This window comes from Metopolophium dirhodum, chromosome 1 (assembly GCF_019925205.1).
Source record: "Metopolophium dirhodum isolate CAU chromosome 1, ASM1992520v1, whole genome shotgun sequence".
NCBI classification, from domain to species: Eukaryota; Metazoa; Arthropoda; class Insecta; order Hemiptera; family Aphididae; genus Metopolophium; species Metopolophium dirhodum.
Window position 1 is genome coordinate 115,512,185 of NC_083560.1, and position 60,948 is coordinate 115,573,132.

Sequence of the window (60,948 nt, forward strand, 5' to 3'; positions counted from 1 at the left end):
TGGGAGCGCTGTCGACGCCTATCGTCGACCTAATGGAAAGTCAACAAGTGACCCTCAAATGTTACGCTCGAGGGTATCCTAGTCCAAGAATTTACTGGAAGAGAGAAAATAATGGAATTTTACTTGCCAGCCGATCAATTTTTAAGTATTATAAATTTATACATCTTCTTTCTTTAGAGCTAAAATACAATTTTAAAGCCTACTTTTTCTTAAATTATATCAGGGACAAGAATAAAGTTAATAACTATAGTTTAGGATAAAAGTTTATGTCATGAGCCAATGACAAGACTTATAACAAAAAATAAAAATATTAACATTTCACAGAATATACCAAAATTAAAGGTCCAATAGGTAAATAGTATATTATTCGTTGAAATTCTATGTAATATTTTTTATTTGTTTTATATTATTTTTCAATATATTTACCATGAACTGCTGTGCACAAGTCAGTTTTATATGCCCATGATCTTTGTAACAAAATTTGAACTTGAATTAAAAAATGTGCAAAATATTCCCAGCAATAATTGTTACAAAAATCATGGGCCTATAAAATTGACTTGTCTCTTGTGCATAATAGTTTATGGTGGATATATTGAATAAAAAAAAAAACATAATACATACGATTTCAACAAGTACCTAATGTGTTCTGTATTAGTTATTAACTAATTATCTATTACCTATGTCCTATTGGATTAACATAGTTATTAATGTGTGAAAACCGCACAATTTCACAATAATTTGATGCTCCATTTTTTAAAATATAAGTTGCTTTCCTTCAGTCAAAATTCAACTGATTTCAAAATAGTTTTTTCTTCATATTATAAATAAATAACTACAAAATGGCTGTTTTTTAATTTTTAAAAGTTTTTTTTCTATATACCAGAGACTATCAGTCATATATTACATTAAAAACTGCACTAGATTATCTGCATTATATTTTTAATTAGAGCTAGGTACTACTTTCCAATTAATTATCATACCTACTGTATAGAATGTTCTGTAACGTTTTTCCAGTCAAATGAACCTATACTAATACCGTTGAGTATATATTGTACAATACACATGTCCTATAGGTACTCAGTGTTAATACAGTGAAAACTGTCTAAAGCGGAATCGCATGGGACCAACAAAAAATTCCGCTTTAAGCAGTTTTCCGCCTTATTCAATAAAACGGAAAAATTCCGGATTATTCAATTCAAATAAATACCAAAGAATATTTTTCAAATTACTTTGATGTGTTCGTCCATTTTTTCTATTTCATGTTTCCATTTGTATCATCATAGCTAAAACCAGCTTTAGTGAAACATGCTTTAATGGTTTCTCGCTTCAATAATTTTACAGCGCCATCTAACCACTGTATTGCATCGAGAACTGTTATTTTTTTTGAAATTTCCGAAAAACTATTTATTTGATCAATATTTGCAATCAAAGATTGCATGAGAAAACGACGGTAATATATTTTAACGCAATAAATTATACCTTGGTCCATAGGCTGAGTTAAAGATGTTGTATTTGGTGGGAGCCAAGCAAGTTTTAAATTTGATAAAATAAGTTTTGGATGGCAAGACGCATTATCCAAAAGTAAAATTATTTTTTTATTTTCTCTTATCAAACGATTATTAAACTGAATAAGCCAGTTTTCCATTATCGATCCGGTCATCCAAGCTTTTTCATTAGCACACCAAATGACGGGTAATTTTGAAAAATCTAGGTTTTTGAAACATCTTGATTTAACTGATTTTCCTATCACTAGAGGCTTTTCCATATCTCCGACCATATTACCACATAGTAACACCGTTCTTCTTTCTTTAGATAACTTTCCACCTTTGCATTGCTCCCCTTTAAGTTTTAATGTTTTATTTGGAATCGCACGAAAAAAAATCCAGTCTCATCACAATTGTAAATATTACATGCATCTTAATCTTTTACGTACCTATTCAGATATTTTCGATTTCCACTCATTTACACTATCAATATTTACATCATTCGACTCACCACAAACTTGATTCCACGCGAAATTATGTCTATTTTTAAAACTAGATAACCAACCGTTGGAAGCTTTGAATGAATGACTACCATGTCGTACTGCAATTTCACGGACCTTTTCTTGTATTATTGGTCCTGAAACAGGAATATTTTTAGCTCGTACAGCTACAAACCAATCCCAAATTTCGTTGTTACTAATTTCATTTGCATTATGCTTCATTGATTTTATCATTTTACCGTTTCCTACAAAAATATAAAATAATTTATATTTACGTTTATAAATTACGTACACACTCATACATATTATGTACATTAATACATTATACAAACATTGTTAAAATAAATAAAAATATGAAATTACCTTTTAACCATTCTTCTTTAATTCTATTTTGATTTTTTAGAGTATCGTAAACCTGAGTTTTTCCACAGTTAAATATATTTTGTAATTGTTTTACTGAATGTCCTTTTGTACTCATATCGATCATTTGATATTTTTCATTTAATGAAAGACACTTATATTTTGGCATTTGAATATTTAATGCGATGAACGGTAGATAAAATAAAATAAAAAGTGTACGTACGACTGTTGGTGTAAGACTGTGTCACAGTTACAAAGAAGAAATTTCGTATCGTTTAAGATGCGATAATACATAATAATAATGCGATAATATATTGTACGAATATGTACCTATAGAACAATTTTTTCTTCTGTATCTATCATCATAGGCGGATATTGGGGGGGGGGGCTTGGGGGGCTTAAGCCGCCCCCCAGAACGTAGTCAAGCCCCCTCGGAAGGTTCTAGTATCTCTACTTCAATTACAACAAACAATATTGATACAATTGTAGAAAATGAGACTAACTTAGAGTTTACATAAAGTATTAATTCATATTAATATCGTTACCAACAAATTTCAAGAAAAAACTGCAACCTTAGGTCAATCTAAAAATATTATTCAAGGTGTGATGATGATTTTTTAAATTTTAAGAACAACAGAATATTTTTCTCAGCTTTGGTGTGAAATAGAAACCTTTGCTAAAGATCATGACATATCAATACAAACACCGTCTAAAGGTGAGCCTTGATTATACATATATTTATTTATAATTCTTAATTTTAAGTAAATATTTACTTAACTAGGATGTAAAAGAAAAAGACAAGAGCCAACAGTTTTTAAAAATTTTGATGTCACTGCAACCACAAGTGCTGAATATAGTATCAATGAAACTAATGAAACCACTGAAGGTTATTTAAAAAAAAAATGCTTTCTTTCTTGTATTTGATGCTATCTTGGTAAATCTGGAAAAAAGGTTTTCTCCTGAAAGTCTCCAAATAGCTACAGCTGTTGATCAATTTTGTCAACTTAACTTTGAGGAAAGTGTTTTTTTTGTAGATCATTATAAAGTAAGTATTGATTTATCGTTTATAAAAATGAATTTCTACTTACACTCTAGTTTTCTATTTTTAAAAGTAATCCTGTATTTTATATATTTTTTAGGATTTGATGTGTGTATCTAAAGATTTACTGAAGTCAGAAATGGCAGTGGTAAAGAATTGCATATTGCAGTCTACTGACGAAGAATATATATCTTTAAATTATGTAAAAAAGGTTTTAACAAAAAGTGTTTTCCCTAATTTATACAAATTATTTCAAGTTGCTATAACAATATCAATAAGTTCCTCAACTTGTGAAAGGAGTTTTTCAGCAATGCGTTGGATCAAAACTTGGCTTCGAACTTCCATGTTGCAGGAGCGGTTCAACAACACATCAATATTGTATATTGAAAAAAACATAACTAAATATATTAATACCGATACTGTTATAGATATATTTGCAAAAGAAAATAGATTTATAACATTAAAATAAAAAACATATTTAATAGCTAAATATTCATTTATTTATGTTCATAAAACCTATACATATTTTGGGCCTCAGATAGAATAAAGTAGGAGAGCTACTAGCTTGCAGGTTGAAGTATCTAATAATGTGTTGACGCTAATGGATATGGTAAAAATGTTAAGCCCCCCCACGGATATGATCAAATATCCGCCTATGTCTATCATTATTTAACGATGTACATTGTACATACGCATATTGGCATATCTATATTTTATACCTTATTTTTTGTTTAGATTTGACACGTGCGTGTCATTTTTCTGGTTTATTTAAGGTTTTTACTTGCATGGGACTTATAAAATCGTTCCGTTTCCGCGTTATGAAGGTTCCGTTTTATTGAGGTTGAGCGTCTATATAAAACTATAGGAACCATAGAAAAATTCCGTATTGGATAGTTTTTCGTTTTATTCAGGGTCCGCTTTAGACAGTTTTCACTGTATATCTATATCACATTTTAAGATATATGTTAACTTTTAACCTATTTAATTCTTGATTATTGACTTCTTGATTAATTGTGCAAATATTTTATTCCAGTGGTATCATATTATGATGTCTTAGGTAGTTGGATCAAATCTTTATCATAATTATCAATTATATATCATAATATATCATATTATCTAGATGGCACCGTGCTGGTTAAGGTTAAAAAAAATGTTTATATAGATGCATTTGAGTATTTATCAATTCAAAATTGACATAAATTTAATTTTCCAGAGGTAATATTTGGAAAATTCCAGCTATCAGAAAAGATGACCAAGGGCCTTATACTTGTATTGCAGCAAATGATTTTGGCAAACCTTCTCGACGTAGAATTACAGGTTGAATTTGCTCCAATCTTTACTGTTCCTAAACACAATTTAGGACAATCTTTACACAACGATATGGATATTTCTTGTAATATCGAAGCATATCAATTACCTACAATTATTTGAATAAATAATAATGTAAAACTCTCCAACAATCAACATTACAGTGAAACGGTGCGTCCGGATGGACGATCCGCGTCGTAAATAAATAATATGCTTGTTGGTTTTAGTTATCAAGTATATCTATTGCTATGTGAACTGTATTTTATATTTACAATATTGGGGGCTTGAGTAAAGCGTCGATTTGTGCCGACCAGACTTAAATAAGTGAGTCGGCACAATCGGAGGCGATTGGGTATCGGTGGGGCAATCGACGGACCCTATCTGTACAATGGGATAGGTTTGATATATATATACCTTATACAAAGTAAATATTGGGCAGGGGAGCTGGCCGTCGTCGGTACAGACCTAAATAAGCGGTACCCCGACGACGAACCAGGCTCGGATCGGACAGCTTAATTAAGCGCTGAGGTCGGTGATATGTTGGCCCTAAAAAGGGCTGTTTAGAGATGTAATACCGGAGGTTGTGGAATATCCGGCGATCCCGTAGGCCTGGATTGATAGACAGCGGTCGATGATTGGTTGGCTGTGGTATCCGTAGATCGGCGTCGTCGCCGCAATACTATAAGTCGACACAGGTGTTACAGCCGTTGAGCGGCAGCCACGCGGAAGATTTGTTCTGTCGGCGTTATTGTTGTCGGTCTGCGGGTATGCACCGATCTCGCGCCGTGGAGTGGCAGATTAGTCGATGTTCACCGGTCGAACGATGCTTGCCGCCGTGGAGAGGCGTATCGTCGTTGATCAGCGGTTGAACGACGCTTGCAGCCGTGGAGCGGCGTTGTTGTCGGCAGTCGTCGGTTGGGCGATGCTGGCAACCGTGGAACGGCGTTTTCGTCGATAGTCGGCGGTCGGACGATGCTGGCAACCGTGGAGCGGCGTTGTCGTCGGTAGTCGGCTTGATCGTCGATAGTTGGCGGTCTGTGTTTTGGTCCGGGTCTTCTTCTGTCGGAACTTTGGTTTTCATTGTGGACAGATTGAAGGCTTGAAGTGGACTGACTAGATTGCTTTGCTTTGCTTTGAAGGAGCAGCTATGCCGTTAACTATATCAGGCTTTTGCCTCTACTAGTGGATGAAAGTTGGTGAGGGTGATTATTTTAAAATTGTTGGCCTACCCATGATAATGGGTAGGGTTTGATCCAGTTTTTAGCGGTTGGAGGGGGGTGAGTTTTACCTAAGAGTTTGATGTGGGCATGAACAGAAAAGGAGTTTTTGAAGAACATCGATTTAGATTGGGTACGGATACAGTTTTGAATAGACTTGAAATTGGCAGATTTTAAAAGGACCGAGTTTTTAACGATAGAGGGCATACTTGTTACCGTGCGAATACCGATGTTTTGGACAGATTCGATGCGTTTCCAGTGTGAGGGACCGATAAAGGATGCCCAAGAGGAGCCTGCATAAGAGATAATTGGAGAGACGTAGAGTTTTAGAATGTTGAGTTTCGAAGTCTTTGGGACGGGGCTAGAACGGTTAAGTATGGGGTAGAGCATTCTGCCAACGCGAGTGGCCTTTTTAGTGATGTTTTGGACGTGTTTATCGAAGGTGAGTCTGCGGCCGATTGTAACGCCAAGGTATTTTGCGTGATTGGACCAGTTTACTGGGTGATTGTCGAGTATTAATGGTGGGATGGGTGAAGTATTTGAACGTCCGAAAAGGATACCTACTGTTTTGGTCGGGTTTATTTTGATTCTCCAGCGATGAAACCATGTAGTAGCTAGGTTGAGTTGGTGTTGTAATTTTATGGCTGCGCGTTTCGGTTTTTTGTCGAAAGTAAAGAACATTGTGTCGTCAGCGAATAGTGAGAGATGAGCTTTTGGAGTTGTTGGTATGTCGTTTATGTACATCAAGTAGAGAGTAGGAGAGAGGCAGGATCCTTGAGGGACACCTGCGAGTATGTGTCTGGTGGACGACAATGAGTCTTCGATTTTTGTGATGAAAGTGCGGTCAGTGAGAAAGGATTCGATGATTTTAACGATTTCAGTCGGGATGTTGAGTTGAGATAGTTTGTAGAGGAGACCTACGTGCCAGACTCGGTCGAAGGCTTTCGCTACGTCAAGAAAGATGGAAGCGGTGTTTACGTTGTTGTTAAAGTTCTGGCTGAGTTGGTGAGTAAGTTTGGTCAGTTGAAGAGTGGTAGAGTGTTCTGGCCTGAAGGCAAATTGTTCTGGGCGGATTTTGTCATGGAGATTGTTTTGCAGGTGGGAGAGGATGATTCGTTCGTAAATTTTGGATAGGGAGGAGAGCAAAGCGATTGGTCGGTAACTTTCAGGTAGTTTGTGGTCTTTGCCTGGCTTGGGAATGGAAATTATTATTGCTTTTTTCCAAGCACGTTGAAAGTAACAAATTCTGAGGGAGCAGTTGATAATTTGTGTTAGGGATAGTAGAATGTTATTGGGTAGAGATTTGAGAGCAGTGTTGGTGATGAGGTCATCACCCGGGGCTTTCTTTTTGTGAAGGTTGTTGATGATATTTTGGATTGTACCAGGAGTAGTAAATAGATTGGATTTAGTGATTTTAATGTTTTGTAGTGAGTTGAAATGTGCAGTTACTTCAGGGAGGTCGGGGCCAGGGTTTGGTTGGAATTGAAGTTCGAGGGAGTCGCCTATTAACTCGGCTCGATCGGTGGCCGAGAAAACTAGACCATTTGGGCCAGACGGGTGGTGGGATGCTGGGCGTTTGTGAAGGAGACATTTGTTTAGTTTGTATATGGAACCGTCTTGGTGGTCAAGTGAGTTAAGAAAAATGTCCCACTGGTCAGTTTTGTGAGTTTCGAGCAAAGTTCTGATTAGCGAGATTTTGGCGTTAAGTTGACGTTTGGTAGTCGGGTCACGGTTTCTCTGCCATTGACGGCGTAGCTGATTTTTTTCCGTTATTACTAGTTTTATGTAGTCGGATAATTGGAAGGATGAGTTTTTATGTCTAGGGGTAAATACGCTAGCTGCGATCGCGTGTTATAGATTTTTAGTTAGACTGTCGATTGCCGAATCGATTGACTGTCTGTTGTTGGTCGGACGTTCGGTTAGGTTAGGCAAGTTTAAGAGAATTGTTTTATATTTTGTCCAGTTTATGAAGCGGTTAGTAATTGCAGGGGACACATGGTCTCCAGAAGAATAGGGTTGTGGTCAGAAGATAGTTCGTTGAGGTTGTCGATTTGGGTAGGGTATGGTAAACGAACGAGAGCGATGTCGAGTATGTCGGACCTGTATCGAGAGTTTGTCGGGAAGTGTGTGGGGGGTGAGGGAGCTGTAATGGTATAGTCTGATTGTTGAACGTGGTCAAAGAGGACGCGGCCGGCAGCGTTTGTCGAGTGGCTAAACCACAAAGGGTGTTTGGCGTTGAAATCACCTGCCGAAATTTGCCATTTAGCACTTTGGGTTAGCAAGTCTAAATCGCGAGTCGTAAGTGTGGCGCCAGGTGGTTTGTATACCGCTGATATAAGTACTTCGTGGCCATTTATTTGGATAAGGACGGGAGAGGTTTGAATGAGTGTGTTAGGGTGGTACGTTGGTGAATGATGCGTCGGTGAATTAGGACTGCCGTGCCACCGTGAGCAGGCGAGCCGCGGATGGGTGGCAGATCGTTCCTGTAAGTGAAATAGTTAGGAATATGAAGTTTGGTAGAAGGGAATAGACGGGTTTCGTTAAGTAATGTAGTAAACCTGCGTTTCTACGAATATATTAAGTACCTTTCCGCGGTAGGACAACAACAACAAGGAGATTAACTTTCAACTATTCGATTCCAAGAATCGCGTACATGTACGTACCTAGAGTTTTACGACGTAATTAAAACTTCAACATCAAATATCTGCAAAACAAACCTATAATAATTTAAGTGCCAATAAAGAAGAGTGCCAATCGTACATTCGGGTTGTTTTGCAATAACAACGTCCAGCTCCGGTTCCCTTTCAGATATCCACCTCCTGGGCTCTACCGTGTACATTTTTTTATACATATAGATTTTATATAAATATAAGATAGAGTCTATAGCAAATTAGGATTTAGTACAGAGTCTGCACCACGCAGTCACTAACTTCTCGGGCAGATGCTTTTCGCTCTGTCCTCAAATTTATCTAATTTCTTTATAAATGTTTAATTATTATTATTTTGTCTTAACAATAAAGTACTATAAATAACTTATACAACTTGTCTCTCTCCAACCTTCTCTCCTACATTAACCATCAACGTCGACGAACTCAAAATATAAGCGAGCAGTGAGGGATCACTACACGTCTTTTGGTGTCAGGTGTGGGGTCACCTGAAGGAAGAATTTTGGTATCCAACCCAGAATCGAGTACATCAGCGGACCTCGAGTTCAACTACGTTGCTGAAACCTAGGAAGGAAGGAACGACCGAGCCAAGCCACCAACTACACTCAACATAGCCAAGCGGAGCATCAACGACGAGCCAGCAGAGCCGCCAGCACGCAGAGCAGACAGGACCAGACAAAAATCGCAATGAATTCTACATTGTAAGTTGTTATTTAAGCAGATTATTTAGTATATGTCTGAGAGTCCAAATAGGTGTTGGGAAGTAGTTAAATATAACCCGCGAACTTTACATACTACCATAATGAGTGTAACATTAGGAATAGACACCGCCTTGCGCGGCATACCTAATTTTAACGGGGGAACTGAGGCAGATTTGTCCTCATATATAACAGAATGTAACTATGTAATGGACAATATCCATGACAATATTAAACCGGTAGTATTCCAAAATATTTTAGCTAAATTAAAGGGAGACGCATATCAGGCTACACGTTACCGCAACTTCACAGACTGGACAGAGCTTAAAAACCACCTTCGTAACGTTTTTGGGGCACCACATTCAATTAATTATTTACAGTCCCAACTTAGTAACATTAGGCAACGTACCGACGAAGACGTACGTAGCTTCGCCGGACGAACCGAAAAATGCTATCACGAATTGGTAGGAGCGTTAACATTAGGACTAGAGCCAGCCTCAGCCGCCGCGGTAGCCGCATCCCATAAAACAGGAGCACTTACTGCGTTCGTTAACGGAGCAAAACCAGCAATCAGGTCATTTTTAAGGGCGCGTGACGTAGATTCTCTCGAAAAAGCAATTACTATCGCGATTGAGGAGGAACAAGACCTCCAACACATTAACCGTCGTTTTAACGCAGATAAAAATTATGTAAAAAACAATGCAAACCATAAAAAAAACATTAAATGCAATAAATGTAGTAAATTAGGACATTACGCAAATGAATGCCGCAGTAACACCGGTACTTCGTCCAACACATTTTTTAGAAATCCCATAAATAACCGCGATGACAAAACTAGTATAGTCAAACGCGAATATCAGGGTCAAGTTCGATTTTGCGCGTACTGTAAAAAAACTAACCACAACATTAAAGATTGTAGGAAGCGCATGTATAACGAAAGTAAAAAAACAAGTAGTAAGGACGGTGAAGGTCCTAGCACCAGCCGTACCGTAGCCGAAATTAATCAGAATCACGTACGAGTGGTTGCGGACTTTCAAGAGGAACACATAATATGTGGGTCTCACAATTTCGAACCGCATAACATTAAATTATTAATTGACTCCGGGGCAGAAATGAATCTTATTAAGATTTCTGCACTCAACGGGCAGGTAGTCGTAAATGAACACGAAAAACGCACAATTAAAGGTATAAACGAAATACCTATATTTACAATAGGAACTATAGTGACGACGATGCAAATTAACGCAGTAGACGTTCTCATAAAATTCGACGTCGTTTTTGGCGACTTTCCAATAACAGAATCAGGTATTATAGGACGTAACTTCTTGAAACAAAACAAGGTCATTATGGACTATAGTCAAAATTTATTGACCATACCCGAACAAACCAGTTCGAGGGAAATTATATTACCACCTCGTAGCAACTGCGTACTATTAATTAAAAACGATGAGCACATCACGCATAAAAATATAACTATTAAAAAACAAGACGTGAACGAAAACGTTATTATAGCTAACAGCATTAGCCCAGTCAATAGTGACACAATTATAAGTAACATAATAAATATTTCAGAGGAACCTTTTGTCATTGACGAGTTAACCACTCAACATATCGAGTGGGAACCATACCTTGAAACAGCTTTAACAGCTTCTTTTGTAGACACGAAAATTAACAATCGCATAACCATATTAAAAAACGAAATTAACACGGACAATTTAAATCACGAAGAGCGCGAACGCATTCTAGAATTATGTTGTAGTTACGCGGACTTATTTTATTTACCGGGGGACTATTTGAGTGCCACCGACGTCGTGACACACGAAATTAATACACCGCGTTGCACTAAACCAATTAATATACGACCATATCGTTTACCTTGGGCTTATCAGGAAGAAATTGAAAAACAAATTAAAGAAATGAAACGAAATAATATTATACGCGATTCCAAATCACCTTTTAACTTTCCACTCGTAGTAGTCAAAAAGAAAAATTTAGACGCGACAGGGAAACCGAAATTACGAGTTTGCGTAGATTTCCGTAAACTTAATGAAGTAACGGAAAATGAAGCCTATGGACTTCCAAATATACTTGAAATACTAGAATCCCTAGGGTCATCCAAATACTTTACTACCCTAGATTTAGCAAATGGATATCATCAGTTACATGTGAATCCAGCCGATACCCACAAAACCGCCTTTTCTACAAAATCCGGTCATTACGAATATTTACGTATGCCATTTGGGCTGAGTTCAGCCCCAGCAACATTTACACGCGCTATGAAATCTGTTCTTATGGGTCTTGAGGAAATGTGCACCGCATATTTAGATGATATAGTGGTACACGGTTCCAGTTTAAATGACCATCAGAAAAAACTAGAACAGGTATTCAATAGGTTACGCGTACATAAACTAAAATTACAACCCCAAAAGTGCTCTTTCTTACGGAAAGAGGTCACATATTTGGGACATGTTATTAACGAAAACGGGGTATCGCCGGATCCTAGTAAATTAAAATGCATTCGGGAATACCCAAAACCGAAAAACGCAAAGGACATTAAATCATTTCTAGGACTTCTTAATTATTACAGACGTTTTGTCGATAACTTTGCAAAAACGGCGAAACCGCTAACTTACTTACTTAAAAAAGACGTACCATTTAACTGGACCGATAACTGTGAACATAGCTTTGAGGAACTAAAGAAAGCTTTAATGAACCCTCCATTACTAGTCTATCCGGATTGGGAAAAAGGGGAGTTTAACTTGATGACCGACGCGAGTCAATATGCAATAGGGGCCGTTTTATCACAGGGGGCAGTCCCCAAAGACCAACCTATCGCATACGCAAGTAGGACATTAAATAAAGCCGAATGTAACTATAGCGTAGTTCAAAAAGAGTTATTGGCCATCGTATGGGCCGTGAAATATTTTAGACCATATCTATATGGACGTCATTTCAATATTATTACCGATCATCGACCTCTTACATACCTGTTTGGTATAAAGGACGCGTCGTCGCAACTTATGCGCTGGCGTTTACAGCTCGCGGATTACGATTACACTATTACGTATAGGGCAGGGCCCGAACACTCGAACGCCGATTGTTTATCACGTATCCGAGTAGTACAAACGAATACGACTAGCGCCGATACAGAGTTCAACGAATTCCGTGCCGCTGAGAGTAAGCCAATATTCAATTCTAAAATTCTCGAAATCGAAGGCGACGTTAACAAGGTCACGGAAAGCGAAACTATTATAGTAACGATTCCCGAAGATAAAATAATTACACATCCAGTCGTGCGCGAGATCATAAAAAAAGTTGATTTTAACGAAATACATTTTACCGACGGAAACCGGTTCTATACGCACACCAATGGATCAAAATTAATTATATTCTATGGTATCACCAAAACACATACAACACCGCTTGAAGCGGAATCCATTTATCTAGCGTTACAAAAAATACGCGACTATTGTATGACAAATCGAATTAAATCTTTTTCCACGGTCAAATTAAATGGACCTACCTCATTAACAAATTTCTTGAGAATTCGTACGATGTTTCGGTACGTATTTCGACAAACCGACATCGTAATAAAAATATATACAGGTGAACGTTTTACCGACGAGGAAAAACAACAAATTATTTATGAGCATCACAACTCACCTCTAGGCGGACACTCCGGTGTATCGCGTACTCTCAAACGATTAAAACTTAATCATGACTGGCATAACATTAAGAAAGACGTTAAACGTTATATTAAACACTGTGAACTATGTCAGAAAAATAAATCCCATGTTAAAACAAAGCAACCTATGATGATTACTAGTACAGTAGTCAAACCTTTCGAACGAATCTGTCTCGATATCGTAGGGCCACTACCCAAAACCGTGATGGGGAACTTATATATTTTAACATTACAAGACGAGTTATCGCGTTATGCACTCGCTATTGCACTATCATCCACTGACGCTCCAACCGTAGCACAAGCTTTCGTCGAATGTTTCGTATGCACATACGGAATTCCAAAATCGATTTTAACCGATTGCGGGACCAATTTTTTATCCGACATTTTTAAAAGCATGTGTAAGCTGTTGGACGTTAAAAAGATTCAGACGACTGCATGGCACCCACAAGGAAACGGTTTTTTAGAACGGTCACATAAAACACTAAAAGCGTACTTACGCAGCTTTGTAGACAAGGACAGTAATTGGGATAAACTTTTATGTTACGCAACTTTCTGTTATAACACGACGGTTCACACGTCGACTAACTTTACACCATATGAATTAGTATTCGGAACAAAACCCACAGTTCCATCAGCTTTTCATAGAGAACCCGAAGCACAATATAATTACGATAATTACGTTTTCGGCCTTAAAAGAATTATGCAAGAAACGCATAAAATAGCTCGGGAAAATCTTATTAAAAAGAAAGAAACAAATAAAACATATTACGATAAAACGTCGAACGCCATCGATTTACACGTAGGTGATAAAGTTCTACTTAAAGAACAAAATAAAAAAAATGCTCTTAGTTTCAACTGGGCAGGACCATTCGAGATACTATTAGTACATGATAATGAAAATATAACGATTCAAAAAGGCCGTCGCGAATACCGTATTCATAAAAATAACGTTAAACGCTATTATGACGACGACGATACTGAATAAATATATAACTAGTATCATAACACTATAATTTTTTTTATTAATTCTTATTTTATTATTTTTATTTTTATCATTATAGTAATTCTTATTAGTAGTTTCTAAGAAATGGAACGGGTATATTAAATACTATTAAGCTGAATTTTATTTTAAAATTATATTTTAACTAATAAGCTGAAACGGTTTTCAGACTTATACTACTTATCATACCATTCACGTCAGGAACTTTTCGATACGCTGACGAACCATTAAAACAACATTCTGGTCTATACTACGAAAACAGGGGACCTTTGAAACTCATAACATCTCAATGGGATCTTACTGCATACATTAATCTTACTAAATATAACGAAGAATTCGAATACATAAACGAAGTAATAGATAAAACGAACGAATTGTGTGTTGCATACATGCACGACCCAGTTACCAATAACTTTAATTGTAACAACTTACTTAAAACAGCCACCGCTATAGTTGACAATTTACACAATAAAAAGAGACAAGTCTTAGATTCTATTGGTCACATAATTACTAAACGTAATGCTTTAACTAAACTCGTTACAAAAGCAGCTAAATTAATATACGGAATATGCAATTTAGAATGCATACAAAAATTTAATTTTAATATAGCAAAAAGCCAAAGCACTTCGCAATCTAAACTAATAAAAGAACAAATTAAAGTAGTACAACTACAGAATAATATAGTGTCACACAACATTATATCTTCGGTACCTTTAACATTAATGGTGAACGAAACGACAAACAGTACAAGGGAACAACAAATAAAAAATTATTTGACAAAACATTTTATACACGTTAATTTATTAATTACAAAACAGATAGAAGAAACAAACACACTATTAGAGGTAATACAACAAGCTAAAATGGGAATTATTCATCCAAGTTTAATATCTCCAAAAGAGTTATTAGAACACGTTAAAGACGTTAAAGTATCATTATCTGGGGGCACCGATTTACCAACTGATTTAGACATACAAAATATTTACGAATTGATAAAACTCTCAGACATTACTATATACTATGCAAATGACAACTTAGTGTTTATAATTTCTTTACCTTTAATTTATCAAAATGATTTTAGTTTGTATAATTTAATACCTGTGCCAGTGTGCACCGGAAACGATTGTTTTTATATAAAACCTAGTAATAAGTATCTAGCCATAAGTAAAACGAAAGAACACTATGCTCTTTATGACGAATTGTATTACACACATTGTAAACACGCTAGAGACTTCCTTTTGTGTCCTGAGGGTAATCCTTTACATCCACGTGCTAGTAGACCAGCATGCGAAGTACAATTACTCCAAGATCCTATAAAAGTTCCAACAAACTGCGAAATCATGCACGTACAAATGGGTACATCCATCTTTCACAAAAAACGATTCAAAAACGAGTGGATCTACGTCACTAACTACGATTTAGTATTCATCACCTGCGACGAAGATAAAGAATCCACCAGCCATACACTAAAAGGTGTAGGTATCTTAAAACTAAACGAAACTTGTAAAGGGTACGCCGCTAGAGACGTACTCTTACCAGGAAAAGTCGATTACAAATCAGAATATATGGATTTCAACCCAAAATCAGCTTTAGAACCCATAAGGGATATGCCGTTCACCGACAACGACAACTTAATGGAAAACTACCATGTTAAAACAAATAACATGGAGGACCTACATAAAGTGTCAGGTTCGAACAAGCAATTAGAAAAACAACAAAAAGTCGACAATAAAATCGACGAGCTACAAAACACACAGGAACGTAACAATTATATACTATATGTAATAACAAGTAGTATTTTTATGGCAGTAATCATATTAATAATAAATATGGTTAAAACAAAAACAGTAACAAACCACACGGAAGTAGCACAGTCACAGGAAGAAACAGAGGAACTTAATGCAAACCCAGTGATGTCATTAAGAGGAGTCGACATGGTCGAGTTTCCACTCGCGCCAAGAAACAGCCCTACCGGCTACCCAACACTGCGAACATTCTTGAATTAGTGGAAGTCGGGGACTTCCATCTTCGAGGGGAGGAATGTAGTAAACCTGCGTTTCTACGAATATATTAAGTACCTTTCCGCGGTAGGACAACAACAACAAGGAGATTAACTTTCAACTATTCGATTCCAAGAATCGCGTACATGTACGTACCTAGAGTTTTACGACGTAATTAAAACTTCAACATCAAATATCTGCAAAACAAACCTATAATAATTTAAGTGCCAATAAAGAAGAGTGCCAATCGTACATTCGGGTTGTTTTGCAATAACAACGTCCAGCTCCGGTTCCCTTTCAGATATCCACCTCCTGGGCTCTACCGTGTACATTTTTTTATACATATAGATTTTATATAAATATAAGATAGAGTCTATAGCAAATTAGGATTTAGTACAGAGTCTGCACCACGCAGTCACTAACTTCTCGGGCAGATGCTTTTCGCTCTGTCCTCAAATTTATCTAATTTCTTTATAAATGTTTAATTATTATTATTTTGTCTTAACAATAAAGTACTATAAATAACTTATACAACTTGTCTCTCTCCAACCTTCTCTCCTACATTAACCATCAACGTCGACGAACTCAAAATATAAGCGAGCAGTGAGGGATCACTACACGTCTTTTGGTGTCAGGTGTGGGGTCACCTGAAGGAAGAATTTTGGTATCCAACCCAGAATCGAGTACATCAGCGGACCTCGAGTTCAACTACGTTGCTGAAACCTAGGAAGGAAGGAACGACCGAGCCAAGCCACCAACTACACTCAACATAGCCAAGCGGAGCATCAACGACGAGCCAGCAGAGCCGCCAGCACGCAGAGCAGACAGGACCAGACAAAAATCGCAATGAATTCTACATTGTAAGTTGTTATTTAAGCAGATTATTTAGTATATGTCTGAGAGTCCAAATAGGTGTTGGGAAGTAGTTAAATATAACCCGCGAACTTTACATACTACCATAATGAGTGTAACATTAGGAATAGACACCGCCTTGCGCGGCATACCTAATTTTAACGGGGGAACTGAGGCAGATTTGTCCTCATATATAACAGAATGTAACTATGTAATGGACAATATCCATGACAATATTAAACCGGTAGTATTCCAAAATATTTTAGCTAAATTAAAGGGAGACGCATATCAGGCTACACGTTACCGCAACTTCACAGACTGGACAGAGCTTAAAAACCACCTTCGTAACGTTTTTGGGGCACCACATTCAATTAATTATTTACAGTCCCAACTTAGTAACATTAGGCAACGTACCGACGAAGACGTACGTAGCTTCGCCGGACGAACCGAAAAATGCTATCACGAATTGGTAGGAGCGTTAACATTAGGACTAGAGCCAGCCTCAGCCGCCGCGGTAGCCGCATCCCATAAAACAGGAGCACTTACTGCGTTCGTTAACGGAGCAAAACCAGCAATCAGGTCATTTTTAAGGGCGCGTGACGTAGATTCTCTCGAAAAAGCAATTACTATCGCGATTGAGGAGGAACAAGACCTCCAACACATTAACCGTCGTTTTAACGCAGATAAAAATTATGTAAAAAACAATGCAAACCATAAAAAAAACATTAAATGCAATAAATGTAGTAAATTAGGACATTACGCAAATGAATGCCGCAGTAACACCGGTACTTCGTCCAACACATTTTTTAGAAATCCCATAAATAACCGCGATGACAAAACTAGTATAGTCAAACGCGAATATCAGGGTCAAGTTCGATTTTGCGCGTACTGTAAAAAAACTAACCACAACATTAAAGATTGTAGGAAGCGCATGTATAACGAAAGTAAAAAAACAAGTAGTAAGGACGGTGAAGGTCCTAGCACCAGCCGTACCGTAGCCGAAATTAATCAGAATCACGTACGAGTGGTTGCGGACTTTCAAGAGGAACACATAATATGTGGGTCTCACAATTTCGAACCGCATAACATTAAATTATTAATTGACTCCGGGGCAGAAATGAATCTTATTAAGATTTCTGCACTCAACGGGCAGGTAGTCGTAAATGAACACGAAAAACGCACAATTAAAGGTATAAACGAAATACCTATATTTACAATAGGAACTATAGTGACGACGATGCAAATTAACGCAGTAGACGTTCTCATAAAATTCGACGTCGTTTTTGGCGACTTTCCAATAACAGAATCAGGTATTATAGGACGTAACTTCTTGAAACAAAACAAGGTCATTATGGACTATAGTCAAAATTTATTGACCATACCCGAACAAACCAGTTCGAGGGAAATTATATTACCACCTCGTAGCAACTGCGTACTATTAATTAAAAACGATGAGCACATCACGCATAAAAATATAACTATTAAAAAACAAGACGTGAACGAAAACGTTATTATAGCTAACAGCATTAGCCCAGTCAATAGTGACACAATTATAAGTAACATAATAAATATTTCAGAGGAACCTTTTGTCATTGACGAGTTAACCACTCAACATATCGAGTGGGAACCATACCTTGAAACAGCTTTAACAGCTTCTTTTGTAGACACGAAAATTAACAATCGCATAACCATATTAAAAAACGAAATTAACACGGACAATTTAAATCACGAAGAGCGCGAACGCATTCTAGAATTATGTTGTAGTTACGCGGACTTATTTTATTTACCGGGGGACTATTTGAGTGCCACCGACGTCGTGACACACGAAATTAATACACCGCGTTGCACTAAACCAATTAATATACGACCATATCGTTTACCTTGGGCTTATCAGGAAGAAATTGAAAAACAAATTAAAGAAATGAAACGAAATAATATTATACGCGATTCCAAATCACCTTTTAACTTTCCACTCGTAGTAGTCAAAAAGAAAAATTTAGACGCGACAGGGAAACCGAAATTACGAGTTTGCGTAGATTTCCGTAAACTTAATGAAGTAACGGAAAATGAAGCCTATGGACTTCCAAATATACTTGAAATACTAGAATCCCTAGGGTCATCCAAATACTTTACTACCCTAGATTTAGCAAATGGATATCATCAGTTACATGTGAATCCAGCCGATACCCACAAAACCGCCTTTTCTACAAAATCCGGTCATTACGAATATTTACGTATGCCATTTGGGCTGAGTTCAGCCCCAGCAACATTTACACGCGCTATGAAATCTGTTCTTATGGGTCTTGAGGAAATGTGCACCGCATATTTAGATGATATAGTGGTACACGGTTCCAGTTTAAATGACCATCAGAAAAAACTAGAACAGGTATTCAATAGGTTACGCGTACATAAACTAAAATTACAACCCCAAAAGTGCTCTTTCTTACGGAAAGAGGTCACATATTTGGGACATGTTATTAACGAAAACGGGGTATCGCCGGATCCTAGTAAATTAAAATGCATTCGGGAATACCCAAAACCGAAAAACGCAAAGGACATTAAATCATTTCTAGGACTTCTTAATTATTACAGACGTTTTGTCGATAACTTTGCAAAAACGGCGAAACCGCTAACTTACTTACTTAAAAAAGACGTACCATTTAACTGGACCGATAACTGTGAACATAGCTTTGAGGAACTAAAGAAAGCTTTAATGAACCCTCCATTACTAGTCTATCCGGATTGGGAAAAAGGGGAGTTTAACTTGATGACCGACGCGAGTCAATATGCAATAGGGGCCGTTTTATCACAGGGGGCAGTCCCCAAAGACCAACCTATCGCATACGCAAGTAGGACATTAAATAAAGCCGAATGTAACTATAGCGTAGTTCAAAAAGAGTTATTGGCCATCGTATGGGCCGTGAAATATTTTAGACCATATCTATATGGACGTCATTTCAATATTATTACCGATCATCGACCTCTTACATACCTGTTTGGTATAAAGGACGCGTCGTCGCAACTTATGCGCTGGCGTTTACAGCTCGCGGATTACGATTACACTATTACGTATAGGGCAGGGCCCGAACACTCGAACGCCGATTGTTTATCACGTATCCGAGTAGTACAAACGAATACGACTAGCGCCGATACAGAGTTCAACGAATTCCGTGCCGCTGAGAGTAAGCCAATATTCAATTCTAAAATTCTCGAAATCGAAGGCGACGTTAACAAGGTCACGGAAAGCGAAACTATTATAGTAACGATTCCCGAAGATAAAATAATTACACATCCAGTCGTGCGCGAGATCATAAAAAAAGTTGATTTTAACGAAATACATTTTACCGACGGAAACCGGTTCTATACGCACACCAATGGATCAAAATTAATTATATTCTATGGTATCACCAAAACACATACAACACCGCTTGAAGCGGAATCCATTTATCTAGCGTTACAAAAAATACGCGACTATTGTATGACAAATCGAATTAAATCTTTTTCCACGGTCAAATTAAATGGACCTACCTCATTAACAAATTTCTTGAGAATTCGTACGATGTTTCGGTACGTATTTCGACAAACCGACATCGTAATAAAAATATATACAGGTGAACGTTTTACCGACGAGGAAAAACAACAAATTATTTATGAGCATCACAACTCACCTCTAGGCGGACACTCCGGTGTATCGCGTACTCTCAAACGATTAAAACTTAATCATGACTGGCATAACATTAAGAAAGACGTTAAACGTTATATTAAACACTGTGAACTATGTCAGAAAAATAAATCCCATGTTAAAACAAAGCAACCTATGATGATTACTAGTACAGTAGTCAAACCTTTCGAACGAATCTGTCTCGATATCGTAGGGCCACTACCCAAAACCGTGATGGGGAACTTATATATTTTAACATTACAAGACGAGTTATCGCGTTATGCACTCGCTATTGCACTATCATCCACTGACGCTCCAACCGTAGCACAAGCTTTCGTCGAATGTTTCGTATGCACATACGGAATTCCAAAATCGATTTTAACCGATTGCGGGACCAATTTTTTATCCGACATTTTTAAAAGCATGTGTAAGCTGTTGGACGTTAAAAAGATTCAGACGACTGCATGGCACCCACAAGGAAACGGTTTTTTAGAACGGTCACATAAAACACTAAAAGCGTACTTACGCAGCTTTGTAGACAAGGACAGTAATTGGGATAAACTTTTATGTTACGCAACTTTCTGTTATAACACGACGGTTCACACGTCGACTAACTTTACACCATATGAATTAGTATTCGGAACAAAACCCACAGTTCCATCAGCTTTTCATAGAGAACCCGAAGCACAATATAATTACGATAATTACGTTTTCGGCCTTAAAAGAATTATGCAAGAAACGCATAAAATAGCTCGGGAAAATCTTATTAAAAAGAAAGAAACAAATAAAACATATTACGATAAAACGTCGAACGCCATCGATTTACACGTAGGTGATAAAGTTCTACTTAAAGAACAAAATAAAAAAAATGCTCTTAGTTTCAACTGGGCAGGACCATTCGAGATACTATTAGTACATGATAATGAAAATATAACGATTCAAAAAGGCCGTCGCGAATACCGTATTCATAAAAATAACGTTAAACGCTATTATGACGACGACGATACTGAATAAATATATAACTAGTATCATAACACTATAATTTTTTTTATTAATTCTTATTTTATTATTTTTATTTTTATCATTATAGTAATTCTTATTAGTAGTTTCTAAGAAATGGAACGGGTATATTAAATACTATTAAGCTGAATTTTATTTTAAAATTATATTTTAACTAATAAGCTGAAACGGTTTTCAGACTTATACTACTTATCATACCATTCACGTCAGGAACTTTTCGATACGCTGACGAACCATTAAAACAACATTCTGGTCTATACTACGAAAACAGGGGACCTTTGAAACTCATAACATCTCAATGGGATCTTACTGCATACATTAATCTTACTAAATATAACGAAGAATTCGAATACATAAACGAAGTAATAGATAAAACGAACGAATTGTGTGTTGCATACATGCACGACCCAGTTACCAATAACTTTAATTGTAACAACTTACTTAAAACAGCCACCGCTATAGTTGACAATTTACACAATAAAAAGAGACAAGTCTTAGATTCTATTGGTCACATAATTACTAAACGTAATGCTTTAACTAAACTCGTTACAAAAGCAGCTAAATTAATATACGGAATATGCAATTTAGAATGCATACAAAAATTTAATTTTAATATAGCAAAAAGCCAAAGCACTTCGCAATCTAAACTAATAAAAGAACAAATTAAAGTAGTACAACTACAGAATAATATAGTGTCACACAACATTATATCTTCGGTACCTTTAACATTAATGGTGAACGAAACGACAAACAGTACAAGGGAACAACAAATAAAAAATTATTTGACAAAACATTTTATACACGTTAATTTATTAATTACAAAACAGATAGAAGAAACAAACACACTATTAGAGGTAATACAACAAGCTAAAATGGGAATTATTCATCCAAGTTTAATATCTCCAAAAGAGTTATTAGAACACGTTAAAGACGTTAAAGTATCATTATCTGGGGGCACCGATTTACCAACTGATTTAGACATACAAAATATTTACGAATTGATAAAGCTCTCAGACATTACTATATACTATGCAAATGACAACTTAGTGTTTATAATTTCTTTACCTTTAATTTATCAAAATGATTTTAGTTTGTATAATTTAATACCTGTGCCAGTGTGCACCGGAAACGATTGTTTTTATATAAAACCTAGTAATAAGTATCTAGCCATAAGTAAAACGAAAGAACACTATGCTCTTTATGACGAATTGTATTACACACATTGTAAACACGCTAGAGACTTCCTTTTGTGTCCTGAGGGTAATCCTTTACATCCACGTGCTAGTAGACCAGCATGCGAAGTACAATTACTCCAAGATCCTATAAAAGTTCCAACAAACTGCGAAATCATGCACGTACAAATGGGTACATCCATCTTTCACAAAAAACGATTCAAAAACGAGTGGATCTACGTCACTAACTACGATTTAGTATTCATCACCTGCGACGAAGATAAAGAATCCACCAGCCATACACTAAAAGGTGTAGGTATCTTAAAACTAAACGAAACTTGTAAAGGGTACGCCGCTAGAGACGTACTCTTACCAGGAAAAGTCGATTACAAATCAGAATATATGGATTTCAACCCAAAATCAGCTTTAGAACCCATAAGGGATATGCCGTTCACCGACAACGACAACTTAATGGAAAACTACCATGTTAAAACAAATAACATGGAGGACCTACATAAAGTGTCAGGTTCGAACAAGCAATTAGAAAAACAACAAAAAGTCGACAATAAAATCGACGAGCTACAAAACACACAGGAACGTAACAATTATATACTATATGTAATAACAAGTAGTATTTTTATGGCAGTAATCATATTAATAATAAATATGGTTAAAACAAAAACAGTAACAAACCACACGGAAGTAGCACAGTCACAGGAAGAAACAGAGGAACTTAATGCAAACCCAGTGATGTCATTAAGAGGAGTCGACATGGTCGAGTTTCCACTCGCGCCAAGAAACAGCCCTACCGGCTACCCAACACTGCGAACATTCTTGAATTAGTGGAAGTCGGGGACTTCCATCTTCGAGGGGAGGAATGTAGTAAACCTGCGTTTCTACGAATATATTAAGTACCTTTCCGCGGTAGGACAACAACAACAAGGAGATTAACTTTCAACTATTCGATTCCAAGAATCGCGTACATGTACGTACCTAGAGTTTTACGACGTAATTAAAACTTCAACATCAAATATCTGCAAAACAAACCTATAATAATTTAAGTGCCAATAAAGAAGAGTGCCAATCGTACATTCGGGTTGTTTTGCAATAACAACGTCCAGCTCCGGTTCCCTTTCAGATATCCACCTCCTGGGCTCTACCGTGTACATTTTTTTATACATATAGATTTTATATAAATATAAGATAGAGTCTATAGCAAATTAGGATTTAGTACAGAGTCTGCACCACGCAGTCACTAACTTCTCGGGCAGATGCTTTTCGCTCTGTCCTCAAATTTATCTAATTTCTTTATAAATGTTTAATTATTATTATTTTGTCTTAACAATAAAGTACTATAAATAACTTATACAACTTGTCTCTCTCCAACCTTCTCTCCTACATTAACCATCAACGTCGACGAACTCAAAATATAAGCGAGCAGTGAGGGATCACTACAGTAAGAATATGTCGGATTTGAGTAGAAGTTCGAGGGAACGTAGTTCGTTGAGTTTGTGTTTAAGTTGGAGTTCCAAAATAGTATTTTTAAGTTATTCATCTTGAGGTGAGAGTATGGACAGGAATGTTTTGATTGTAGTTTCTATAAGTGTTTTCAGATCTTGATTGTTAGATAGTGCAGTCAGTAGGTTGGTGAGCAGGTTGAGAATCATTGGAAAGTTAAATTGTGGGACTGGAGAGACTAAAGAAGTGTGCGCTGATTTAGATGTTGCTGCGGAGTAAGTCATTGCAGAGTTTTGTTGATGGGGAGGTGGTGGTGGTGGCGTGGTCGGGATTGGTTGTGAAATGTGAGGCTTGTTGTTGGACGGAGTTTTGGTTCGGTGATGGAGATACCTGCTGTTTTTGGGCCAAGAATTGTGGGCAGCCTCGAAAGTTTGCCGTGTGTGGACCACCACAGTTGCAGCAAGTCGGAGCTTGTTCGAGGGTTTTGGAGCAGACGTTGGCAGTGTGGTTTCCAGCGCATTTAACACATCACGGCGGGTGACCACAGTTTCGGGAACCATGGCCAAAGCGTTGACACGAGAAGCACTGGGCAGGGCCGGAGGGTTTTAGAGGTTCAACCAAGATTCCCAAGTAAAATAAATTGGTAAGGAGAAAAATGTCCTTGGCAGTCGGGTTTGCGGCGATGTGCACAAGACAAATTGGCATTGGCTTTTCCGGGGTGCCAAAGCGGCGGACGAATTTGACAGAGTAACCCAGGGACTCAAATTCATTCTTGAGTTCGTCCGGAGTTATGTCGTTAGGTATTCCCTTCAGAACAACCTTGAGGGATCGTTCCTCGGGGAGAGAAAAAGTGTGGAACTCGGTCCCATGTTTCAGTAGGGTGCTTTGAATTAGCCGGAATTGGGTCGCATCGGCGGCCTTTAAGGTTACCCGTTCGCTGGAGGACTTGGCCGACAGGGAGCCCGGTTGCAAGTTGGGTAGGGAGAAGATTGTGGGCGCGACCTTGCGCCAGGAAACGGAACTCAAGATGATCGGTGGTGGTCTTGAGATTGATGGGGTTTTTAAAGGAGTTTGGGTGTTGGTTACCGCAGAAAGCAATGTGTCTGTTGAGTGCACGGAAGTTAGCGAGGACCGTGAGCGTTGAGTCGAAGCGCTCGAGTCAGAGAAAGAGTCTAAGGTTTCAGAGTCGGATGTTTTTGATGGAGTTGAAGAGGGGGGAGGAGCAGAACGTTGACGTGCAATTTTAAGTGAGTGGTTGGTAGGGAGATTACCCCCTTTGCGTTTTTTTGCCCATATGTGATGGGCGTGGGTGTGTTTTTATGGGAGGGGATGCTGTGGCTATGTGAGGGCGCGGCCCCACGACAGCTAAAACGGAGGGACGTCGCTTTCACGACGGCTTACTTATGGGCGCTGGTGCCCTGTTGGAGAGCGGTGAAAACGGCTGTTTCGAGGTTGTAGGTTCGTAGTGTGAACCGTGGGCGCTGTTACCCTGTTGAAAGCGGTGAGAACGGCTGTTTAATGTGGACGGGTTCCCTGGTGTGAGCCAGTGGGCGCTGATGCCCTGTTGAGAGCGGTGAGAACAACTGAATGAAGGAGCTGCTAATGAACGCTGGCTGCCGAGTAGTAGTTGGCAGAAGACGTCTTAACAGGATAACTGTTGGCTGGAGAGTGAGTGATACTGGCTAGATTGCTTTGCTTTGCTTTACATTGGGAGCCAAGGAAAAAACCCAGCTGTGTTTGGAAGTGTCAGGCGGTGCCTATAACTTATGTTTGAATTTTTAATGGCTGATTATCAGGATGTGGAGTATATTATTATAATTTCGCAAAGTTGATTGATCTTGGTCGGCGTGTGTGTAATTGTGGAGCTGGTGACGTTCCAATGTCGTGGATGTGGGCGAATGTTGATTGGGCATTTCTGTGATAAAATACCCTAGCCGCTAGTTCTGCTTCGTTTCGTAATGAGTTTATGGGTGGATTTAAGATAGCGTTATTTCTGGTGAAAAAGTGGGCACCTGTGATTGTACGGATCGCCACGTTTTGGACTGCCTCTATATTTGCCCAGTTTGATGCACTGATGAGAGGACCCCATGCCGAAGAGGCATATAGTAAAATTGGTTTGATATATAATTTATAAATTGAGAGTCTGGTTGGCATTGGGATGGGTGATCTGCTGTTTAGTATCGGGTATAGTGCCCCTCTGGCTTGCTTAGCCTTCCTGATGCAGATCTTGACGTGATCATTTAGGCGCAGTGCTTTGTCTAGTGTGACGCCGAGATAGGTGGTCTTGTTTTTCCAGTCGATTGCTTGGCCTAGTATTTGGATTTTTCACGCGGTTTCTTTTCGGCTGGTTCCAAAAAGTATGCATACCGTTTTTTGAGGGTTCAGTTTTAAGTGCCATTTTTGAATCCAGTCGGTTGTCGTGGTGACTTGGCGTTGAAGACGGATTATGGCGAAGTTTTTCGACGTGTTACTAGAGTAAAACATGGTGTCGTCGGCAAACAATGAAGTAGTAACATGAGGTGAGGATGGGAGATCATTGATGTAAAGGGTGTATAATAGGGGAGAAAGGCATGACCCCTGTGGAACTCCTGCTTCGATTGTTCTGAGGGTTGATTTTAGGTCAGAGATTGGTATTCTGAAGTTCCGGTTTGATAGGAAGGATTTGATTATTTTTATCAGGGATGTGGGGACGGTTGACATTGTGTGGAGTTTGTGGATTAATCCGTCGTGCCACACTCTGTCGAACGCTTTCTCCATGTCCAAGAAAATGGCAGCCGTGTGTCTATTATTATTTGTATTTAATACCAAGTCGTCGATCGGTTTAGTGAGTTGAGTAGTCGTCGAGTGTCCGTGCCGGAAAGCGTGTTGTTCTGTTCTTGGCTTAAAATATTTGTTTAGATGGCTTAGTAGAATTTTTTCCAATACTTTTGACATCGTGACGAGAAGTGATATTGGCCTGTAGTTGTTTGGTAGACTGTGGTTTTTGTTTGGCTTCAGAATCATGACAATCGTGGCAGTTTTCCAGGAGGTCGGAAAATAAGAGTGTCTGAGACAAGCTGTGATTAAGTTGCTTAGTCTTACGATAGCAGGGGCTGGAAGGGGCTTTAGTGCAGCGTTTGTAATGTTGTCGTGTCTGGGGGCTTTGGCGGATGGTAGGTTTTTAATAATTCCAAACACTTCCCCAGGGGTAGCGAATAGGCTTGACTTTGTGGAGTATCCGTTCAGTTCGTTGACCGATCGGCTGACCTCCAATAGCTCGTTCCCAGGGATGGCGGTAAACTGGTCCCTCATTGTGTCTGCAAACAGCTCCAGTTTGGATTTAGTGTCGTAGATTTTTTGACCGGAGTTTGCCGTCAACGGGGCGGAAGCTGGCTTCTTGTGAAGTAGACGACGATTTAGTTTGTAGAGTGATCGATCTTGGAAATTTAGTGTGGATGTGAAACGGTCCCATGCTAATTGACGATGTTCTTTAAGGAGGTTTCGGACATACACTATTTGGGCGTTTAGCATTGTCTTTACTGCTGGATGCCTAGTGCGTTGCCAGTCTTTCCTTAAATTTCGTTTGGTGGCAATCTCAAGTAGGATATCAGGGGAGAGTGGCTCTCTGGTTTGAGGTTTGTTAATGAGGTAGGAGCATTTTTCGATTGTTGACTTGATGAGTGTGGTAAATGAATCAACCTCGTTGTCGATTTCTGTTGGGTTTGATAGTTTGGTCGTCAGTTTTGGAGATTTAAGCGATAGTTCTTGCTCAAATTTTTTCCAGTTGATTCTTTTCCTGGCAGCCGGAGGGTTAATCGTAATAGGAGAGTCGCTTATAGTCATAACAATTGGGTTATGGTCTGACGTTAGCTCATTATGATTAGTAAGGACATACTCTCTGTGAGGGAGGTTTACAGGTGCTATGTCCAAGATATCTGGCCTGTGTAGAGAATTGTAGGAGTAGTGTGTTGGGGAGTCAGGTGCGCAAATGGAGTATGAGTTGGATGTTTCCATATGTTGGTGGAGAATTCTGCCCGCCTGGCTTGTAGTGCGACAGTTCCAGGACTGATCGAAAGTGTCAGATATTTATACCCTTTTCGACAACCTAGTCCATCGCTGATTGTTCCGTGTATCCTGTTTTGACAGATAAACATCACACCGTTGTCTTGCTGTTTGCCTCTACTCGGTGTGGTTTTCTTCTGTCAAACTGATTACTTTACCCAATCGTTTTTTGTTGGTCTTGAGAAAAATCTTTTTTATTTATTGCTGTTGGTTTGTTCCGTAACAACAGGTTGGTACCCACCTTCTTAATTGTCGAGGGTTTATGAATGTTAATTTTATTCTTATGAACCTGGTTTTTGTTTTACATTTAGAATATGGGAATTAGCATATTCTACAGAATTTACCAAATCTGTATTAAGTATTACCAACATTCTGTCTCGTCTCTATGGTAATTACACCTGCAAAGCGATGAATAAATTGGGGAATGCCAAAATTACAATTAACTTTCACGGTAAATATTGTTTTTACCAACCTTATTTTTCAAATTATTTTAAACTTGTTTATCTTGAGTAAGGAATGAAGACAAAATTAAAATAATATATTTTTCTTATTTTTAGGGCATCATTACATATTAAAAACTAACTTTTGACAAAACACATGTCTTATTTAAAACAACTTTCCACCTAATCAGTTATTACACATAAATTATGTGTTTTTCTAATTTATGCTAACACATGTTGTAACTAATAAGGCGTTTCTATACTTGTAGTATAACATGTATGCATGCTATAAAAGCTGTCTAAGTAAATTTAAACTTGTTTCATAATTTCAAATCATGATTTTATTTTAATATGGAGATACTCGGTTATTATTTTAATAGTTAATAAATTATTATGTAACTAATTTTATTTGTTTATTTTACAGAAACAATATAACCAGTATGCACGCCAGCTTGTAAAAACCCTTAAATAAGCCCATGAACTACAGCTGCCTGTATTCATCATTGATGTCTTAAAGCACAATCCCAATTTCTGTCATACTCTTAACTTGGAATTAACTGATAATCAATTGACAGTTGTACAAACAAATATTTTTATAAAAACATGTATTTTGTATAGAAAACAACATTTGCTGAACTTTTTTGAACAATGTTTATCTTAAATTATTTTTAATTATACAATGTATTAGTAAAATATATATTCAAAAATGTGTTCAAATGAAAATGTATTTACTTAGAATCCAAGATCAATAATTAAAAAAAAAAGAATGTTTTATTTGATTTTCAGTTTCATAGGTTATGTATTTAAAAAAAACAATTTGTCTTAATTAATACTTCTGACCTAACCTACTATGTATATCAATATAACAATAATAACAGTTATATTAATTTTCACCGGTTTTAGTATTTAGTAATTATCATAAGGTTTGTATTGTACCATATTTTATAGTATTTTATTTTAACATTATTATACTATTCAAGGTATTTCAAGCACATAAATAAGTGAACCATTGTTTATACATTTCTCAATGTTCACATCAACATTTCTAAATAATATGACAAATAAAAACAATACTGTTTATTTTGTAAATATTATTCTAATGGTTATAACTTATAATAGTATAAATTTAATTAATATTTCCATTGTGACTTAAAAGTTATAACAATTTTTTAACATGGTAATTATCTCAGTAAAATTATTATGATTCAGATATGTATATGTATTTAAAATGTATTTGTTGAATAAAACGAACTATAGAAAAAATGATTGTTGGGTTCGATTAGGTAAGTTTGAGATAGGTTTCTCAGCTTCCGACAGAAGGCAATTCCCCTGACACTCAGGTTTAGTTGACGCCTGGCACTTACATCTCTCGTATTCTCGATGTTATAATCAATAATCAATAATACATTATACATTTATAATTATACAGAACAATTCAGGCGATCAAAATATCTTATCTATCGATATTATAGATTGATGTTATAAAATGTATAATATACTGATAGACTGCAGAGTGCAGATAAAAAAAGGTATGAGATCATATACGTTAGGTATTCGTGTGAAATTCTCTAATTAGATATTTTAAGAAAAATGTTTGGTAAAATCCGTGCAGTAAAATGAATGATATAAAATAGGTATAATAGCAGGTGCCCTATATAACATTATGGAGTACCTACCTAACTTATTCAGTCGTCGTCATCTGAACAACAAAAAAAAAAAATTATACGATGACTACGATTTATTTTATTATTATTTTTTTATTATACGTATTACGATTTATTTATATATTTTTTATTTTTATCGCCTGAATTGTTCTGTCTAATCATAAATGTATAATGTATGATTGACTATTGATTATAACATCGAAAATACGAGGGATGTAAGTGGTGGGCACCAACTAAACCTGAGTGGCGGGGGAATTGCCTTCTGTCAACTAGACCAGTACCAAAAAAAGTTACCTTTTTTCAATTCAGAAAAGTTTCATTACAACAGACTGTCTCTTTGTTCGGTTCGGTAAGTTTCAAGTCGGTCTTTTTTTAACAATGAAAATTAAAATCAGATTATGAATATTTATAAATAATGTTTGGACTAGTTTGTAATAAAACTGTTGTAAGTACATCAATTAAAAAATATGTATACCCGAATGTCTCGACCACGATGTAGGTAAAATAGTACGACAATAGTATTATAATATTATTATTATTATATACAGGGTGTAACCGATAGAACTGACTTTTGGAATAACTTATTTTCTGATCAATTTTTTTTTATTTTTTTTTTTTATTTATCATTTATAGACCCTAGCGCTACATGTATAATTTATTTTTCTTTTGTTTATTTTTAGTACTGAAAATAAAAAAATTTAAATTAAATTAAATATTTTTATAACATATTCAAAATTGTATATAATATTATAATAGAGCATATTTGATTATATTTATTATAAATTTGAATGAATACTGAATTTTGAAATTTTAAAACTTTACCGTGGATAATACACAAAACGGCATTACAATACGACCTTTTCCATAGCAGCTGTTGATCGGCCTTTTTAGCGTAACCTGACGGAAGGCGCGCTAACCAAAGTGCCGTCTGATTAGGACTCACTTTTAAACTCGAGTGACTTCACCATTTTACCTACATCGTGGTCTCGACTCTCGAATGGTATTAGTTTGGTGACTTAAATTTGGTCTACGAAAAATGTTTTATTTTGATAACAGACACTTTTTAACATTAATTTCTGATTATTGTTTAATGTAAAGGCGTCCGGTGCCGCTACCGATGCCATTTTGTCCTCAAAAATACACTGTGGGAACAACAATACAGCCTTGTAGAATCAACCAAATTTCATAATTTTTATTTTAATTGCTAGAGGGAAATATTTTACAGCCTGCATCCGATCTCTGCTTTTCAATTTTTTACTATCAACATTTTTAATAAGTCTAAAAAAATACAAGATAAAAAGCATTTTTCACACATTTTTTAATACCTACAATTATTTGAAATAAAATACAAAATCAGATATCGATGAGGGCTGTAGGAAGTCGTCTTTTTCAGATAAAAAAATAGTCATCAAAATCCGACAATTCTACAAAGCCTGTGAGTTATTCCCGTGAAGTCATTTTTTTTCGATATAATACACCATAGCAATCTCCCCTAAATAGGTATCGGTTAGTAGCAGAGGTGTTCCCAATATTTTTTTTGAGAGTATACTAAGACTCTAGTCAAGGTGAAGATCCATGATTTAGTAATAAACATGAATATTTAATAATATACAAATATTTTTACTGTGGTCTATAATTATAAAGGATGTGTTAAAAATATGAAAAAAAAAATCAAACTTTTAAAAAAAGCTTGAAATTACCTTTATAAGTCAATAAAATATGAAAATATACAAATACTAAAAAATTTAATTAAATAAATTGTTAAAAAATAATTTCTGCATCTTATTTTCGTCGTCTATTTCTTTTCTTTCTTTACCTCTAGGAGTGGAAACGGCAGAACGGTGATCTCTTAACCAAATTTTAATATAAGGTCTAGGATTAAAATCTGCAACTGAAGGGCCATTGATAGAGATGAACATCAAATCTGACACATTTTCAATGTTTAATCTAGTCCTTAAATCAGTTATTGTCAAATTCATATCGGAAAACCCTCGTTCACAATCAGCTGTTTAAGTTGGGAGTATATTTAATGCTTTCATGAAACTAGAAAAAACATTTCTTGAACGGAAGTCAACTACACTTTCAAATTCAGAAAAACCTAATGTCCGTGATACTCTTTTAACTTCATCTTCTCCCTTTGCATCATTAGTTGCTACTTTGAACACTTCATCAATTACCTATAAAATAAAAGACGATTTATTAAAATATTCATTTATTCTGTTTAAATAATCAAAATATTGAAATAAATTATCAAAATAATAGTTTTTTTCTTTACCTGAATGTCTTCTAGCATTGTTTTATCTTTTGAGTCATCAAATAAGCGTTGACGCATTCTGTCTACTAAATTTTGCAAAAATTGTAACCTGTTAATCCCTCCTGATTTTGTCATTGTAATATTGACACCTTTGTTAATTCCTTTCTGAATAGCTTCTATAATTTCCTTTTCTTTTTCCCCAGGTTCAGCTTTCAGACTTTCTAAAATTCTAATCGTTCTATTTATCTCCGACTGGGCACGCATTAGAGTTGTTTTTCTGGACTGTAATATACAAGATAACATTGCAAGCTCAGAAAGAACATCGTAAAAAAGTCCAAGTTCCTCCAAAAAAGAAGAGGATTCTAATTTTTTTTTTATGCCGTTTGATGTCGCATCATGTGTTTTACTAACATGTAAATATATTCCCGGATAATTATTCCATATGGCTTTTATAGTTCGAAAACTGCTTGCAGACCAGCGTACATTCAAAACACGACCTATTTTTTTCATTTCAATGCCTACTTCAACACAAGATTTATCTAAACCCATTGAATTTTTAGGACTTTGATGATAGTAAGCATAGAGTTTGTCCATTAGACTTTGGAAACGAGAGACTCCAGTACAATCTTTTATTACGTCATGTACTGAGAGTTCGAGGCGATGACATAAACAATGCCAGGTAAATAGATTCGGAATTTTTTCGCGTAGTTTAGTAGCAACTCCAGCTTTCTTACCCGTCATTACACTTGCTCCGTCACTGGCAAAAGCAATCCAGTTGTTTAATGCAAACGATGTTGATATCCCATTACATTCTAAACTTAACCAAATAGATTTTTCGATAGTTTCAGCATCTTGTCTATCTAACTCAATCAGGTCTAAGAATGCTACAACGGGCGATTCTACGTCAAAATATGATGAAATATACAAAATTAGTGTACATTTGGTACTCAGCGTTGTTGATTCGTCAATCATTATGGTAAATTTCGAATTCGACTGTATAAGGCGTAAAATAAGTCGTTTGCGCATCTCCTTTGCAATGACGTTTACCATTCGAGTGGCAGTTATTCTGCTATGTAAGGAAGATCCCATGTCCAATCCATTGATTTGTTGTAATTGAACAAGTTCTTCAAACTGTTTAAAGGGACGGTGATTTTTTGCCAAGCAATATACAGTTCTAAAAAGTCGCGTATTGGAATCAATCTCTACTTCAGATATACGTTCGAACATTTTATCTAATACTTTGTCTGAGCTTTTTTTCAATATGTTTTCAGCTAACACATGAGCTTTGCTTTCTGAATGTTGTTTAATTTTATTTCTTAATGAAGCCAGTTGATTTGTACGATTACACCCAGCAGCTATGATTTCATAGCCTACCCACTCAGAAGAAATTCGAACTTTGCTATCGATGTTAGATTTTTGAAAATTGATACTATTTTTAGCTTGAATGCAATTATTACATCCTAGTTTCCCATTTTTGCTACTTAACCATGAGTTTTTCTTTTGAAACTCTATTACCTGTTCTTTTGTCCATAATGCAGGCCAAATTTTGGAAGTATCCCATACATCTTGTATTTGATTATCGATTTGACTATCACTAACAAAATTATCTTCATTGGGCATCACCAGCTCGTGTGCACTAGTAGCACAAATGGCAGTATTAGTCGCATTTTTAGGTTTTTTTTCTCGGGGCATAAAAAAACTATCAAGTGTTCCGCTTTCACGTTTAAAATTCGAACTCATATTTTGATAAAAATTTAAATAACACTTTATACAGTAAAACAGATTAGGATAGTTAATTAAACTCAATTAAATAAATTAATAAAACTGCTCAAATAAAATGAATACGTTAGTAAATAATAATTAATAAAAGAATTAAGAACTTATTCACGGTAAACAAAGAACGGTAGATCACACAACGCACAATCGATTTATAAAAATAATAAAATGTTACAAGTCGGCGGTAACGGATGTACTGATTAAATTAATCGTGTTCAGAGTCAGACGCATTTCCATCATCTAATCTAATCTATCTAACGCGATAGTTCGTTTCTTGTTTTCTGAGAATCTAATAATAGTTGTAAGATATAAGTGTCATATTTCCGTTATCAGCGTCATAAATAATAATTGAATTTCGTAGCATTTTCGGAGTAACCAAAACCAGTTTTTTTTTTACTTTTGTATATAATTTGAGAGTATACGCAGTATACCCATAGTTCTGACAAAATATCTTGAGAGTATACGGCGTATATGTAGTATACCCTATGGGAACACCTCTGGTTAGTAGCAATGCCGTAACTAGCTTTATATGCGCCCTTGGCAACCAATGTTGTACATTTATAATGAATTATTTATTTTATATAATATACAATTTTATGCTTGGAAGGAGAAGGGAGGGTTATAAATAATACTTAAATACAGTTTGTAACGATTCGCAGTTTACTGACTCGTCATTTATGTCGCACTCGGTGAATTTGCTTAGGTAAACAGAAAACAGGAACGTAGAGTACGAGCATATATATTATTGGCATAGCAGCCAGTCGAGTTTTGAACCGTGAAATAGAGACTATACATCAGTCTACTATAGTCATATTTATAATATTATTAAACGTAATTAATTGATTAACTTTAAGTATATAATAACGTACCTAATAGTTAAATTATAATAATTCAGTATTGTTCAACTCGTACTCCGCTACTCCTGTTATCTTCAATATACTACCCTTAAGAACAGGGTCACTCAGGTGATAGTGTATTTTATTGGTTATAATATTATAATTATTTTAGTCTTGAATAAAACATTGTATTCGTTGCTATATCGTGTTAATTGTGTTAGTTTATGAACGCAGGTCATAAGTTTCTAGGACCTGTAAAATATAACTCAGAAAACTTTATTTATATCAATTCAACAACCCGGATCTAAGGACCGGTTCGTGTAGTGGGAATAGCCAACCAACTACTCCTTAACTGGATAGAGTTAGGTATAAATATCGACAGCCACTGGGTTTGACAGCCGAGGAGGTGTGTTGCAATAGTATATAATATCATATGTTCATTATTCGTATGTTCGACATTTGAATATTTGACTGCAATCCGCTTTGCACCTTACAGTATTTTTTTAACGATTTCTGCATAATATCATAAAAGTAAAGTTTTCATTTTATGAAATTATTATTACAATTTAGTTTATATTAAGTAATATGTACCACCTGCGTGCGTATTTAGTGTAGAGTTCAGGATTAGTTTTAATGTATTTTATTGTCTACTACCGCCGTGTATCTAGATATTAAGTTGTAGTTATTAAAATAAATATAAATTAATAAAATAATAAGCCCCCACGAATTTATTAACTTATAATTTTCAACACATACGTATTATTTTATTATTTGTAAATAATTTTGTGTTAACACATTATAATAAAAAAAAAGAATAAGAATACCCTAATATTATTATTTTTAATGTTTAAAATTCAAATAAAAATATCCGTTTTTTTTAAAAAGTTCATAATTTAAAAAAAAGCTAGAAATTCGCCCTCCTCTGGGTACCTATTACTTATGTCCAGGGCCCCGAATACCTAGCGCCGGCACTGCCCGTGTGGCCTAAGAATATATATATATAATTTTATGATAGTCTACGTCAAAAACAAACTTTTTGGGCAACATAATATATAATTAATAATAATTGTTTTCTTGTTTTTCTGGACATTTTTACAATATTATATACGTTTTAAAATTTTAAATCAAATATCAACAATTTAAATTATATATTATGTTGACAAATTTTCCCGAACAAAAGTATCATTGGTTTAATATTAAGACAAAAATTATTTTAAAAGTATTTTGAATACTTCATTTGAAACACTATTTTTATGAAGTATTTGACTACATATTCTGAATACTATTTTTCATAAGTATTCGAGTAATTTATTCCTAATACTTTTTAAAAATATTTTACCCAAGTCCAGGTCCATTTATAATAATTGTAATAATTGTATAAATGCTTATTCAAATACTATATTATGCACATTAAGATTTTGTAGCTATAATATAATAGGTATTTCCTTTTAAAGTATGAGCCCCCATAACGCTTTTTTCTCGTTTTAAGGATGTCGGTGCCGGTCATTTATTAAGGAGTAAAATTTAGGCAATTCAATTCACATGTGGTATCGGCCCCGAGTGGAACGTGCACGTGTGCGAGTATGTAAATCGATATTATTGTGAGTGAGCTATAATTAAACGCGCAGATAAAGATATTTACGCACACGCATGCTCAAGTCAGTGATTGACTTCGATGACTATTATCGAAGCACTATTTTGATTTGATGAACAAAAATACTTTTACAGGTAAAACTTATGTCGGATTTTGTTAATTTTTTAAAATGTATGGAAAAAAAACTTAAAAATGTACATTATATTATAATATTTCAAAAAATGTATCATGTATAGAAAATGATAATATTATAAACATTCGTTTTTAAATTACAATAAAATGAGAAATTTGTTCGATAAGATATCGTTAATTTTCGGATGAATATCCAACGTCGTACAAAATTGAACTGCAAATACTCATAAAATATTTATGTGCAAGTATCTCACCTTTTCGGTTAACTTTTGTTTATGTTAAAAGTAGGAAAATCTATGTGGAATCTTGTATTAAATTTCTAGGTATTCATATAAATAATTTAACATTGAAAATGAGATTTTTATATAATTCGGCACCCAAACATTTCTTCGTTGCCAGCTGTAATCAACCGATCACGTTCCTCGTCCACTTGTTTTAGTTCTTGCTCCAGATAGTATATTTCGGTCAGCAGAACAGCCGCGGCCATAATATGGGGTGGGGGCAGCAGAGTACTTCTGGAATCATCGGCGTCTCCTTTGTGCTTCGCTGTCGGCGCCTCTCCCTCCCCCTGCACAGCCGCCAAAGTTAGGGCCACGCGGGGCAAAAGTTTCGCGTAACGCGTCTCTATGGACTTCCGGTTGTGAGCTGGCACTCGGTCGAGGACCAACGATTTGATTGATCTCAATATGGACACTCGCATCTTTCTCAGCGCATGGCCCCCCTTTTTAAGCGCTTTCTTCGTTGACACTGACGATGGCCCGAGGTCACGGTGACCGTCGGTTTCCGGTCCCGACGATGACATAACGTAGTTTGGCTGTTTAGAAACGTTGACAAAAATGGGAAATCGATGTAACTCTGTGCAAAATAGTTGTTACCACGTTGTGGTCGTTGTTTATCGACGACGTCGTCCGAGATACCAAAGCGATTCACGAAAGCCTGCCTGGCAGTTGCACATTCCATAGTAGGTATCTTTTTAAAAACGTTGTTTGTTATTTTTTGTAATTTAATTGTTTATGGATACATTGGATACTACTAAGAATAACGTGTCATTTATGATGAATATTTATTGTCATTGATGTACAATAATATGCGTTCTATGAATTTAGTGAATGCTATTGTTCGGTCTGATAGTTTCTTTAATATTTTATTGATTGAAACTTTTAATTATCATAATATACGAACAGGGACTGCCTGGCCTACCGCGTTACCGGGAAGTTCCCGGCGAGTTTGCACTTGTTTTGCAAATTTTAAAAATCGAATTTGAAATTATTTGCAATTAATTTGCTAAATATTTGTTGTTTGGATAATTAGCGTAACGGACCTGCATATACATACACTACAACTCGGTTAAGGGGCCTCGCTACGGTCATTATTTAAGGGGCAACATTTAGGCAATTTCTAATCTTGTCATAGCCGTCCGGGATCTATGTGTTAGTTGTAAATGATTATAAGTGTGAGTGAAATTAAAGCGGGTATCCTATCTCGTATGCGCATGCACATGACAATAACTCGATAACCGTATAAATTTCACTACACGAATTTTACAAAAACACACATTTGTTTTGACATAATTAAAGTTAGTTAACGTTGTCTGATTTTGATTCTGAAAAAATATTTGAATACAGCAGTAAAATGTCTGAAGATCGTACAAAACATTTTCTGTTTTTAATTTTAATTATGATTCGAAAAAGTTTATATTTTCAAGTTTTCAATTTCAGTTCACAATAATATAAAATTTATTTTTTACAAAGTGCTTCATAGGATCTATAGACAATTTTCTGGTGAGTAAAATTTTTCTTCAGAATCAAAATCGGACAACGTTAACTAACTTTAAATTTGTAAATACTTTAGGTCATTTCAGCTAAAATTGACGGCAGTAGCAAGGAGAATTATTTTTAATCTTTACAGTATAAACAAATTTATTTCTAATGATATCATTATATCATATTCGCTGTGACCACTGCAGAATTTGTTTTTACTGAGGTAGGTACCTATATTTTGATTATATTATTGCATAGGTTCCCAACCTATGGTCCGCGAGACATTGTGAGGTGGTCCGTGAGCCATACCTACAAATTGTAAAAATATTTTAATAATTTAATTTTCCTTTGAGGCATAACACTAATTATTAACAATCGTGTATAGTACGTCGTTTATTTATAAATTTATATTACATAGTGAAACCCATGTTATTATTTCAACCGATAATTTAATCTTTTTTTTTACATTGTTATTTGTTACATTACGATTAGATTATATCGGCACAATTAACAGATTATGTTCAAAGTTGAATATAATATTGTTAGTTTTTGTTGTTAGTGTCTCCGTACCCGTATTCCGTAGTCGAAGTTTGTGCTGTTTTTAATTTTTCGTGTATTAAATTGTCGAAATGTGGCTCCGAAAAAAAAGTATGACGATGGATACATACAATTTGGATTTATTGCAATTGGAACTAACCGTGAAATTCGACAGCAGTGTGTAATATGTGCCACCGTTCTCAGTAATGATGCCAGTAATAATAATTATTGTATCATTAATGACTTTGTGACATTTTTTGGGTGCATAATCCTTGGTTATAAAAGTTGAATATTTTATAAATTTTTAACTACAAAAACATTTTTAATTTTTAAATTTGATAAAAATTTCAAAAATCAAACTTTAAAAGCTTATAAAAAAAAATTGGGCCCATGTATTTTTTATATTTTTCAACTGTTATTTAAGCAATATATCTTTTTGGCTCAACAAATAAAATGTTATCGATTTCTATAAAAAAAAAATTAAAAATTGAAAACAGCTTGTAAACAACACAAAAAAGGTCATAATATTTTGAAAATTTTATCAAGTATAGGAATTGATAAAATAAACATACGATATAAAATCTCAAATGTCTACGGTTATTCGTTTTTAAATTACAACAAAATAAGAAAATCCCTACATGAGAAATCGAGTGGATATCCAATATTGTAAAAATGTTAACTTCTAACGCTCATAAAATTTTAATTTGACTTTCTTAGACGTTTTTTTTTTTATAAAAGTAAATAACCCTATAAGGAATCTTGTATTACATTTTAAAATCTTGGATTTAAAAAGAAAAATTTTAAAGAATTTCTAATTCAAAATAATTTGCACATTTTCGTGATGTTTACGCCTTTTAACAGGCGTATCGATTAAATAATAATAATTATTAAAAGTACGTTATACCCGCATGTGTTGTCTCCGTCTTACAAGTGCGTAACATAGCAAATTGTACGCTCAGCGATACACGTGTAGCTCCGTTAATATAAAAATCAGAGCGAATTGACCTCTTATAAAATCTTAAGGTAAGATTATTATCTAGGCAACCTCATGGGCTTTTTAGTATATTTTAATTTTAAAGCGAGTTATGAGTATTTCAAAATGTATAAAAAATTTACAATTTTAAAATACTCATAACTCGCGTTAAAATTAAAATATAATAAAAAGCCCATGAGGTTGCCTAGATAATAATCTTAACTTAAGATTTTATAAGAGGTCAATTCGCTCTAATTTTTATATTAACGGACTCACTTGTAAGACGGAGACAACCAGTGGCGGTTCTGGTAGTATTTTTTTGGTGAGGCAACCTATGTATCACCCCCCCCCCCCCCCCATACAAAATTAGAATTCACAATAAATCTAATTTAAAAACATAAAAAAAAATCCACACAGACTTCACTTTACCCAACAACAAACATGGCCAACAAAACAATTTTTGTATATAATGACTCCCGCATAACCAAGTGTTGTTGATAAAAATTTGGATTAAATGACCTACAGAATACCTTACTTAGTTTCTTGTCAGGAGCCAAAGCTGACAAAATCGGAATAGGCTTACCCACTTTTACTAAATCATTTTTACTATCAGAATTCCATCGTCAAAACGGCGTCTCCAACAACATAACTACCACGTCTGTCACTGGATACGTCATAACTCCAACAGTAATTAATTTAATAATGTTTATTACAAAAAACTGCAGCACTCGCACATATATTTTAACGTAGACGTTAAGACGAACCGGAATCACCGAAAAAGTGTAAGACACAAGCGACCATTCGTACAAGACGTCAAGACAGAAATCACTAATGATAAATATAAAATTATTATCAATAGATATTACAACGGAAAACTGTCCCGAGTCTCGATTGTAACAATAACATCATTACTGATAATGTGTTTTTACGTTGAAATGCCGGCTGACTATATATTCCTGTATACCGAGTCTATTTTTAGTACATAAGGCGATATTAGTCGAGCCTCACAATGATCATTGCGCATGCGCAACTCTAGTTATTTAATAGTCGCGTGCATTCGCGTACATACGTTTGTGTGTGTAATTCATGTACACAATAGTACATACTCTGAGGCGGAGTTAAACGGTGCTTACTGACGTCATCGGAACATTGCCGCCGGTTGAAACACTAGCGTTTGTTTACGTAATAATTATTTCATACATTTCTTATCGGTTTATCACTATTTTTGGTAATAAACACTAAATAATATAATGATTTACCATTTACAATATAATAAATAATAATTTATATTGTTAAACTTGGCAAAGAAGATTTTTTTCTCAAATAAAATCATAAAAACGTTAAAAATTAATATCAAAATATGTATATGCTATCGGTGGGCCAAAAAAAACTTTAATAGTATTTTTTACTTAAAATTTTAGGTTAGGCAGCGCCTCACTTGCCTCACCCCCAAAACCGCCACTGGAGACAACACATGCGGGTATAACGTCCTCTTAAAACCAATAGCAACTATTTACAAACTAACATTTTCACCGTAAATGTAAAAATCCCTGTTAACGCAACTCCCTGGGTTGGACCTATGATTTATCCTTTTTAAATTAGCCTATTTTCCACCCAGAGTTCTAATCTATATCTGTACCAAATTTTATCACAATCGGATACAGGATACACACTACACACATACAGGCATTCATTTATATATAAATAGATCATTAATTTAGTCGGTTAAGTTGAATAATTATTATTTGGTTATTATCATATTAATTGAATACAATAATATACTTTAGAAGTTTCAAGTACCCACAAATAATATTTTTTAAAAATAACACAAAACTAAAATCATTTTTCTTCGTTTAAATATCTAAATTAGTCCAAATTTGGCCATAAAATAACAATAAAAAAAAAAACTATTTTTATATTTTTTGGTTACATAATAACCTACTTACATGGAACCTTGTTTTAAATTTTCAATCCTTAGCTATAAAAGTTGAACCTTTTAATCATTTTTGAATTTTAAGTTCGATACATTCTAACAAAATTCGTACTTAAAAATGGTTATAAAAAAATTTTGCCTATGTATTTTTAATATTTTTCAACTGCTGTTGTAACAATTTATCAAGACCCTTGCATAATATTTTCACCTACTAAATATTTGCAACTACATCTATTCAAAAATGTTAATGTAGTAAACCAACAATGTAGTAATTGATTTGTATGACTAATTGTAGATCAGTTGATACCAAGTTTAAGCTTGGCAACAGTACTTGAAAATATTGCTGCGTTTTCCAAATTGTCCATACCAAACATATTACAGTAAAATACTTATAATCAAAATAAAATATAAATATAAAATTTATTAATATAAAATTACATTAAATAAAAGTTAACTTATAAAATCAATTAGATATATATTTTTTAAAAATGGACGGACCGATAAATAATCTTAAAATAAAGGTGAACAAATTATAGGAATGTGACAATTATAGCAATAACATTGGTGCTTACACATTAATAATTGGTTCTTGGACGGAATAATTATTCATAAATCTAGGTATACAATATGTACGTAGTAATCAAGTATAAAATAAAGGCACTATAAGTTGCTTAGATACACCTGTGATGTTGCCTTGGAAAGTCAAGGGGAGGTTTTAAACAAATGTAATATGGAAACTGTAGAAAAATATTTTTAATTCCTCCGGCAACGTTACTATAATTGTTCTTTGATGGAAAAGTAGTTTAAAAATAAAGGTGAACAAAGTATAGGTATGTAGCAATCAAGATTGAAACATTTACACTAGCAGTTTTGATGCTGGAGCTTCTTAAGTGTGATGATGGTTGGCCACAAGCTGGTGGGCATACTGGTATTATTGTTTCTGCAAAGTTAACAAACAATAAAAGTTAAATTGCGTTTAAAAATATACTTCTTTTATGTTAAGAGCTTGTCGCACCCACATATGTTGTGTCCATCTTACTAATGCATAATATACCAAAATGTACGTACAGCAGTTCCAATTTTGTATTGATAGCTTAAATATTTAGAGTGAATTGCCCTATTATCAAAGTTATATGTAAGAATATTATACGTGTTTTATCATTGGTTTTTTATGTTATTTTAATTTTTAAGTAAATAATGAGTATTTTCAAATATTAATATTTTACTTATTCAAATTCACTCTAATATTTAAGTCTTAAGCTAACAACATAAAATAGTAACTACTGGACGTATATTTTGATATATTATGCGGTAATAAAACGGTGACAACACATGCGGGCACAACATCCTCTTCAGATGCAACCTTGGCGGTCGCCAGTTTTTATCTGCGACGGTCAGGCAACACTCGTATGTTACCTCCACCAAATCAACTATCTGTACACCTGTTGTGTAGCTAAGCCGGTCCTGCACACAAATGGACATTGGGATTCTTTCTTAACTTGAATAGATTATGGAAATTATAGGGAAAACATAAAATTATTTGATAATAAATATTACAACACAATAAATTTGTATACTGTAATAATTATAAATTTTATCTATTACATACCATAATGTATAATAAGTACAATGCAATAGTTTTGCTGTCTTACAAAAGTATAACACATATAATTTTACGTTCACAATAATCCATTTTACACTGTTATTTTTAAAATTAGAGTAAATGCACATATTATAAAATTTAAAGGTAAGATTATTATCTAGGCGTTTCAGAGACTTTTATTGATATTTTTATTTTGAAGCAAATTATGAAAATTTTAAAATATACAAACAAATTAGTTTTAAAATGCTGATGGTATTGCTTTCTTATTAAAATACCGATATAATCGTTTTAGATCAAACCTGGATGATAATCTTACCTTTAAATTTTATAAAACATAAATTCATTCTAATTTTAAAAATAACAGAGTAAAATGGACTACTGTGAACAAAAAATTGTCTGTTATACATTTGTAATATAGAGACAACACTAGGATTCGGTAACAAGAATAAAAAATGTGGTTAGTTATAACAGATTATATTGAATATTGGTTAAAACATATTGCATATCTGAGGTAAATTTTTAAAATGTGTATACTTTTAAAACAAGACAGAGAAATTTAGATAAGGGAAATACTACAATTTTTTTTATACAAAAACAATATATCAATTTATTTTAAATTGCATGAAATATTTTTTCATTTTGTCAACACAACTTAAGGCAAATAAGTTGAAAACGATCTTATAAATATTATGTTAATGAAATTAATATTTACCATAAAGATTAACTGTAACTTCAGCAGTTCCTAATACATTTGATGCTTTGCAAATGTAATCACCATATTGACGTTTCTCAATTGTGATAATACGTATTGTAGTGTCTGTAAATTCATCTGCAGTAGCAAAATGCGAGATTCTAAATGAAAAGGAAAACTACGTTCAATATTTTTATCACAATAGTAACAAACATTTTCAAGTACTCAACCACTAAGTTTACCTATAATGTTGATTGTTGGATAGTTGTATTCCATTATTTATCCAAATAATGGCTGGTGGAGGATAAGCCTCAACATGACATTCGAGATCCATGTCATACTGTAGAGCTTGTCCCAAACGAGGTTTAGGAACAGTTATAACTGGAGCAAATTCTACCTCTATGGCAATATTACGCCTGGCGCCTTTTCCAACACCATTTTCAGCTACACAGTAATAGGTTCCACGATCTTCTTTAGTTATTGCCGGAATTTTCAAAATGTTACCTCTAGAAGATTAAATGTATGTTTAATTTATGTTAATGTTTAATATGCCTATTATATATATTGTTATTGTTAGTACCTATAAATTGATCCGCCTGTTGGTAAAATAGCATTATTTTCACGTCTCCAGGAAACTCTCGGACTAGGAAATCCACCAGCATAACATTCAAGTTTTACTGGTTGACCCTCATTTACAACCAATGATCTAGTTGAGTTGTCAGAAATAATAGGAGGTCTGCGCACTTCTAACTCTACATCAGCTGAAATTTTGTTGTTCAACCCAAGCAATACTTGACAGCGATAGTAACCAGCATCAGTTTCTTGAATATCCTTAATCTAAAAATTAAAATTATTTCAAAATAAAATAATAGATATACCTAAATGCTTAGATTATTGATGAACACACAAATATAACACAAGTATAGTACATTACATTTATCGTAAAAATGTATTTAAATCAATGTTTAAATACCTGTAGTGTGTAACTAGTGCTGTCAATGTCTTGTCTTAATGAAAATCTTGAATCTTTTATAATAAGTGTACTTCCAGATGAAAGCATAACAGGTTCAGTTATTTTTTCTTTATCAACCTTAACCCATAAAACAGGGAAATCCATGGCATATAAAACTGAACATGTCATCTCAGCTGTGCCACCAATATCTTTAATAGGTTTTTGTGTTATATGAGATATAGTGGGTGTCCTCTGAGAAAACGCTAAAATTAAAATTAAATATTAATAATTTTACTATGCAACATCATAATATTTATAATATAAGTATTAAGTATAAGCCAAAAACATGATTAACGACAAATATGTTTGGTTGCCAACTGCAAGAAGAAATAAGAATGAGTGGTGGTTGGTTATTACGCTGAAGAAAATGAGTTAGAATTTAAAAAATAATACACAATTTATGAAATAGAAATTTTAAGCAAATTTAACAATTATGAAAACTGGGACGAAATAAATCACTCTATCAAATCAGATTTAATTATAGAGCTATGGTTAGCAGATAATAATCTTTTATTTAGAGATCTACGAAATATTTGGGATAGGAGAAAACTTTGTAAAGTTTACAAGACTATCGCCAAACTATTATATCGTACAGAATCACCTGCTTATGATCATGTATTAAAATTTTACAAATACATCAAAATAATTTTTTGAAAATTGCCATTTGTAAGGATTTTTCAACACACACTGTTGATCTAAACAACAGTTTCTATGTATTAACAGTTAAAAATGTATTACTAAGTCGCAGTAACTTACTTAAAAAACATAAATGACTTAACCACTCTAAATATAACATAGTCACAAGATTTGCAAAAAAAATATTTTATAAGAGTTGGAAACAGTAAAACGATTACTGGGATATAATTTGAAACTATAGGAACTAAAATTGCAAACATGGTGCCGGAAGCTTTATTAAATTCAAATCTTAATCATTTTAATAATAGTACAACACAGGGGCATCTAACTAATTTTTACGAAAGGCTAAATCTGTGATACGCTTCAGCATTATAGGCAAACATTATTTAGATAGGGATAGAGAAGTAATAAAATTAAAGATTTTTAAAGATTATTTTTAGTATTTAATATATTAAGAGGACACTACATGGACATTTGTTTCCTCCGTCTTGCAAGTAACATAGCAAATTTGACACAGCAGATCACGTATAGCTCTGTTAGTTAAAAAATTAGAGTGAATTGAACTCTTATAAAATATAATGATAAGATTATTATCTAGGGAGTCTCATAGGCTATTACTATATTTTAATTTTAAGGTGAGTTGAGAATTTTAAAATTATAAATTGTTTGAAAATTTTAAAATACTCATAACTTGCTTTAAAATTAAAATATAATAAAAAGCCTAGGAGATACCCAGATAATAATCTTATCGTTAAATTTTACAATTCACTCTAATTTTTAAAATAATGGAGCCAGACGTAATCTGCTGAGAGTTAAATTTGCTGTTACGCAATTGTAAGACGGAGACAACAAATATCCGTGTAGCTTCATCCGTTGAGGCTCCTGATATAACACATTGGTGATTAATGATTTCACGGCTTTTCAGTAATATAATTTAAATATTATAATAGTACCTTATAATAAGCTTGAATAATTGACGTTGTGAATTTATTTTATATAATTTGCACAGTTTTGAGTATATTCATTACAATAGTTGTTATTTTAGTTTTTTCTAAATTATACAAACTAGTATTATCTAATTTATATTCTTTAACAAACCCCCCAAAAAAACCAAAATAATTATAATTATAATATAATCCCACAATATAATATACAATCTATTTGCTGTTCTCAATATTATAAAAATTATAAATTAATTAATTATACATTTAAATATTAAACAATTATTTGTATATTTATTTTGTCCAATTTATTAGACATTTATTATTTTTTTCAAATTTACATAGGTATTAAAGGTTTTATAATATGATGGTAATAACTAATAATTATAATTTATTATATATTATTATCATAATAATAATATAATAGGTGTGTTTCAGAAAGAAAAAAATATGATATATACTTTTATTGAGAAAAAACTTTACAAATGAACATAACAAGTAAATATATGATAGAATATAAGTTATGAGTACTCTGTATATAAAAGTAGTTTAATTTGCTATTACATGAATTAGTTTCAGAAATTTCCTGAAGATATTATACTATATTGATTTCAAAAATTAAAAACAACTCAACAATATAATTAGATAAGTCTGACAAGTTAATCTGTCAATATATATAGTTGAAATTAGAAGAATATAAAGGTCAAATAAAAATACACTTTTGATCATTGTGCTGACAGTGACTTTACTATATTGTATTATTGTGTCTCATGTCTTACAGAGTTCTGAATTTAATATACCTATTATAAAATATGGAAATTATTAATCTACCTAAAATGCTAACATTATAGAATAATATTGATAACATTTCAGCTGATATATTAGATATTATATTAATATTTTTATTATTTATATTATATCTAAATTAATTTAACTAAATTTTTTTTATAAATTGTATTTTAAATACGGAGCATTTTAAGCTTCATAAAATTATAGATTGTAATATCGATAACACAAAAAATGGATTGCATAATAATCATTATTATATTCTGTGATTATAAACTATTTATTATATTAAAATTATATTGATTTATTATTTACATTATATTAATTGTTTAGAACTTTTTTTCCTAATAATATATTTCAAGTCTTATGTTAAATAATAAAAGTAAAGGATGTTAATCTATTAACTTAAATTTTATTTTATAATAATTTATTAAATAATGTGTTATTTTTAATAAAATCAGAGTAAATTCAGTAAATTATTAATAAATATAACAAATAGTTACACATGAATTTAAAATAAAAATTGTTTTACATTTTATTTCTAATTGCCATTAGCCATAATTGTTCAATAAAAATAATTTATTTTTGATACCATGGAATTTAAGGAAGAATAAATAATAAATAACGCATGCTTCTAAAAAAATAAAAATTATCATGATGATAAAAAATGACTTTTGTTATTAATAGTTACTGTTAAAATATTTAACCATTTAGGTTATGCTCAAATCTATTTTCAATTGTTATATTTAAAAATATTAAATAGCCAATTACTAAGTGTCCACTGGACTTGTGAAATATTGTTGTTCAGTTTTTGTGTAGTGTTGATTAAACTGTAAACTGTCTATATTAATAGTGAAGAAATATATTTAATTTAATATTTTAAACTCGTTATTGTTTAAAGTTATAGTTAATAATTATTAATTACTAAGTGAAATTTCTAAATTTTAACTTAACTGAATTAAAAATTCACGCATAACTTTAATAATTATTCCTATTAATTAACCAAGTTAAAAAATATCATTGACTTACCCAGCGTAGCATTTACTCATTGAAATTTAAAAAACAATTAATAAATAATATATATATTATAATATATCAGTATAAAATAATACAAACATTTAAATCATTACTTGTTTGACAACCAATGAAAATCATACATGTGAATCATAAGGAAAATTTTAACTTTGATTTTTACTTATAAGGAATGTTACAAAATACAAGGTGAAATATAGAATAGATGTTATTTGTTCTTTTTGTACTGTTAAACATTGAAGGTCTGTGAACAATAGCATCACAAACATTTTTTTTGGGGCAATTGCCTCAAATATTTCTATTAATTTGGACATGTGATTTTGTTAGGGAGTAAAAATATTTTTATATTTAGCTATAATTACAGAATAAGTTATATTATGTTGGTTTTAATTCAGTGTAATAAATTAGCATTATGTATACAATAGGTACTGATTTACTTTAGTCAGCACATGGGTAATAAAACGCATGCTGTATTATTCTATGTAATAATGGAACTGGAATGATAATACTATATATATATATTTAAGGATACTAAATATTGCTTTTTCCGTCCATAAACCGAGTCTAAACTCAAATTGATCTATTGAAAGAAGTTTATCTTTTTCCAAAAAACTTATTAGCTTGGATTTAATTATTTGTCTAATAGTTTAAAAAATATATAATCATTGAGATCTGTCTATCATAATTATTACTCAAAATTTCTTTATTGCTGTTTTTAAAAAAAAGTTTGACAATTTTTGACTTGGATGGTACAATGTTTTATTAATGGTTTAACGGCTAATCTATCAAAACTTGCTGCAGTATGATCTTTAAAATTATTTATTAGGTACCTCTTTGCTTCATTCAAACCAACAGATTTTAAATAAATGTCATCACATAGTAAGTTTTCATATGATTCAGTAGTTTCAAATAAGTTAGAGTTAAATGTTTTAATTAATTTAAGCCTTATACCTAATAGTATTGAAATTATTTCTATATTTTTTAGTAAATGTATACAAGTATGCATCAATGATATAACAAAATATTTTGACTTTAAAGGAAATTTAATTTTTGTGACACTTATAACGAAATAATAAAATTCCATAGTCAGTGTTATTAATTATTTTATAAGTGGATTTGATGAAATAATTGGATTGTATTATGCTATATAAGTTTGAAGAACGCTTGCTGCTTCACTATTATTTAACATAATCACATTTTGAAAACATATTATTGTCCATCTCAAAGATTACTTTAATAATGGGGAAATTTGAACTAATTATATATTCTAAATTTACACACAGTGGCGCAATTTTCGGGAGTGTTGGGTGTGCAATTCACATTGAGATCTCATTATGATATTCCTACAATAATGTGTAATATGCAAAATAATAAAATAATAATTAAATATTAATACAATTAGTATAATTAGAATAATATAATCTATATCTATATCTTAACATAGTATAGAACAAAGTTCTGCTGTCTGTCTGTATGCTTAGATCTTTAAAACTATGCAACGGATTTTGATGCGGTTTTTTTTTTTATTGATTCAAGAGTGATTCAAGAGTAAGGTTTAGATTCACTATTAGTAGGTCCAACCCAAGGAGGTGCTCAAATAGGAATTTTGAGATTTATGTTAATTTTGTTTATAAATGGTTGCTATTGGTTATAGAAATTAGTATTTATTATTTTAATGGTTGCCACTGGTTATCAGGCAGATCAGGTATAGGCATGCAAAAATCGAATTTTTGCACATTGCCTACCAGGATGTCTGAGTTGCACTTACTGGAACGAGTTACACCCAAAAAGAGTTGTTAACAATCACAATTTTTTTAAGAGTTGTCATTTTTACGGGCAACAAAATGCATGGGATTGTTATAAAATAGAAACCCCCTATAACTTTTTTGTGTATACGAGCATATCACGAAAAGAACTCTACTAATTTTGTTACGGTATTCACTAATAAATCGGTTGAGTCACGGGAAAGGTTTTTAAGTATAATAATTTTCCTTGATAAAATTAATTGAATGGCCGAAAATAATAACAATGTATGTCTATAAAAAAATATATGTATATATAAAAATAAATGTTTGTCTTTATGTCATTGTATATTATATATTTAAATTATTAATATGTATCATAGATTCAAAGAAGTTAACAGAAAAAAATTATAATTTTTCCTAATATCAATATCATACGTCTTTATAAGTATAGTGGTAATTTTTTCTAATACTCCTGAATTACTGTTCTAAGATAGGTTTCATACCCAAAACTAAGGAGAATAATTTACTGAAAAAAAATATTAATAAAATGTATAGGTAACAATTATTACAATAAAATATTAATTAACTGCTATGGATTTTTAGTCTTTTATTAAAAATGAGACTTATCTAAGAAGCAACTTATTTTCATAAAAGTTTTAAAGTATATAGGTACCTACCCATATAAGTTTATTAATACTAAGCTTCATTATTTTGTACGTTATGAAAAAATGTATTATTGAAAGGGGGTCTTGATAAAAATATATTAATTAGGGTGACAAATCTATGCTAACTTAACCTATAAGTTGAAAACTGAACAGAAATACACTTTTTATAGATATGTAACTTTATGTTTGAAAAATATTAAAAATATCCTTCAATAGTGTAAATAAAATTGATGGTAAATAATAAAAGAATACCTAAGTAGATAAATACTTCATTTCAAGAATATGATTTTTAAAGTTTTGTCTTTTCAGTATAAACTGCACATAGATTACCTACAAAGTAAAGTTTTGAACAGCTCCTGACAACTAACATTTAAAAAAAAAACATAAAGAGCGTAATCGTAAATTAAACTACAGTTACAGTTATATCATCGCTGGAGCACTAGACACTGAATTTAATGGACAAGCGATATATTACACCAGGAATGGCAATAAAGTCTGGATAAAATAAAAACTTTTTTATATATAATTGTACCCAATACATATCATTATACAAGATATCAATGCTGACCGTCTCGTACAATCGAGTCGATAGGTCGCACTATTCTTAATGTTACAACAGACGATCATATCAACAGGAGGGCCACTCCCCGATTTAACGACGACAGCAAAACGCGTTCACGCCCGGATTGTAGTCGGTCGTGAGACCGTCAGACCCGAGTTGGTCAACAGCAGATCCGCACTCAGACCGTCCGTCAATCCGACGCCGCCGTTTATCATTATCGGAGAGTATTGTAATGATACTTACCGAGGTTGATGCACAGCACAACGAGGACGCTGTAAACGTTCTTCATCTCGGAAAAATGCGGTTAATTCTCCGCGCACGGGCGGACGAAGAGGAAGAAATAAAATACCGTGACCCGACGGTGTTAATCGATCGTCGACCGAATGAGAAAAATACTTTTAAAATAAATAAACGTTATAATAGTTTACCGAACTAAAGGCACAAAAAACATGGCTACCATTTGACCAACAAGCGCTGACGAATGAATGATAAGTTGTGAGCGTCGTTTATCCGTCTGGGCGGCAGGCAGTGACAATAGTGTTGTTGTTGTAGTGAGTAGACGCGGTTGCGTAAGGCGTAACGAACGCTGCCCCTTCCACCTGTGGAATGCACATGTTCTTACACCACCCGAAGCGCATCGCCTCCAACGGCGGAATAATTCTTTATTTTTCCGCTGATAATGACGTGTACCTACTTGATGGTGGTGCCGACGTGCCGTGGAGGTATAACAATCGTGAATCTCGTACCGTCGTGTTCTACTGTTCTCGTCCTTCGGCCAGCATTCGAACTCCTGGAAAATGTTTGACAAATAATATATTACTATTAAGTACCTACAGACTAAAATACAACGACGACAATAATGTTATTGGTACTTATTAGTTTCGGGCCTGATTCGACACGATAGTTTTTGTTTGAACCTGTCGATATCTATACTGATTATACTAGAATATCTAGTATTAATTGTAGCCTAGAGATCAATCTTTAATTTTCTAGGTTAACATTACTATTACTTATTAGATACCTACAACTTGTACTAGGAAAGATATAGTATTATAGTATTACTACCTTGGTCCTTGTTAGTTGTTGGTTGTTACCTAATTTATTGTACGTACTACGTACATAATATTATGTGGCAAGTGCCAAGTATTGTGAAAAGAGAGACAGGCAATACATTTGCACTTTTTACATAAAAACTTGGCAGATGTTGATTTCAGTTCATTTATTAGACATTTTTTTTGAACTAAACAATTTTGATATTTTTAAGAGGACGCTACACCCACATGTGTTGTCTCCGTCTTACAAACGCGTAACATACCAAATTTACGATCAAAATTCAAGTTTTATGCCGTTATCTTAAAATTAGAGACCTATTATAAAACTTGATGGTAAGAACATTATCTGTGTTTTTTTTACGATGGTTCAGTTTTTAAGTGAGTTATGCGTGTATAATAAATGTAAATTAAAAATTATCATAACTTAATTAAAAACTGAATAATCGTAAAAAATACTTCCATCAAAACACAGATAATGTTCTTACCATCAAGTTTCGTAATAAGTCGATTCACTCTAATTTTTAAGCCAACGGCATAAAACTTGAATTTCTGAGCATAAATTTGGTATGTTACTCGTTTGTAAGACGGAGACAACACATTCGGGTGTTGCGTCCTCTTAATTATTGATTATAATATAATATAATAAATATTAGTTTTGATAAATATATTTAACTGTTATTTGATGTTGACTTAATTAGTAACATCGTATTATAACAATATTTCATTTTCATATCAAAAGTAGAAAGTACATACCTAAGTAATTATAGTACTATTATGTTAATTATAATTTTTGTTTTTGAAATTCAAATTCAACTGATTTTAGATTCTAGCAAATTTTGATGATTTTGACGAATATTGTAAACATTTGAACTTATAATGATTGAAAAAAACTGTGAATATGTGTCTTATTTAATATTTTAAACAGCTGTAACATAAAGAAGGAACCTTATATTCTGTTTTCAAGCTTTTTGACTGAGCGAAAATATTTTTGATGCGTATAAATAGCTCAAAAACAATAAAAATATTTTGAAAATGTTATTATGTACAAAAAAAAATTAAATAAATATTTGGTTAAAATTTCAAGTATTCATGGTTATTTGTTTTTAAACAATATTTTTAACCATACTTGTACAGTTTTTTGGTATACACAGTCAAATCTATAAAAATGGGAAGGAAGCTGTATTTTTGTTTATTTAAAGTTTGATGTGACTCTGTTATTTATTACAGCTCTTCGTAAATTGTATAGTTATATTTAATTTTCCATGACTAATTGACACATGTGTGAGCGCGCCAGACTTAAAACGATAACGAATTGTGTACTAATTTTAATTTACTACTCAGCACTCAGACGTTGAAACAACCCAAATGTACATGTCATATAAATTGCCTGATTATTACTCCTTAAAACATGCTACACTCCAGCTTCCTGCCCCCTTAAATAACAACGCTTTTTTACTGTCTTTAGATTATCACAATTCATCAGTCAATACATTAAAACAAACCACTGACTTCTAAGAATACCAAACAAACAACAGTGAACATTTGTAAGAAAAGTAACATAGGTAGGTAGGTAGTTACGTAGAAATATGTTTTTAGACTAAATTGGTACTATTAAGATGTATAATATTATTATTAAGGTATATATTATTATTTATTACTTAATATAGATTGTTTTTGTCTATTAAATTAAATGTGAATACAAATAATATAGTTCTGAGTAAATTACAATGGTATAACGTGTATACCCTAAGCCTAATTGATTGATATAGGTGTAATAATAAATATACAAAGGTATATAATGACATTTATAAGAAAGTATGGTGGCTTGATATTTGGTGTAAAATTAATATTAATAATACTTATTTATATTAAGTAATCACTAAATGTTGGTTATTTAATTACATTATTAATTAATTATTAGTTAGCATTTTAGGTGTTATGAATTGATTAAAAACGTAAAATTTTAAAATAATCGATTTTATTATGTTGTAATGTTTATGTTTAATAACTATAATTAGGTACCTAAGTTCTAACTTACTAATCAAAAAAAGTCAAGTAGATTTCCGATTACGTATTTTACGTCACTAAATTTGTAAAATAAACAAATTAATATGATTTTATTGGGAATACGTATTTTAATTGTCATCTATTGTTAATCTTGTTTAGAATACTTTTCAAATGTATTCAGAATACGTAATTAAATACTTGGTGTCATATTTATATTTTGTACTCGATTATTGTCATCTGGCTTTCAAAAGTATTTGAAAATACATTTTAAAAGTATTCAAAATACTTTACAAGTACTTTTTTGTAGTATATTAAAATGCTTTTATGTTTTTCACAAATGTATACTTAAAATTATTAATTAAGTACATTCAAATTAAATAACTAATAAATACATTACATTCTTTGATTGGTTCAAGAATTTTAGATGTCACATATCTATTATAGGTATCATTGGCAAGTTAAACTTTGGAAGGTATGATTGATATTTATGTACATATACCCACCCTAATTCATCGATTGGTAATAATAAGGGTGTCGAGTCGTATAATATTATACACGCACACAACGGCAATATATCATTGCAACAACTGTACACACATAGATAGAGACGTACCCTATCTGTGTGCCTATAATATATAGATATATGGGTAGTCGTTAAGGGAGACAGACTACTAAGTAAACAAAGAAAAAAAAACTAAAACTCGGTCTTTGCAAGCACTCTCCGAGGAGAGTGTAATATTATTTAGTTTTCATTATAATATATTGTGGGGGAGTTAACTAAAGTTTATAATACACATACTACAGTCTACAATATACATATAATTTCCCTTAAAATATTATTATAGCGGTGTTATACATACATATGTGCATACTTTATACAGAAACTATATAGTACATATAATAATATATAGGTACATTATATTCCTAATACATATTATAATACCAGTGAAATTAACAAGCCTGGGCATAAACGAGTTAAAAAGTTAAAGTTAAGTTAATTTTAACGTTTTAACTTAACTTTTTCAAATTTATAATTTCAATATAAAGGTTAAAGATATACCATACCATACTGCGGCATACGGGCATATTGTAATAATAATTAATAAATACTAATAACTAATAAGTAATATGATATTATCTTATTATATTGATATTGATACAAATCACAAATGTAAAATAAAATATAAAATATAAAATAAAAAATATAAAATATAAAAAAAATAAAATAAAATATAAAATATAAAATATTTTCGCCATAAATAAGTTATTAATTAATTTATAAATCAATAGATTATATTTATTTCGGAATTTTCAACTTCGTATGCTTTTGGTACCTACTACATAATTTTATTAATTCAGTACCTAATAATTTAGTTCTATGTATAGAAAAACTATTGGCTATTTCCTGTGTTTGATAATATTTATGATTTTTATTATTTTAAATCATATTAGGTACTGGTATTTATAAAGATATTAAAAAACAAATAAAATAATAAGTTAATTGAAAATGTTCATATAACTTTTAACTTAACTGAGTTAAAAAAAAACAGGTTAACTATTAACTCTTTTTAAAATGTTTTCCATCAACTTAACTTAACTCAGTTAAAAATTATCATTAACTTGTTCAGGCTTGGAAATTAATAACTGCACATGAAAGTTTTGGAATGGGTTCAGATGTTTGTTGACACTGTCTTTATTCGAATGTGCAACATACTTAAAAGTAAAAATAACCATTTCGAGTCAATAAGTAAGATTATTGTATTGAAAAATATTATAATTTATAAATACAGATTTGAATTCAGCGTGAAGTCATGAGATCGATCAGACAACTTATTTCAATTTGAAATCAATTTTTTTGAGATTAAGAAGTGACATTTAATATAATCCTGTATGGTACCATCCTCTGGGACCCGTCCACGGCTTCTGCACGTAGCGTGATAGACATATCCTATCCACCTCACGATTACACGCCAATTCAACACCTTTATTCCTTAGAAAGCCTCGCTGATCGTTGTCACTCAGAAATTGTCATTTTTATCTAATCTTCTTTCCTCTAAAATTGACAGTCCAGAATCACTATCCCGTGTCTCATTTAATGCCCCTCCCGCCGTACACGATCATCTGTTCCATTCCATATACCTTTCTCTTCCTCAAACTACTATTTTAACTCACCGATCATCCGTATTATGCACATTGCCAATACTGACCCTTCATTCTCACTCTAAAATTGAGCCTCGTTTCTATAAAGCAAATTATTACTATTATATTCATGTTATTAAAGGGTTCACCCCATATTGTAAAATAAAATAAATAATGGCCAGATCGATCTCATGTACACTTCACGCTAAATAAATATCTGTTTTTGTAATATTAATGGCTTCATTAATTAGTTAGTGGAGCTGTTGCAAAATTTTTTTCACTTAAATAAAAATTAACATTATTGACCTTTCGTCCTTTCGCAATATATAACCACTTTATCAATGGCATCAATACAGTTTTAACGTGCACATATTTAGGCAAACCATTATAATACAGTATTATTATCTTAATAATTCTATTATAGATAAAAGTATAAAACATTCATCACGTATCAATTTATTCATCATTAGCAAAGATGGATATTATATAACGTGGAAAAGAAATCTTAAATATTTACGGGTTGTATTTATGATTATGGTTTTTATTGCTTCATTTTTATTTTTCAAGGGTAAAAAATAGCAAACTACAACAATCAAATATCTACAATATTAATTCTTACAATGTATTTATACAACTAGTCAATAATTCTTCATTAATTTGTAGTAATTATTAATTTAGAATTATTGACTAATTGTATAAATACATTGTAAGAATTCATATTGTAGATATTTGATTCTTGTAGTTTGCTATTTTTTACCTTTGAAAAATAAAAATAACCTACTGCAGCAATAAAAACCATAACTATAAATACAACCCATAAATATTTAAGATTTTTTTTTCCTATTTTATATAAAATCCATCTTTGTTGAACTAAATCCCGTCATCGTCAATCTAAAACAATAGGAAACAATTATTTTATTTTAAGTCATTCACACGTAATAACTGCTAAATTTAATTCTTTCAGCATCTACAGTCATTTTATTTGAATGATTTTCAATTAATCTAAAAAAAAAAAGGAACATTTATTTTATTTTAAGTTATACATCTACTGTAGGTACAATCTGTAAATATATTTTTATAATATTAAGCATAAATTATGTTTATAAGGTTAATAGAGAATAAGTAAAATGTTATAAAATACATTTTATTAAGGCTCATTGAAAATCGCTTTAAGAGGACGTAACATAGCAAATTTACGCTCAGCAGATCACGTTTAGCTTCGTTAGTTTAAAAATTAGAGTGAATTAACTTTTTATGAAACTTGATGGTAAGAATATTATCTGTGTTTGTATCTGGTTTTTTTTTACAATAATTGAGCTTTTAAGTGAGTTACTGAGTTATGAGCATTTTTAATTTACACTATAGGTATTATGTATGCAAAACTTACTAAAAAATTTGAACTATCGTAAAAACCCACATACAAACGCAGATAATGTTCTTACCATCAACTGGATCATACATATACATATTATACTTACATATAATTAATATGTTACTGGAAGCAGTAATCTGCACGTTTCGTGGTGCGTATCTAGAGCTCATTATTACCTTATTCTCTCCCGCATGCTGTGCTGTATCGCCGGGGGTGGTTGCTTAAGCTGGTGTTGTGGGGTATACAGTTCGGGTACCTATACGCGCGCGTGTATTGTATTACTTCAAACGAATGTCTTTTTCATCGTTTGTACAATGTATAGAACATAGAATAATAATAATTATTATTAAAATAATGATAATAACAATAATTATAGCCAACGGAAAAGCGTCTGTCCGTGACTCAAGTGTGTGTGCGTGTGCACAATCGAGCTTTTGCGACGAGGGGTTAATATTGTACATATACATACTATATTATATTATATTATACAGTGATTGTACAGTTTTTACAACAGCGATTCTCTGACACCCTGTGACCTGTCATAAAAAAGTATTGTGAATATTCATATTTCATAATTATAGGTATACATAAAAATATATAAGCAGTAGTTTTTGGTTCATTTAAATTCATTCAAATATAGTGTGTCCATGTAAGTATATGTAACACAGAACAGAACAAATTAATAATACGCCATTATAGTAAAAAAAATTCAAACTATTGATTAGTAGGTAATTAATGACTTATGAGTAAAAACTAATAAACTAATAATAGTATAAATGTATAAGTACCTACTCAAGTCTATAATAATGTTAATTGTATTATTACTATTATTGTAAATTTAATGACCAAGTCTTTAATATAGTTACCTTTTTATATAACTAACATATTTTAATTCAATGTATGATAATTTTATTACTCTAGGTACTTACCTATATAAATATTGTTCATGTATCAAGAATCAAGATATTGCATATTATATTATATATATTTATGTATGTACGATGTACCTAGTACGCCTATAATTATATCATTATGTACATAATAATATTAATAATTCATAGAATATTATATAAAATGTAAACTGTTATTAGGTACACATTTTAGATTCTGAGCGAAGCGATGAATGTATTGATTCTACAATGATGTGTGTTTTTTTTTTTATTTTTTTTTTTTATTTTTGTGTCTGTCATCACCTTTTAGGACAGTAAAAGTGCTTGGATTTTCTTCAATAGTAACTTTTCTGATAGGAAAGTGAATCTAGTTGGTACTTTGGGGGGCAAAAGTAATTTCCCAGTAGTTTTCAAAAGCGACGTGAAAAACAAAAGAAAAATTAAGGAAAAACGGGAATTTTTACGCAAAATCTGTTTTCGAGAAAATCGATTTTGGTTTTTGGTGTAACTCTAAAACAAATGACCGTAGGGACATGCAATTTTGACTGAATGTTTATATTAGCATTTTCTATACACCATACAATTTTGAATATATTTTGACTCTTTTTGAGTCGTTTACGGACATTGTTATTTTTCAATTTTTATAGTTTTTTTTTCTATAAATATCAATAAAATTTTATCTGTTGAGTAAAAAAGCTTGAAAATTTAATAGAAGGCTCCTGATATATCGTTCTAATAGCAGTTGAAAAATATTAAAAATACATAAGCACAATTTTTTTTTATAAGCATTTAAAGTTCAAATTTTGACAACATTTATCAAATTTATAATTTATTAATTATTTTGTGGTTAAAAATGTATAAAATGTTTAACTTTTATGGCTAAAGATTGAAAATTTAAAACAAGGCTCAGAGTAAATAGGTTATATATAAATTACTTTATTCACAATAATATCATCAAATATACTTGGTCAATAATTTTTTTCTTGTGTGACCATACAAGGGGGTGGGTGATTAGATTGAATTTAGCCATACCTGACTCAGAGATCTACGCACGCCTATGATAATAATATATTATCAATAGGTATAGAAGATACAATAGTTCCGGACAAAACAAAATTATTTATTCGAATTAACGTGGACTACTAAAAGTTAATTGTTTACATAACTAGTACGTATATTTTCTAGTTAATTTAATAAGTAATAACCTAATACTAGGTGGTTAAAGTATCTTCTGCAATAAACTAATAACTAATAACTACTGTTTATTAATTTATACTGTTAGATACACTTACATATTTTGTGATTTCGTATTAAGTAAATTCGGTTCTAGGTCACTTTGTACGGTCGAGCATTAAAAGTCCGAAACGCGGACACTTTGTACGGTCGGGTAAAAAGGTACATTGAAGAACGCGGACACTTTGTACTATTATATACATAAAGTATATATATTATAAATATAAGTTATATACCTAAGTAGTAAGTATATATAATATTATAAATTATAATGTAAATTATTAAAATAGCGAAAAACTAAAAATAAAAAGTAAATTGTTTCTATGACTAATTTCGACCAAAATGTCGTCAATAGGTAAAAACGCCAATGAAGTCATCACTCTACATTCTTTGGAAATCCGTTCATTTTCTTTATACAATTTTACTAATCCAAGTTGCTGAATTTGTCGCCATACAGACTGGCATAAATGAAAAAAGCAACCTTGAATCTGGACGTCATTATAAACTCGATTTATTACGTTT

At 32.9% G+C, this 60,948-nt stretch overlaps 2 protein-coding genes and 1 pseudogene across 2 annotated transcripts; all 3 read right to left on the reverse strand.

Annotated features, from left to right (window-relative positions):
• Positions 1-1,933: 1,933 nt before the first annotated feature.
• LOC132952412 (tigger transposable element-derived protein 6-like) lies at positions 1,934-2,462 on the reverse strand. The gene is made up of 2 exons (XM_061024708.1): positions 2,348-2,462; positions 1,934-2,229 (listed from the first exon to the last, which is right to left on the reverse strand). Exons 1-2 carry the CDS (start codon positions 2,460-2,462, stop codon positions 1,934-1,936), a joined length of 411 nt encoding a protein of 136 aa, XP_060880691.1.
• Positions 2,463-31,985: 29,523 nt separating this feature from the next.
• Positions 31,986-33,265, reverse strand: LOC132936872 (E3 SUMO-protein ligase KIAA1586-like; annotated as a pseudogene).
• A 9,196-nt stretch (positions 33,266-42,461) lies between these two features.
• LOC132935921 (lachesin-like) lies at positions 42,462-52,290 on the reverse strand. Its single transcript, XM_061002570.1, has 6 exons — positions 51,977-52,290; positions 45,328-45,569; positions 44,935-45,191; positions 44,597-44,860; positions 44,376-44,515; positions 42,462-43,000 (listed from the first exon to the last, which is right to left on the reverse strand). Exons 1-6 carry the CDS (start codon positions 52,020-52,022, stop codon positions 42,864-42,866), a joined length of 1,086 nt encoding a protein of 361 aa, XP_060858553.1. The 5' UTR covers positions 52,023-52,290; the 3' UTR covers positions 42,462-42,863.
• Positions 52,291-60,948: the final 8,658 nt, after the last annotated feature.

What these genes read in the sequence shown, in the direction of transcription:
- LOC132952412 (XM_061024708.1), bottom strand. Translation starts at nt 2,462, where the DNA reads ATGAGTACAAAAGGACATTCAGTAAAACAATTACAAAATATATTTAAC. An exon ending in TAAAGAAGAATGGTTAAAAG is followed by an intron (nt 2,230 to 2,347) that starts GTAATTTCATAT and finishes ATATTTTTGTAG; the next exon opens with GAAACGGTAAAATGATAAAA.
- LOC132935921 (XM_061002570.1), bottom strand. Translation starts at nt 52,022, where the DNA reads ATGAAGAACGTTTACAGCGTCCTCGTTGTGCTGTGCATCAACCTCG. An exon ending in TGTGCTGTGCATCAACCTCG is followed by an intron (nt 45,570 to 51,976) that starts GTAAGTATCATT and finishes TTTTAATTTTAG; the next exon opens with CGTTTTCTCAGAGGACACCC. An exon ending in AGTTACAGTTAATCTTTATG is followed by an intron (nt 43,001 to 44,375) that starts GTAAATATTAAT and finishes TTAACTTTGCAG; the next exon opens with AAACAATAATACCAGTATGC.